The following is a 70,594-nucleotide window of genomic DNA, read 5'->3' on the forward strand; positions in this document are numbered from 1 at the left end:
GTTGGTAGTCAATACTGGTTTAGCATACCTTAGCTTAACTTGATCCACTTTCACACAGTATTTGTATGGTTCTTCTATATTTTATGGCAACATGCTGAAACTAAAATACTTACTGGGTTCCCATAAGACCAATTCCTATCCCCTTCCAACCCCCTCCCCTTGCCGCGGGCCTTCCCTGGGTTAGGTGAGATGCTAAAAACCCTCTACATCGGAATGAAGACACGTTCAAATTATTAGTAGCAGCTCACTGTAATTCATATCTTCTTACTCATTATCTAATTCTCATTTGTATCAAAAAATAATTTTAAATTTGAATAGATATCAATATTATGAAGATCATTGCCATCACCATTTCTAGTACCTGCTACAAAATTTGCAACACCAAAACCATTACTTAAACCAATTGTCAATTTGAAATCCTAGTTGTCCTCAAAGCTTAAACTAGTGGAAAAGGGTAATCTATTATGGTATTAAAGTGAGTAGTCTTGATTTTGAACCATGTCCCACTCTAAACCTCCCATTATATTAAATATTTTGGCCCTACGTATTAAGGGAAAGTTTAAACCCACACTTGAGGGGTAGTGTTAGAATAAGGGTTAAATTATTAAACTCAATCATTTGTTATCAACTTAAACTTTTTTAATTTGTAGGCATTTGTCACTTATCTTCAACGCTATAGTTATTTATGAAAAAAAACTCTAACATGGGAGGTTAGTATCAATTTCTGATAATGCAAAGATCTCTATACAATATTACTTTGGAGAATGGTGAGTGCAACCCTCTCTTTTCTTAAATTAAAAAATAAATAAATAAAAGAAGAAGAAGATAAAAGGAATAAATTATGTTATGAATATAATTTCATTTATGTTAGGTTCTCTAAGTTGATGGTCAATGTAATCATTTTCTGACTCCTATTTTGTCTATTTTGCTATTTTCTACTTACTATTTGAGTTTGTGTAGGTGGCATACCCTTGCCAATATTTTCTGAGTGGTGGCTAGCCAAAGAAAAGTTCTCTTTCATTGATTCATTTATTCTCTCTTCATTTCCTGGTGCAACATTCCAAGGATGCAATGGATTGAGTGTCAAATATCAGGTAAAATCTATAATGGCTTTGGGATACTGGTTGCAATTTGAAAAAGGCACGACATTAAAACATGCACTCTTATGTAGCCCGAGGAAACTAGCCACATTTGCACTATGTTGAGGTTGTAAGTGTTTGACATGCATTCTTAGTTTTCTTGACATTAAAACATGGCAAAAATAGAAGTTCCCCTATATCATTTTTGTTACTAAAGGTTGTAATGATTCAAGGGATTGCTAGTCACATTTATGCTATACCCCGAAAATACTAGTAAAGTTACGATTGGGGCCCATCTTAATCACTTATGTAGCCAAGTTCAACCAAGTAAAGACCTGATGTCGGGGCTTAACACATGCTTGCACGACACACACTTATCTAGTATAATCCACCAAGGTATTATACTGTCCCCCACTTAAAATCCTGATGTCCTCATTAGAAATCTTATTGTTTTTGTATTCTTTTTAAATACAACAAAACCTTAGTCCCAAAATTTGGGGTCGGCTATGGTTTATTGGCTGATTAGATTAGGGCCACATGATTTCTTTTTAAATATGCTTTTGAAATTGAACAAGAAAATTAATTTTGAAATTGGACTTCGTTTGATTCCATTCAATTTTCTTACCTGTGGCAGAGCATTGGTTACTTCCTCTAAACACTTGGCCTTGAACTGTTGCCTTCTCACAAATTGACTCCTGTCACAGTTAAAGAGTGGTGGAGAAGTATTAAAATTCTCTAGTGTGGCACTTCTAGTTTTTTAGAACCTCTCTTGAGACCCTCCTCAGAAACTGTTGCTCTTGATCCTACTGAAGACATAGGGTACTTTCAGGCTAAATTGATAATGCCATCATCTACTTGCGTAATCTTCAGAAGGTACAAAAATTACCGGTTCTTAAGGTGTAATTTTGTAATGCCAATACTACAACCTTTCATGATTCTATTATACCACTTTTCGATGTATCTTGGAGGAATGCATCACTGCACTAAGGTCGCAGTACAATTACTGACTTTCTCAGTTCAAGCAGGAGAATGTTTTGAATTTTTAGGAACAAATGGAGCTGGGAAAACCACAACACTTTCAAAGCTATCTGGTATGTAAAAATTCTGTAACGATACATGGGCTATTTGTGGAACATTTAAGTATATCATAGGCTGCCATGAATAGTTTCTAATTCAATTAATTTTTTGGAGGAGTCGACTTCATAAGAAATTTCTACATTTCTGTGATAATTGAGAACTCAAATATATGTAGTGTCTGTTCTCCCACCTAGCTGTTTTGTATGATTGTCTTTTATTTGTATTTTCATTCCTTTGGTTTTATGTGGTCCCCAACTTGATGAGCTTCATAAGAACATGATAATGTTAGAAACTTTTACCAGTGTCAAGAGTTTTGATTTTTCTATAATTAATAATTAAGTACCTGCATCTTTGTCTGTTTTTAATTACATTAGCATGTATCTGAATTTTGAAATATTTAGTGAGGTCTGTTTTTGATCATATATTTGCCATTGAGGAGAAGAAATCCCCCACTGATGGAACTACTTTTATTTTTGGCAAAGATATATGTTCTAATCCCAGGGCTGCTCGTCGGCATGTATATATTGATTTATTTCATTCCTTTTCCTTTCTTTTTTTTCCCCCCTTGAATTTAGACTCACTATTTGTAATTACCAGTGGAACTTAGCTAACTTGTTTTCTTTTATTATATAATTTCAGATTGGGTATTGCCCCTAATTTGATGCTCTATTAGAATTTTTGACTGTTTGAGAGCATCTTGAGCTTTATGCAAGAATAAAAGGACTTCCAGAGTACAGGATAGATGATGTATGTATTTTAGTTCAAACCTTATAGTTCATTTTACTCATTAAGCTGGTGGTTAAATCAGAATCTGGTCTGCTCTTTGTAGCCACAACCAACTTAGAACTTGTTCATGTTTGATTTGCAGATTTGATAGTGCGTCAAAGAAATGTTTTTCTTCTGGGTTCCTTTTCCTCAGTTTGGGATTGAGTGTATTAGTTAGACAATCTGGTTGGTTGTGTGTGTGTGTATGAGAGAGAGAGAGAGAGAGAGAGAGAGAGAAGAAGAAGAAGAAGAAGAAGAAGAAGAAGAAATGATCTTGATCTGGTTTATTGTTCTCAAATATTTATTTATTTTAGATTGGTAGTAAGAATTTGTATTAATATTTAAAATAAAGAGTACAATAATACAGAGTCTATGACATCTGCAATATTCTTTGGTTTACCAGCATCTACTGAAAGCCAATGAAGTAAGGAGCTGACAAACATTGATTTAACCCTCAAAATTGACAATTCATGCCCCTCGAAAGTTCTTCCTCAGGCTCCACGAGCACGATGGTACTAAATTCCAAGCCCTATGTCTAAAGGAGCTTGGTTTCCTTTTTGGACCTTTAAGCATCATGTATACATATTTAGCCATCACACACCAAACACTGAAGATCACCACTCTTCTTACACATACAACAACAGTCAACCATGATCATCCCTCACATTTGAGATCATCCCTCAAGCTATCTGAACAAGTTGTAATGGAAAAACTAGTGGATTTGTTGAAGCATGCAGAAAAATCATCATTTTCCCTTAGTTCCTAAAGTAAGTTAAACTATATGCCTACTTGAAATTGACCATGTCAAACTGCATCATCTCGAAATTAAAGAGCTCGAAATAAATCGTCTTGATTGAAATTAAGTTAAGAAAAATCACCTCAATTAAAGCTACATCTTAAGATATTAAAATATTCAATCCTAATAACACTAAATTGCATTGAAATGAACATTCATACAAATCAAATTGTCACAAAAATGTAAAGATCAAGTGAGATTTCAGAATAATCACATATATAAATAATTAAATACTGTGACATAAACTTACATGCATAAGATGATAATTAACTTACAAGTCTAGTGGCCTAAGAGACTAGCTCCTAATAACCTAATCTAAAATGATCATCGAAAAGTGCTTTTTTTTTTTTTTTTAATCTTAAAATAAATTCTCTAGTTTGTAAGTGTTGTTCATGATTTAATTATACCTTGAGAGTATGACAATTATTTTCTTCTTTGATGCCACATGTTCCTCTCTATTTCACTCTTTCTGCCAAGTGTTCCACGAGTTAGCACTTGGTAAACTTTCATTTTTTTTTTTTTATAATACCTGGTAAACTTTCATTAACTGTGAAGGCAACCTTGTTCTAATGTTTTGTAATAGGCTTGTTAATTCTTAGTTTAATATTATATCATGATTTACTGAAAAAGAAAGCAACCTCGTTCTAATGTTCCCTTGTCCATTAACTATCATATACTTCCCAAGTGTGTTTTTTACCTGAATTATCACATGTTTCCCTCATGTCACCTTTTAATAAGTTGGTGCGAATCTGGGCTTCCTTTTCTGTGGGCTTTGATCCTTTGCAGTAGTTATGAACATTATAGAGAGATCTCTGTGCTCTTATAGGCCTGACCCATCTTGCCATATGTCACTTAAAAACTAATATTTGTCCTAACTAAATTGTTGCATCTTGCTTTATATGTTCAAAGAAAAATTTGCATGAAGAAATGAATGGCAGGCTCTTTCTTTAACTGCTAACCCCAAGAAATTTCTTAATGTTGATACTTTCTATTTCTTCAAGTCATGGGTTTGCAGTCCTCCTTTGATTGTGGGTTTAATTGGATGAATCTGTCAAGTCAAGGTCAACGTACATAGCAGCATGGATGGTGAATCAATGTACCAACGTGTAATAATATTTTTTTTAATCCCGTTTATTCTCTCTCTCCTCTACTATTCAACTCTTTAGCCTTCTCTCTCTCTCCCCCCTATGGTACTATTTTAATGACATGAACTGCAAAATAAAGAATTGGACGTAAAATATTTTGTTCTAAAAAACAGTGTAACTTGTGTTGTTAAAGTGGTTATGTAAAATAGATAACCTTGAATTTATTAATGTATAAAAGGTCTGCAACCACTAAATCATTGGTAGTTTTCTAAACAATTGTAAATTATATCCTATAATTGAAATATTAGTATTCCTTGATCTATAATTCTCAATCATTATCCTAAGGCCTCATATTAACAATACAATTACTTTAGTCATTATCTATACTACTATTTAAGGGACTTTCCATGTTTGGGACCCTCAATTTAGATGTTCAAAATACTTTCAAATTCATTTGTTTGTAAAACTAAAACAATAGGGTTAGACATGTAAAATTAGTAATTTAAAAACTCCTAAATTTTTGCTAAAAAAAAAAAAAACAGTTTTTCCTCCCATCTTTACATTTTTTTTTTGTAAATAATAATAAAATAGTTTTTTTTTCCCTCTCTTTATCTCATGTTATCTTTTTTTTTTTTTTTTGGTAAGCATCTCATGTTATCCATATTCCTTAATATTAGGCACTTTCACCTCTCTTTTAAATTCCTCACGTTGAAATTTCTTATCTGAAGTGGTTGTTTCATTTTAAAATTTCTCTCTCCTATTTTCTAGCATCAAATGAATCGATAACTGCCTCTTCCCCTCATCAACTTCCCAACTAATACTAGCCAACCCCAAAATCGCATATCCCGCCCACTACAAAATAGATTTTTTGTTTTCTTTTGTATTACAAAAAGGCTAACATTACATTTTTGGTTACACAAATGGTTTCCAAATACACAGAGCCAATGGTGAATCCTTTTCTTCTATGTCTCCCATTGTTTAGGTTTTTTCGTTTTTATTTTTATTTTTTACTTACAACTTTGAAGACACATGCTTTTTGAAACAGGAGTCGACGGAGGCGATCAGGATTTCATACCAAAGCTCTAGCGTCTTTGTCGGCTCCATTGACGACTCAGTAGCCGATGGCTCTAGAGAAAAGAAGTCCTAGCGAGGCACTGCCACGGTCATGCAAATTTACAACACCTTTGTTTCCCCTCCAATAGTATGTTCAATTTGAAATTTTAAAAAATGTAAAAGCTTTATTATACTGCTGTGGAAGAAAAAGAAAAAGAAAATACAAAACCCTTTCTTTCACATTTTACATTATAAAGTAGAGAAGAATCCTTCCCATCAAAAATTGATAATTTTTATTCATAAATTTCAAGCATAAAACAGTTTACACTTTATGCCCCCCCCCTCCTCTTATAATATTTATCTTTTGTGTAGTTTGTCCATTAAAATGGAATTAACCTCTTCAAATCTAAACAGGTCATCTTAAAATTCAATGTTTAAAGTGTGTGTCACTTATTTATGATTTAGCCAAAAAGAATGTGGGACTTAACTTCAAAAGATTTACTCAAAAAAAAAAAAAAAAACAAACTTTAAAAGATTTGTTTAAATATAGTGCAATTAACATCGTCGTCTTTTTGTAGGTGCAGATTTAATAGTATTGTATTGTATGGTACTCCTTCTTTGTTTTTTTTTTTTTTTTTTTTGTATTATAATCGGTAAGTATTAGGGGCACAACCAATTATATGAAACCCAATAGATTTTATTAATCGTTTAGTTTGGTGTATAATTGACTTATTGAAGTGGATGCATAGATTATTTTGATGTTAAATTTGGAAATGAATCAGGAAGAAAGTGCCATTAGGTGTCTTTCAAGAGAGAAGGATACTTTTTTTAAAAACTATTTTTTGGCGAAATTTATTCCTAATCGAAGCTTACAAAGTATAAGAAAGGCAAATATTTTGATGTTTCATTTTAATGTAGGAATAGCCGTGATTGCAATATTTTCATGAGATGTCAAAGAAATGAAAAGTGCAGGGGAAGACTACTACTTTATTGTTATCTGTGAGGGTTCTATCTACTTGGCTTTTTGATATGAGAAGAAATGGTATTATATTTATGACCACTAGCAAAGAGGTAGCCAATCTAACTCCGGAGCATACAAGACCAAGATGGAAACAGAAACACATGATGGTGGTGAAACACTTAGGAAAATATAGAAGAATAATGTATCAAGCTTTTTTGTGTTCCTTCTTATCTAACGGGAACAAAGGGAATTGGCAAAACAAGCTTCTTTGTTTATATGTTACTTATTTGGACTTAAGTTCCATGTAAACTGTAAAGTAGGATTTTGTGTGCTAATGTCTTATGTATTTCCTTTGATATTAAAAAAATTGCTAGAATTTTTAAAGGAACTGAAGTCAAACTGTTTAAATTGAAACCTAAATTAGTCTTGATGATGCTTTTTAATTAAATGAGAACAATAAGGAGTTTTTTTTTTTCCTTCCTTTTTGGATTGTTTAATTTTGTATAATTTTAAAAATACATTTATTTTATTGAAAGAGTGATTTAATAATAAGACAAACCCAAAGGATAAATTTAGAGATTTAAAATTGTTTATAAGTTTCTAATCCCACTTACAATTTACAAATTTATGTACATAATCTTTCAAATTCTTTAAATTAAGTAAAAAAGAAAAAGATTTAAAAAGTGACGGTAAAAAAATAAAAATTCCAGAAATAGGATACACGTTTTATACTTTAACTATTTGCAGTTATAGTTTAAAATATTATACTTTTTATTATTAAGAAAAAAAAGCATCTACACATTCTAATACAATGAAATATGAAAACTTTTAGATAAATGCAAAAGATTATTAGAGGTTTATTCCAAGAATTTGATTTTTTTATACTATTTTGTTTTGTTGAGCCTATGAGTTAAGGAAGGAAAAAAAATGCTAGAGAAAGTTTTATTGACAAAGCGAAATGAATATATATTTTTTTTTTTGGGAATTAAAACTCAATTAACAATTAAATGAATTCTTGGAATATGCGGTATTCATGTTTGATAGAATTGGGGGAACGTGAGTAGGCATCTTTTTATAAAACAAAACGTACTTTGTTAAATTATATACATGTGTTAAGGAAGGAAAAACATGCTAAAGAAAATTTTATTGACAATGTGAAATGAACATGATTGTTTGGGAATCAAAACTCAATTAAATAATAAATGAATTCTTGAAATATATGGTATTCATTTTTGATAGAATTGGGAGAACACAAGGAGGCATCTTTTTTATAAAACAAAATGTACTTTGTTAAATTATATTAGTCTCTAAGCACGCGTTCAAGCACATGCTCAGAGGTTCTTCTATTTTTTTGGGTAAAAGTCAATAATTTGCATCTATTATAATTTGGGATTACTACATTTTCCAATTACAAAAAAACCTAAGGGTGTGATGAATATTATGCATTAGCAGGCGAAATAGTTTCTCATCACACCCTTAGCTATGCAAATTATTCATTTTACTTTGTCACAATTTGATGCATTATGTTGATAATTTTATAGATCTATGTCTCTTTAGTCTCTATTTGCAACTTGAGAGGGGTAGTTTCGACATTCTAGTCTTGCGATAGTAACTCATTGTCAATTACTCAACTTATAGGCTATAGGCTTAGTTAGCCATATGATTGTACCAAAGCTAATGTTTGTAGTTTGTGACTTTGTACTCTGTGTGCCAATGCCAAGAAAATCTAATCTAAGTTTTCTGCTTCTGTTTTTTTATTTTTTTTCACATAATATATTTCTGTTTTGACCTTCTTTTATGTTTTTGAGTCATTGTTCCCCTGTTTGATTGTTCGTTTGCCTTTAACATTCTAGATTAGGGTTTCTCTTCAATGTTTTCTTTGTTTTATCATGAATAGGCATATGATATGATCATGCATTAATGTATAGATGCTGAAATGTAGTAAGATAAGTTAGATAAGGCTTGCATTCACATGTACATGCATTTGATTGGGATATAATCTTATTTAAATTTGATGAATGTGACATGTGAGCTTGGAATATGTTTGTGTTTTTTATGCTCTCCAATGATTCTTTGATTCTACCATCATTTGTTTGCTCCCTTGAATGATATGCATGATAGGTGTATGCTAGGGTTTATGATGATATAAGAAGCATGATAAAGGTATTTTAGAGTTTGGGATGAAATGTCACGTTGTATGCTTAGATGTATGCTAGTGTGTGTGAGTATAGAATGCAATGTTGAATGTGTCTTTAATAAGATTAAGGCGTAAGAAAAAATGAGTGGAAGCCAACTCACGGGTTGGGTGGTTTTGGGTGCCTAGCATCTTTCCAAAATCTTACCTAAACTCCAAGCCCATACTTTGGTAGTAAGATCAGTCCTTCCACATAAGAGCGCTATGTAAATGTTTCCTAAACCTAATTTAGGTGAAGACTCCATCTTTTCTCTGCCTTGGTCCACTCAACCGAGGCAAACTACCCTTTCTTCCCAAGGAGGGAGAAAACAGTTGACGCCTACAACGCTTATGAGCGTGCTTAGAGGCTCTTCTATTTTTTTGGATAAAAGTTAATAATTTACATATATTATAATCTAGGATCACTACATTTTCCAATCATAAAAATACTTAGAATTGTGATTAGTGTCATGCGTTTGTGGGTGAAATATAGGGATGTGATGAGTGTTATGTGTTTGTGAGTGAAATAAGTATTTCGTATATAAGTGTTTTGTGTTTGTGAGTGTTCATATATAAAAATTATTTCACTCATAAACGCAAAACACTTATCACACCCCTAAGTATTTTTGTGATTAGAAAATATAATAATCCTGAATTATAATAAATGGAAATTATTAACTGTAAGGACACGATTTGGTGACGAACCTAATAGTATTGGGTTCCCACGTAAAAGGCCCAGACAATACAATTTTTAGAGCGTGGGTGTAAAGAACTAGGTTAACTATAACACTTCCCTCCAAGATTTCCCTTAAACCTGTTTCAAGTACAAGGTCGGTCTCACAAATATTTTTCTTCTGTGAATCCTCTCACTTTCCTTCCTTACTTTCTTCTCTCTTGTTTTTCTCTGTTTCTTCGTCCTTCTCTTTTTCTCCTTTCTTTTTTCGATCCCCCGTTTCCAGTTCTTCTTTTAGTTTATATACTTCCCTTTGCGCTTCATCCTTGCCGCACACGTGTAGGTTGGGTTCGGAGGATTTCTTTCTGTCCCATCTGGCACCTCCTGGAACTTCCTATGGGCAGCTGTAAGGCTGCCTTTCCACTGTTCAGGTATCACCTCCACATTAATGCGGCCAGAGAGTTGGTTGAGAGGTCATTAATGCAGAGGTAGCTGTAGCTTCAGATATTTGTTTGCCTTATCTCTTTCACTTTTAGTCGGCTGCTCTACCCTTTGTGATGACTGAATTCGGAGCTCTGATCGTAATGAGCCCACGTCTCGATCGTCCTCGGAAACGATCGTCCTCGGACGAGTTATGCCGAGGACCAGGGTATCCTCGGACGGATATACGATCTCTGATGGGCCGCTGGCCCAACAGTCCTGACCCCATCCTGAACCCTAGGGGCCCATTAATCGAACGATCCCCACAATAGCCCCTCAAAATCCTACTTTTCGACTCTTCAGGAGAAAAGGTGGATTTTGACGTCATAAGCCTGCATCTGTGCGCGTTTCGGGGCATGCCCCTGACGCTTCAGCACCCCGGTTTTGGTAGTATTAAATTCTGACAACTCCCTTGTCTCCCACGTTCAACGGCGAGATCTCAATCAAACGGTAGGGGGTTTCTCTTATTTTGTGAGCGGGAATTTTACCGCTCACAACCTTCACATGACTATAAAGGTGCTCCCAAATTGAACCTGTACCTTATCCCTGATGATTATGCAGTTCCAGAGCTCATAAAACTGAATCTGCCTTCTCCCAGTCTTCTCTGTTCTCCTGGCGACCATAAATAATCACACGTTGTCCGAGGTCCTTCCTTTGAACCTGTAAGTCCTCTTAAAGCTTTTGCTATTGTTATTCACTCGCCAAAAAGTTTCTTTTCTACTAAGCCTCTCTAGAAAAATGGGGAAACAGCGGAATCCCTTTCGGCGTCTCGTTGACTCCGAGGAGGGTATTAGAAACTTTCGCTCTAAGTACAATATCCCACCAACGGTAGGGATGAGGTATGCAGCCCAAGGGGAGTGGGTTGACGCCAGGCAAACTGGGGAAGTGGTTATCCCCATGATCGCCTTTATCGAAGGTGGGATGACCATCCCCATGGGCAGTATCACTAGGGGTTATCTTAGTTTCTTTAGGTTATCCCCCACCCAATGCGCTCCCAATATGTTTAGGATTTTGGGTAGTATAGACGCTTTGAATCAGAGAATGGATTTAAACCTATCCCATCACGATGTGAATTGGGTGTATAGCCTTCACCGCTTAGCTGACCAGGATTATTATCTCAAGTCGAGATATCCTGCGGTAAGGCTAATTCAATGCCTCCCTACTTCAAATAAGCATTTAAAAGAGGATTTCCTTATTTTTTCTGGGGAATGGCACGATGGTCTACCTTGCCCGACAGTAGAAGGAACACCAGGTGGGTGCAAAATTGCAAACCTACACCATTTAACTCATGAACACATTTTACTAACTTTTATTATTTTCGGGCCTCACAATTTTAACTTTGAAATTAACGGTTTTGCAGACAAACGCTACACGAAGCCCAATCTCAGATTAGTCAATAAAGCGAGCTTAGACAGATTATTGGGAGCCGAAATATATGTGAACGAGGCTGATGGTCAATTACGGGCAGCACATTTAATCCTTGGCTACACCCCCCTTTCTTTCGGCTTTCAGGCGCCGAAGTACGTGATTAGGGCACGTGACCCTCGGCTTCGCCGTATCAGTGTTGCTTACGAAGGGTTCGTCGTTCCAGAGGGTATTCCACTTCCCAAACACACACCTCTCACAAAGCCTCTTTTGGTGGCCAGCATCTCGGCTGGGCCCTCTTTACCCTTATCTTCCCTCAAAAAGAAAGGAACCAATAGAAAAGGGAAAAAGGGAAAAAATAAGGAAACCGTTGTAACAGTGTCTGAATCCACAGACGACTTAGAGGTTCTCGATCAGCCCACAAGTCCCGAGGAAAGTTCTGACGAGATGGGGGCACACAGAAAACCCCAGAAAAGTTTGATGGAGCTAATGGAAGGTCAACAGGGAAAGGCTGCACCTGCCCAGACAATACCATCCTTGGTTTCATCTCTTCCAGCCAGGTCTCATCCTACAGCTCCTCGACACCCTCCCCAATCACCTCCGCAACCAGTGCCAATTAATGCTGCCGAGCAAGAAAAGTACAAAGAACGGAAGAGTAGAGAGGCGGCAGATGTAAGTAGATCTCGCCCCATTCAAAAGGAGGATGCCCAACGAGCTGTAAAGCAGCAGAAAACTAGGCACCCCGCTACACGGGGTCAAGAGAAACCTGATTCCCCACATCCCGACTCACCGGCGTGGCTGCCAGCTCCTATGCTCGGTGGGGAGCCCCTGCGAAACGATGCCTCTATAAGGGACTTCAATGGCGGCATTGGGTGTCACGTAGCCTCGGCCATAGAGGAGGCCTTATTGCTCCCAAAGGATATGGCTGAGATAAAGAACGTGAGGAAGAACCAACTCATCCTTGACAATAAACGATACTTGGGCATGGTGAGAAACTATTTCTTTTTTACACTGTTTCATTGTGCGACTGTGGCTTACTAATGGGCGTTTCCCATTAACTAGAACGCTAATTCCCACCTCGTTTCTTATAGATCATCCAAAATACTTTCAAGCTCGATGAGATGTTCAATGCTTGCTCCACCCAACTTGACGGTGAAAGGAAAAGAAGGGCATCGGCTGTACAAACCTTGTCCAGGTCCGAACAGGATTTAACCATCGCAAGGAAAAAACTACAGGTCGAAGAAGAAGCTCGTAAGAGTGCTGAACTGGCATCAGAAGGTTACCAGAAGCAGGCCGAGGAATAGACCAAGCTTCTGCATGAAGCGAACACCGAGCTGAAAAAGACTCAGGAGCAAGTTCTTGTTCTTAAGAAGCATCTAGAAGAGACTCAGAAGCTAAGGGAGCAAGCTGAAAAACTCAAAGAACAAGCCGAGCAGAAGGGCTACGAACTTGGAATAGCTGAAACTGAGAAAGCCCTAAGAGCCGAGGTTCCAGAAGTGTGCCGCATCTTCTGCGCGAGAACCTGGAATGAGGCTCTTAACCGCGCTGGGGTTGAAGCATCATCTGAACTACGCAAGCCAGAGAACGTGTATTATCCCGAAGCGATACGCTCCTCGGCTCCTCAATCATACCAGGCTGATACCCCTTCCCCAGCTATTAACCCCCCTATCGAGGAGGTTCCGTCTCGCAATTCTCCCAATAAACCCACTACTGCTTCCAAATCAGAGGCAACCTCTCATGATTTTCAACAAGAGTTGGACTCTACCGTCCAATCAACTGGGGGCATTACCAATTAGCAGAAAAATATAGAAATTATTTTGTAATTTTAACTAGAAATGTAATGGAGTACTTTCTCATTTAGTTTCTTTTCATTCTGATGACTCTAAATTATCTTCACCCGTACTTACTTTGTTGCCGTAATTTTCAAGGGGTCCATCTCAATCACCTTCTTTCACTATACGCCATCCTTGCATTCAAAGCTTTCTCTTTCTGACTTCTTTATAAAGGTCCATAAGGCATTATTTCCACCAAGTTTATGATTTAGAAAATTCATCACCGCTCTGTTTACCGTTTAATAACTCGATAAACCACTTAGCAGGCCAATTTTTATCGAGTTTACGGTCAGAGGACCTGGCATGATCTAATTTCTGTTTAACAATTTATTATGAATGGTAGGATGTTAATTTCCACTAAGCTTGCGATCCAAGGACCTGGCGTGACTTAGCTTCTGTTTAACAATTCAGCATGAATGATAGGATGTTAATTTCCACTAAGTTTGCGATCCGTGGACCTGGCATAACTCAGTTTCTGTTTAACAATTCAGTATGAATGATAGGATGTTGATTTCCACTAAGTTTGCGATCCATGGACCTAGCATAACTTAGTTTCTGTTCAACAATTCAGCATGAATGATAGGATGTTAATTTCCACTAAGTTTGCGATCCGTGGACCTGGCATAACTCAGTTTCTGTTTAACAATTCAGTATGATAGGATGTTAATTTCCACTAAGTTTGCGATCCGTGGACCTGGCATAACTCAGTTTCTGTTCAACAATTCAGTATGATAGGATGTTAATTTCTACTAAGTTTGCGATCCGTGGACCTGGCATAACTCAGTTTCTGTTCAACAATTCAGTATGATAGGATGTTAATTTCCACTAAGTTTGCGATCCGTGGACCTGGCATAACTCAGTTTCTGTTCAACAATTCAGTATGATATGACAGGATGCGAAATTTATAGGATGCATATTCGACGTAAATTTAAAAGAAGATATCTGAATTGAAACTGCTTTATTAGTAATAATACCTTCTGAGATTATTTACATTCCAAGGATGGAGTACAGGTTTTTCATCTAGGTCTTCTAGATAGTAAGCCCCTATTCCTGCTACAGAAGTAATCCGGTATGGTCCCTCCCAGTTGGGTCCCAGTTTTCCCCAATTTGGATTCTTAGTAGCCCCCAAGACCTTTCTCAGCACTAGATCTCCTATGACTAACGGCCTCATCCTTACGTTGCTATCATAGCTCCGCTTGAGTTTGTGCTGGTAGTAAGCTAGCCGAACCATTGCGCTCTCCCTTCGTTCTTCAATCAGATCTAGATTGTGCTTCAACATTGTATCGTTATTGCTAGAAGAAAATGCATTGGTCCTTAACGTTGGGAATCCTGTTTCTAGGGGAATAACGGCCTCGGCCCCATAGGTCATAGAGAAAGGAGTTTCTCCCGTCGAACGTCGGGGGGTTGTCCGATACGTCTAAAGCACATGCGGTAGCTCTTCCACCCACTTTCCTTTCGCATCGTCTAGTCTCTTTTTGAACCCATTGACAATGACCTTGTTAACAGCTTCAGCCTGCCCATTGCCTTGCGGATAAGCTGGAGTGGAATACCTGTTTCTTATTCCCAGCTCTGAACAGTAATCCCTGAAGGCATTGCTATCGAACTGGAGCCCATTGTCCGAAACAAGAGCTCGTGGAATACCAAATCGCGTAACAATATTCTTCCAGACAAACTTCTTCACATCCACATCCCGGATGTTCGCCAAGGGTTCAGCTTCAACCCATTTAGTGAAGTAGTCCGTGCCGACGAGCAAGTACCTCTTGTTTCCTATAGCTTTTGGAAAAGGGCCGACAATGTCCAGTCCCCATTGCGCAAAAGGCCAAGGGCTTGAAAGAGGGTTAAGAACTCCTCCTGGCTGATGAATATTCGGGGCGTATCTTTGACACTGGTCACATTTCTTAACATACTCCTGCACCTCCCTATGCATATTTGGCCACCAATAACCCTGCGTTAGTGCTCGGTATGATAGAGACCTCCCTCCGGTATGGCTCCCACAAACGCCCTCATGTAACTCTTCTAGGATTGATTCCGCCGTCTCAGGAGGCACACAGAGCAAATATGGTCCAGAGAAAGACCGTCTGTACAGCTTCTTATCCTCGGATAACCAGTACTGAGGTGCTCTTCTTCGTATTTTCTCGGCTTCCACCTTATCCTCGGGCAATGTGTCATTTTCGAGAAATTTTAATATAGGGTCCATCCAGTTTGGCGATGGACCAACTTGACGGATTTGGCGAACCTCCTTTTCTGGTGAGGTGGGAGTACACAAGTCTTCGACGACAATTACCCGAGGGAGATTTTGTACTGAGGAAGTGGCGAGGGTCGCCAAAGAATCAGCATGGGTATTCTCCCCTCGTGGAATATGTAGTACGTCAAAAGATTCAAACTCAGCTCGCATTCGCCTTACTCGGTCCAGGTATCCTTGCATCCTTGGGTCTCTGGCCTCCAACTCTCCGGTTACTTGGCCGACAACCAGCCTTGAGTCCGAGAGCATCTTCACCGCCTTTCCACCCATTTTACGGACCATGCTCATTCCCATTATCAAAGCTTCGTACTCTGATTCATTGTTAGTAGCTGAGAACCCTAGCCTTAATGATTTCTCTATGATGACTTCTTTAGGGGATATCAGAACCAATCCCAGTCCAGCTCCCCGTTGGTTGGCAGCCCCATCCATGTATACCTTCCACTCCGGCCATCCTGACGCGGATATTGCGCCAACCGCTTTCTCATCCATGTGATCTCGATTCCTACTAATCTCCTCAGGGCACTCAGCGAATTCAGCTACCAGGTCGGCAAGAACTTGACCCTTCACAGAGGTGCGAGGCATGTATTTGATGTCAAAAGCACCCAGAATCGTTCCCCACTTGGCTATTCTGCCGGTATAATCAGCACTTCTAATTATGGATTTGAGGGGTAATTGGGTCGAGACAACTACAGTGTGAGCTTGAAAATAATGCGGAAGTTTACGTGTTGCATGGACGACTGCCAGTATGGCCTTTTCTAACGACAGATATCTCACCTCGGCTTCATGGAGGGATCTACTCACATAATAAACAGGCTTCTGAAAGCCCTTGTCTTCTCGCATCAAGACGAAACTGACGGCGTGAGGAGCTACCGCCAGATAGGCATACAACACCTCGTCTACTTCAGGGCTAGACATGATAGGTGGTTTAGATAAATAGTCCTTCAGCCGCTGGAACGCCTCGGCGCACTCCTCGGTCCATTCGAATCCCTTCCATTTATGTAACAGACGGAAAAAAGGACGACACCTCTCAGCCGACCTGGAGATAAATCGGTTCAAAGCGGCAGTCATCCCCGTCAACCTCTGCACCTCCTTTGGATTTCGAGGCGCTTGTAAATCGTTAATGGCCCTAATCTGATCTGGGTTCACCTCAATTCCCCTATGGGTCACCATGTACCCCAAGAACTTCCCGGAGCCTACACCAAAGGAACACTTCGAGGCGTTTAGGCGCAACCTATGCTCTCTCAATATCCCGAAGATATTAGTGAGGTCCTTCACATGCTCGGTCACTACCTTGCTTTTCACCACCATGTCATCAATGTAAACTTCAATACTTCTGCCCAGCAGTGGCTCAAACATTTTAGTCATCATACGTTGATAGGTTGACCCAGCGTTCTTGAGATCGAAGGGCATCACCTTGTAATGGTAGTTCCCAACCGGGGTCACGAAAGCGGTCTTTTCTTGATCATCGGTGGCTAACGGAATCTGATGGTACCCCTGAAAGGCATCCAAGAAACTCATCCTAGGATGGCCCACAGTTGCATCCACCAGCTGGTCAATCTTCGGCATAGGAAACGGGTCCTTGGGGCATGCCTTATTAAGATCCGTGAAATCCACACACACTCGCCATTTCCCCGTCTTCTTCTTCACCACCACCGTATTGGCCAACCATTGGGGGTAAAAGACTTCCTTGATAGCCCCAGCCTGTTTCAGCTTAATGACTTCACTTCTGACCGCTTTGGCATGCTCCTTTGACGGTCGCCGAGGGGTCTGTCTCCTAGGGGGAATGGCAGGGTTCACATTGAGCCGGTGACAAATGAAACTTGGGTCTACTCCTGGGGCTTCATACAGGTCCCATGCAAAAACGTCCACGTTGGCCTGAAGGAACTCCAGCAAACTCGCTTTCTCTTGCAGGGGCAGCTTAGCCCCTACCCGGAAAAATTTTTCTGGATCATCAGTGACGATCACTTTTTCCAGATCTTCACACTCTACCCCATTCGTTAGTACGTCTATACCCGACGCTGGGGGCTTTAATTGCTATGAATCATTATCGGCAGTAGCCGAGGTTTCTGCCTCTGGCCGATGCCGAATGGCCGCTACTTGGCATCGTCGAGCGACCGATTGGTTCCCCACTATCTCCAGGACTTGGTCTCCAGATGGGTACTTCACTTTCTGATGTAGGGTGGACGAAACCGCTTTAAGTGTGTGAAGCCAAGGTCTACCCAGGATGGCCGTATATGGAGAATAAACATCTACAACAATAAAATCCACCTCCACCACCTCCGTGCCTGACTGCACGGGCAACCTGATTAGTCCCATAGGAATGACCAACCTTCCCTCAAAACTGACTAGAGGGGAAGTATAGGTTGTTAAATCCTCCTGTGTCAAACCTAGCCCCTTGTACAGATCCGGATACATTACATCCGCTGCGCTCCCCTGATCAACCATTACTCTTCGGACATCGTAACCGCTAATCCTCAGCGTGACCACCAAGGCATCCTCGTGGGGCTGTATAGTTCCAATCAAATCCTCGTCTGAGAAACCCAAAATCAAAGGGACACGCCTCTTGGCCCTCTTCGATGCTTGAGAGCGATCCTCAGCGGGGAATCGGGACACCGACAACACTCTCGTGGGGCAGGAACCGGTCCTTCCCGGGGCCGCGAAGATGACATTAATCGTCCCCCGGGGGAGCCTTGATGAAGCATCCCCCCGCACCTCAGAACCTGCCTGGCTTCCCCTTCCCCTGGAATGGTGTAAGAGTTGCTTCAATTTCCCTTCTCAGACCAATTGCTCCAAATGGTCCCATAAATTCCTACAGTTGTCTGTCGTGTGTCCATGGTCTTGATGGTAATGGCAATACAAACTCGGGTTGCGTTTTGTAGGCTCTCCCGCCATCCTGTTCGGCTATTTGAAGAATGGCTCATCCTTTATCTTTTCCAATACCTGCTGGACAGGCTCCCGAAACACCGCATTAACAACCTGGGCGTCCGCCGAGGTTGGCTGCACAGCGAAATCCCTCCTTGGTCGGCTATTATTATAACGATCCGACCTGAAATCCCTTCTCTCCTGTGGTATCGCTTTTGCCTTTCCCTTCCCCTGAAGTTGATCCTCCTCTATTCTTTTGTACTTCTCTATTCTATCCATCAACTGGCGCACACTGGTGACAGGTTTGCCCGTCAAGGATTTCCTCAAGTCGTGGTCAGCTGGGAGACCTGCCTTGAAGGTGGTTATAGCCACAGCGTCATTTTTCCCCCCTATCTCATTAAACATTTCCCAGTACCTATCCGAATAGCCCTTGAGAGTTTCGCCCTCTCGCATGGACAAGGTCAACAAAGAGCCCCGAGGCAAGGGAGTTCTGCTGCACGTAATAAAGCGAGCGCCAAAAGCTTGGGTCAGTGCTTTGAAGGATCCAATAGAATTGGCCCTTAAACCATTGAACCATCTCATCGCCGTCGGACCCAAACTCGACGGAAAAATCTTGCACATCAGAGCATCATCCCTGGAATGAATAGCCATCTTCTGGCTGTAATAACTTACATGTTCCACCGGATCCGAGTGGCCATCATACAGAGAGAACGTAGGTTGATTAAACCGCCGAGGATGAGTAGCATCATCAATGCCTTTTGTAAAGGGTGATCTGGAAATCTGGCTCAGTGCTTTGTTCATCGCATCATTTCCCAAGCCCCTGCTTGTAGGACTTTTACGCCTCCGCCTATGATGACGCTCCTCCTCGTAGGAGAAAGTCTCACTCTGCGGGGTCCTCGACCTCCGCCTGTAGCTAGCCCCATCCGACTCCCCGGATGATGGTTCGGAGCGAAGGGGTGGACGCTCCCATCGTACATGGCGTAACTCTCTCTTCAAATCCGCAATCTCACGTTGCAGGTCCCCATCATACTTCACATGGGACACGTGACTCTTCCCGCGTGTACGGGTTCTCGTAGTATGAGTGGTATGCACGCTCCCCTCCTGGACTTCCCTCCGCTCGAGACTCTTTCGAGGACCACCGCGCTGAGAGCCCCTTGACTCCGCCTGATGCGGGCTAACATCACCCTGATGCAGCCCTGCTGCGGGGTGAGGCGGTTCCACTCCTTCCATCGAAAACGTTGTATTAGAGGTTATGCAAGCTAACACAAGCTCTCCCCACAGACGGCACCAATTGTAAGGACACGATTTGGTGACGAACCTAATAGTATTGGGTTCCCACGTAAAAGGCCCAGACAATACAATTTTTAGAGCGTGAGTGTAAAGAACTAGGTTAACTATAACACTTCCCTCCAAGATTTCCCTTAAACCTGTTTCAAGTACAAGGTCGGTCTCACAAATATTTTTCTTCTGTGAATCCTCTCACTTTCCTTCCTTACTTTCTTCTCTCTTGTTTTTCTCTGTTTCTTCGTCCTTCTCTTTTTCTCCTTTCTTTTTTCGATCCCCCGTTTCCGGTTCTTCTTTTAGTTTATATACTTCCCTTTGCGCTTCATCCTTGCCGCACACGTGTAGGTTGGGTTCGGAGGATTTCTTTCTGTCCCATCTGGCACCTCCTGGAACTTCCTATGGGCAGCTGTAAGGCTGCCTTTCCACTGTTCAGGTATCACCTCCACATTAATGCGGCCAGAGAGTTGGTTGAGAGGTCATTAATGCAGAGGTAGCTGTAGCTTCAGATATTTGTTTGCCTTATCTCTTTCACTTTTAGTCGGCTGCTCTACCCTTTGTGATGACTGAATTCGGAGCTCTGATCGTAATGAGCCCACGTCTCGATCGTCCTCGGAAACGATCGTCCTCGGACGAGTTATGCCGAGGACCAGGGTATCCTCGGACGGATATACGATCTCTGATGGGCCGCTGGCCCAACAGTCCTGACCCCATCCTGAACCCTAGGGGCCCATTAATCGAACGATCCCCACATTAACCTTTACCAAAAAAGAAAAAAAAAAAAAAAAGGCTCACGTGAATGCTTAAAGGCTAGTATATGTGATTAGTTTACAAATTGAAAATTATTAATCTTTAAAAGAAAAAAAAAATAGCCTATTTTATTTTAAAAAAAAATTTATGGGAAAGCTTCTTATGTTGTCAAGTTTTGTTAATCCTAAAATGTAGCCCATTAGTATACATCCATAACAGAAGTTTCAAATGCCTAAAAAAACAAAATAAATAAATAGTATAGGAAAAACTAACAATTGTCAAAAAAAAAAAAAAATTAATGAGATTTTTATCAAGTTTTCTTTTTTAATCCTAAAGGTAGCCACTTAATCTTAAAATGTGGCCATTAAGTACACATCCATTACAAAAGTTCCAAACACTGAAAATGATTTTCATAACATTTGTCAAGTATGCAACAAAACATTGTAAAATGAAAACATTTTACACTAAAAATATTTTCAATGTAAAATATTTTACTTCGAAACAAACGAAGCCTTAATTACAGGCACACAAATTTTTTCTCTATACACAAAAGCAAACTCATATTTACTCACCATAGAAGAAAGGTTGAATTCAAATTTAAATCCAAATTTCAAATTCCAATAGACATAAGCAATAATGGATAAACTGCAACCAATCATGTTCATTGGGTGCCATTAACTACTACAACCAACAAAATATATTTTCTACAAGATGAATAAATCACCTTTTGTCACGTACTCAAAAAACTTCAAATAGGAGTAGTTATGTAAAAATCCCAGCAAATTTCAACAACGCCATCTATGTGTTTTTTTCTTTTTTTCTTTTTTCCTTTCTCAATTCCTATACTTTTGGTAAAGTATAGGAATTCCTTATATGATAGTGAAGGCTAGGAGATAAAAGGTTGCCACCAAATATCTCAAGTCAAGCTTAGATTGTAATGAAACTTTTGCTTTCAAGAAAGAACAGATTAACAGTGATGAAGAAGTTGAGATACTTCTAAAGGATGGGGTTGTCATCACCATTGGCAAAGTTTCTTTGCTGATCTCCAATGCTCTTTGACATGATTCAGTTGGTACTTCATCTGCACCCTATTGGTATGCATTACAGGATAGAAATAATAGGAACATAAATATGGAGGTTAATCTGACCTACTGGATAGGGACTCAAGCCGATGTAGAATTTGCTAGTTCTTGGCATTCGGATTCAGCTATTGATATGTGTTGCATTCTTTTTACCTGTTCAAAGCAATACCATTCACCAATTCTTTGTTATCTTAGAGTTAGTGTGAATGAAGTCGTGCTTAGAGATAACAATGAAAATGGGGTGAATGAAGCACCTCTTCTTACATTTTCAGAAAACTTCAAATAAAAGCAGTTATCTAAAATTTCCAGCAAACTTCAACCATGCTATCTATGTGCTTTTTTCTTCTTCTTCTTTTTTTTCTTTTTCTTTTTTTTTTCTCAATTCCTACACTTTTGGTAAAGTATATGAATTCCTTATGTAGTAGTGAAGGTTAGGAGATACAAGGTTGCCACCAAATATCTCAAGTCAAGCTTAGATTGTAATGAAATTTTTGTTCTTTGGCATGATTCAGTTGGTACTTCATATGCACCTTATTGGTACGCATTAAAGGATGGAAATAATAGGAACATAAATATGGAGGTTAATCTAACCTACTAGGTGGAGACTCAAGCCAATGCAGCATTTACTAGTTCTTGGCATTCGAATTCAGCTATTGATATGTGTTGCATTCCTTTTACCCGTTCAAAACAACATGATTCACTACTTCTTTGTTATCTTAGAGTTAGTGTGAATGAAGTAGTACTTAAAGGTAACAATGAGAATGGGGCGATTGAAGCACCTCTTCTCATGTACTCAGAAAACTTCAAATAAGAGCAGTTATCTAAAATTCTCAGCAAACTTCAACAATGCCATCTCTATGTTTTTTTTTTTTTTTTTGTTTGGTAAAGTATAGGAATTCTTTATGTGGTAGTGAAGATTAGGAGATACAAGATTGCCACCAAATATCTCAAGTCAAGCTTAGATTGTAATGAAACTTTTACTTTCAAGGAAGAACAGGTTAACAGTGATGAAGAAGTTGAGATACTTCTAAAGGATAGGCTGTCATCACCATTGGCAAAGTTTCTTTGCTGATCTCCAATGCTCTTTGACATGATTCAATTGGTATTTCATATGCACCCTATTGGTATGCATTAAAGGATAGAAATAATAGGAACATAAATATGGAGGTTAATCTAACCTACTGGATGGGGACTCAAGCCGATGGGAATTTGCTAATTCTTGGCATTCGAATTTAGTTGTTGATACGTGTTGCATTCCTTTTACCCATTCAAAACAATACCATTTACCAGTTCTTTGTTAACTTAGAGTTAGTGTGAATGAAGTAGTGCTTAGAGGTAGCATTGAGAATAGGGCGAAAATTTATGAGGATGCCACACTTGGAGATGTGGCCAAGAAAACTAAGATGTTAAATAATGTGAATCCTAAGTGGGATGAGCTAATCCTATTTGTTGTGGTTGAGCCCTTTGAAGGAGAGAAGTGTAATTATCGGAAGGTGCACAGTTCCCCTGGAAAATGTACAGAAGCAGGAGGATGATGCACCTATTTTTAGTGATTGGTATAGCTTGTGGGGCCTGAAGGAATGGTTAGGAAGCTTCATATGGGAATTTTCTTGGATCGTGGATATCACATTTTTGATGAGTCTATCCATTACAGCAATGATTTCAGGTCGACAGCAAATTTAGGGATACCTAGTATTGGAGTTTTACATTTTGGAACATTGAAACATTTATCTATTACGATAAATATATCGTTGCAATAACTTGACCAAAATTATTTTTGTCAACTATTTGCAATCTATTACAGTAAAATTTGTGAAATAATCTATTGCTACGAAATATTCGAAGTAGTAGATTGTTTATTGCAATAGCAAATATAATATTGCATCAAAATTATCATTACAATATTTAAAGTTTATTGCAGCAAGATTTTTCGTAGCACAAAACTATTACCTCAATTTTTATTGCAACACTTTGCATAAACTATTGCAATGACTTTAATGTTATTGCAACGATTTTTTCGTTGCAATAAACTTTTTTTTTTTTTTTTTTTGGCAGTGACATGTGATAAATCTTTAATATTACATAATTATTAGAATCTTGATACATTTTGACTGCAATTTCGATTACTAAAAAGTTATTTATTATTGCAAATTTTATTGCTAACAAAAGAACCTTTTTTTTTTTAAGGTAGTAGCAAAGCATTTGAATATATTTATTAAACAAAATAAATTTTCCACTTTCTACATATACCCATTATTTTATAACTAAAAATTATCGTTGCAATAACTTGACCAAAATTATTTTTGTCAATTATTTGCAATCTATTGCAATAAAATTTGTGAAATAATAGTCTATTGCTACAAAATATTCGAAGTAGTAAATTGTTTATTGCAATAGCAAATATAATATTGCATCAAAATTGTCATTACAATATTTAAAGTTTATTGCAACAAGATTTTTTGTAATAAAAACCTATTACCTCAAATTTTATTGCAACACTTTGCATAAACTATTGCAATGACTTTGATGTTATTGCAACAATTTTTTTCGTTGCAATAAAAGTTTTTTTAATATTATATAATTATTAGAATCTTTGTAAATTTTGACTGCAATTTTGATTACTAAAAAGTTATTTATTATTGTAAATTTTATTGCTAACAAAAGTACCTTTTTTAAGGTAGTAGCAAAGTATTTGAATATATTTATTAAACAAATAAAGTTTCCACTTTCTACATATACCCATTATTTTATAGCTAAAAATTTACCAAAAATGTTAAAATTTCAGCTGTAAACATAGAACTGTGGTGGTTGAAAATTTCAGCTCACTAATTTCTGTACAATTTCTCTCTCTCGGTTTTGGCTCTCTCGCAAGTATAGTCTCCATTTCCTAAGCTCTCTAGGGTTACTAATTCCATAACACTCTCATGAACCCCTAACACTCTCACAGGTATCATCTCTACTTCCAACATTCCCTCTAATCTCTCTCAATGGTTTCTCTCTCTGGGTGTTTGCACACTCTCAGAGGTATTATCTCCATTTCCTAAGCTCTCTAGGGTTACTAATTTCATAACTCTCTCATGAACCCCTAACACTCTCTCAGGTATCGTCTCCATTTCCAACATCTCTCTCAGTGGTTTCTTTCTTTAGGTGTTTGCTTCTCTCAGAGGTAATTCCCTCAACTCTTTGGATTTGATTCCTTCTTTCTTTTTTCAATTTTGAATCTAAATAGATGTTGGTGTACAATCCTGAATATGTTTAACTTCTTTTAAATATTAAACTAGTGTAAGTACATATTCGATACAAACCTTAAATATTAAATTTTGTTCTTGACCCCAACCCTCCTACAGAATTGTGTATGACTTAATATCTGGTACAAACCTTCTCTTCTTCACTGTATCAAACATCTCTTGTGCTTTCTCCACATTTCTTGATTTGCTCAAAGTATCAATCAATCTATTATGATCTGATACTTCCAACTTCATTCCAAACTTCTCTATCTTCTCAAAGGCATCTGCAGCTTCTTTAACCTTCCATGCTTTAGCATGTTTCTGTGAAATCAATGCAAACGTCTCTTTACTCAACAACCCTTTATGCTTCATATAACTAACTAAATTCCAAACCACCTTGAACTGTTTGATCTTACCCAAAGCCTCAATCAAAGCATTATACTTCAAACTTAGCACCATCAAGAATAGACTCTATAGAAGAATTAGAGCCTATTGTTAGTAATTTACAAACTTTTTCAATGTCTTCATGGACTCTATTGCTTAAAATAACATCTGGGACCTTGTCATTTATTACATCAAACACTTGGCCTACACCATCATGTCTGTAAAAACCAAGATAATATTTTGGCAAAGACCCATGTTGAGTTTCAATGTGAGGTTTTGAATTTTGGAGGAAAGTTTGATCTTTGAGTGTGCTGAGAGAATCACTAGTGAGTGATCTAATGAGAACAATTTTAATAGATTGTGGAGTTGGCTTACAATTCTTTGCTTCCATTTGACGGAATAACTCAAGTGCTTCATCATATTTCCTTGCCTTACAATGTGCATTGATAATTATACCATATGTCACGACATCAAGTTCAAACCCTTCATCTCTCATCTCCCTATAAACCTCATTCACCTCAATAAATTTTGTTCTTAACCCCAACCCTCCAACAGAATTGTGTATGACTTATTAGATTCCATTGTGAGAAGGTGTAAGGCATCCACACATGTTAGGATTATCCATCGGTCTCTACTAAGTTAGTAAAGGCTATGTAACGTTTACTTAATTATTCAATAAGCACTAAATTGATCAAATTTATTTCATCAAATCAAGTGAGTAGTAAATGTTTTAGCATGGTAGCCTAAAACTAAATTGAGAAATAATAGAAATAATGCGATAATGAAATTAATTTTTTACTAGAAGTATCTCTAAATAGTTATTCGGAATTAGATTTATTAGTTATTTAGAACCAATATTTGGGCTTTAATCACTGTCACAAAAATAGCATGTGATTCAAATTAGTTCGTGGGCCTAAAAAAGAAGTCAAGGAGCAATTATTTCAAACAAAACCTAACCTACATAACTAGCCTAAACAGAACCCAACCCATTATCAAGCCAATGGCGTAGAATGGTCTGTAGACTTCTGATATTCTCTCCCCAGATGTTTTTTTGTTTGACGCAGCAGGGCAACAGTACACTGCAAATGTAACAGCAACAGTGCACGCTTCACAGTACAATGCTAATTTTTTTCATTATTTTTGTTATCTTCTGTATTTTTGGGAAATAATAACAAGCTCTTTTTTTTTTGAGAATGAGGAAATAATTATAAGCTGGTTCACTATAATTTTTTTTTTGGGGTCAAGAAGTTAGGGAAAGTAATTTTTTTCCCTCACCCTTGTGTTTGTGTTTGTTTCTCAAAAAAAAAAAAAAAAAAAGTTTCAATCTACTTATTTTATTTATCTTTTAGCTTGTACTTTTAAAGAAAAAAAAAACTTTTAGTAAAAAGGTATATAACTTGTTTCCAAGAGAACAAAAGAGTCAAACGTTCTTTTGAGAGGACAAGAAATAAAATGAAGATTTCTGCATATTTTTTGAAATTGAGAGTTTGATAAAAGTAGAGGTGAAGAAAGATTGAATGATAAAATAAAAAATAAAATTATGAATAAAAGTAAAATTAAAAGCAAAGTTAATACAATAAATAATAGATAGATTTGAGGGTTTATGAGCATAGTTCAATAAATTTATTATTGGGATGAGGCACATGTAAAATGGTACGCATCATAATTGAGGAATGAAATAACCAAATAAGGTTTGTACACTATGGTTTTTATTTATGCCACTGCTTGTGATTTCCATTTTGTTATTTGTAAAATGCAATGTTAGTTATTTTATAAAACAAGTTGTCAAATTTCATAACCAAATGAGATGTTTTGCTAAGTTTAGGCATGGGTTTAAGGAGATGGGTTTTGGACATGGATGGGTCAAGAAGTTGGGCATGGGCTTGAGTCCAGGGTGCTACGTGGGTCTATGACTTGGTTGGGCTATTTGAGTTGAAGTTATTGGGTTTGTAGTTTTGTTTGAGCTGTTTAAGTAGATTTGGGTTGGGTATGTATTTGGTATGAAGGATATGGTAATAATAGGATTCTGGGCATGGCGGGTCGAGATTCGAAAATGAATTGTTCAATTCTTGTATTTCTAATTGGTTCTTGTTCAAGAGTCATGAGTGCTTTAAAAGTTCAAAACTTAAGCAGCTCGGTCAGGGAAAAAATAAATTACGCACCTCAAGAGTCAAGTCTAATATTCTTTTCCACAAGAATGTTAGGCCACACATTAAATCTGGTTTGGCAGCAATGATGGGGTTGAAAATTGCATATTCCAATATCCAATAGCTTGGTCTACCGTCTACCTTTGCAAGTCGGCAGTCCAAAGAGGAAAAAAAACGCCTATAATGGAACTAATTGAGAAAGTAATGAAGAAGTCCTCAAATGAAAGAAAACCCCAATTATTACTCAACAAAATCTTTTTTTTTTTGGGTTAAATTCCAAATATTACTCAGTAAAATATTTAAAATGGTAGATGAAAATTTGGGGCTATTAATTACCTTGTAGAAGTAGTAACTAGGCCCTTTTTCTCACTTAAAAAAAAAAAAAAAAAAAAAAAAAAAAAAAACTAAGCCCCGAAATTTAGGCTGTAGATAAAAATCTCTATCGTGTGCACTTTGTCAGACTCTCTCTTTCATATTTGTATGAGTTTTAAACTCTAATCTATGAGTCCTACGTACTAAAAAAAATCGAAGAAGCTCTCTGTCTCTATTTCTCTCACCAAAAAAAAAAAAAAAAATCCAAATTTGAAATTAATTACTAGAAATATTTTCTCCTTGCAAGTTGCAACCCTCACGGCAACTCATTGCACAAGTAAAGCAATTTTTTTTTCTTTTACAAATTTTCTCTATGTTACTGTAAATGGTATCAGCTTGTGGAGTGATTTTCATTTTTCTCTTCTTCATACTCAATTCCTACCTATGGAGTGTTAAGTATTTATTGTTTAATATTGGTTATGTTGCCTTTTTATTTTAACAAAGTAATGAAATTTGAGGCAATTTTCTATACCACAAACTTTATCATAACTTGCACATATGTTAACTTGTGATCCGATTACATTACTCACACATGAATTCACCATTGGTATTTGGTAAAAAGTAATCCAGTCACCATTTAACATGTGTGCAAGTAATGACAAGATATATGTACCTAGATTTTTTATTTCCTAATATGAAAATCTCCCTTTATCTCCCTTTGTAGCCTTGTAGAGTTCACTTACTGTACTAGGCTAGTAGTGTAGTGTTCTAGTTCTAGATTATTATTATTATTATTATTTTTTAAGTAAAAGAAGAGTCAAAAGAAGGAGCAAATGCTATGTTTGTTTTAGGTTTTGTTCTATTATTTTTAAAAGTATTAATTCTATTTGATTTCATTAGATAAATGTTATTTTATTTTAAAATAAAGTATGGATAAAATTAGAATGTGAGATATGGTCCAAAAAAACCTGGAATTTTAGTATTTTACTAACATTCCCTTTAATATATAATAATAATAATAAAAAAAAAAAAAAAAAAAACCTAACTCTACATATTACAAATTTAAAAAGAGATGTTATACAAAAAAAATTTAATAGTAATTATGCATCATAAAGAACTAATTTTTTTTTCTCTAACTTAAAAATATTATTTTGAAAGTTAATAGCATCAATAGTTTAATCATATCAGGATTCAGGTTGTAATCTTTACTTTTTGCTGGAATAATATCTCACATTAGCCCAGTTAACTTGAGAAATTAACTCCATCAATTTAGTTGTTATTTGGTACTTAGCTCGGTAATCGACATAGTGTAGTTGACGCAGTAACCATCGATACGAAGGAATCACCTTTCATATGAGAAAAAAGGCCTCTTTGTTGACGCAAGATGGAGCCATAAGCTCTTAGGAAGAAAGTTTAATCATGAAATCAAAGGCTTAATTAACGTAGCCTATGATCAAATCAATGCTCAAAATTAAAATCAAGTACAAAGAAGGTCCATTGCTAAAGGCAAGACAAAATTATTTCTACTGGATTTGCCATAGCTCCTTCCAATTGAAAAAGAAGATATGACTTGCCAGAAAAATGACAATTCAAAAGATTTTTGCAGAGCCTTCTATAAATTCTACCCTTCGGGTAAAGTCTATTCAAGTCTCTAATAATCTTCATTGTCTCATTGTTTTGCTTCAATACCTTTATCTCTTAGGTACAAGGATGTCGAAGTCACTAACAGTCCATTCAGCAACTTGATCTGGGTCTTTAAATATTTCAGTTCCCAAATCAACAGACATCCATTGCCTCCTAGCTGGAGGAGTACCAGGATCCTGCAAATGAAGTTTTTATAACTATGGTTAGCATTTAATCCTCAAGAATCATAACCATATGAAGAATGTATGACATTCTACTATTATTCTGTTCTGTTCTTCACCTCTGTTTCCTCCAAAAGCAATTGCACCAATTAATATTTGATAACAATCTCTTCTATATATATATGATAACAATCTAGCTAGTAGCACTCAGAACATTAGGAAAACTTTTGGAGCCAATTCATTAATGTGCATTTCTATCTACCTAAATGAATTTGCATAGGAGAAAAAAAATTACAAGTTATACAAATTTTTATTTTGTAATTGCTCTAAAGTAATTTCTTCATTCCCTTGTAAAAAAAAGAGGTAAAATACTATTTTAGCTTTTAAATTTTACTAAAAGTTGTTTCACATTCCTAAAATTTAAAATTTTATTTTTTCATCCCTAAACAATTGAAAAGTTTCTCTTCGTCCTAAACTAATAAAATGTTTTATTTATGTCATAAAACTTTTTTAAAAAAAAATTTCATCCCTAAACTATTGAAAAAATTCTTTTTTTAACCACTATTTTTATCTCTAAACTATTGAAAAAACTACAAAGTTCATAAATGAAAAAAGAATTTAAAAACAAAAAACAAAAAAAAAACAAAACAAATGGATGAACAAGGAGAAAATCAAACCTGGTAAAAGAAAAGTGATTGTGACAACCTCCCAACATCAAGTTCCCATGTCCTTGGATCCCCAATCCAACCCTCCCCTTGCTTTGTAGGGTACCCATACTCACCCCAAACTGGGTGTGGCAAAATCTGCAATATCTCTTGAGGTTGAGGATTGCTATATGGATCACATAAACTGTAAGGTGCCTCAAGATGCTCTGCATTTCCTGGTGAGCAATGCAAGTGATAAGCTGCATAAGGAAAGTTGGTACTATCATTTCGATGAATGCGTGTCCCATTAGGGAATGTGTGGTAAGGTGGGCATGCATTGAGGTTGTTTGCTTGGCACCATGCGCTTGCATTTGGATTTATGATCATTTCACTGTATCGAGTGACATCTGAAGTCACATCACCATCACATGGCTTGCCATTGTTCTTCCAACAACTTCCAATGTCTAATAGGTAGAATTGGCTACTTGGACCACCACCTTTAATCACATTTAAGGTGAACCTCACCTTAAAATTAGGTGATTCCGGAATCTGCATAGTTAATAAATATATTTTATGAACTTAGATTAAATGTTATATATTTAAAAGTAAATCTAATTTTATGTTATTTAAATAACGTGACATTTTATATATTATCAAATCTTAACTATGTAATGGATTATCTCTATTTCAAATGAAATAGAAAATGTTAGTGTATGTATAGGCCCAACGGGCTTAGGCTCCTACGTACTTTACTTGTCTTGCACACATATTTTGCATCTATAAAGGCAGTCTCTTGTACTTGATCAACAAAGAAAATATAATACACATTCCGTCCCTCTCCTTTCTTTTACCTTATATTCAACAAAGAGGATCCTATTTCACATTAACCAAACACACATCCGCATTAATGTTTCGCTTTCAAAGAAAGCTGACAGAGGGGCATGATATAGAAGAGTTTTTGAAAAGACCTACACAAGACGTCTATTAGTCAAACTTATATTCCTACCAACTTTAGGTAAACCATATTAATTCTTGGGCATGCCATATTTTCAACTTTTCTGCTAATCACAAAACTTAGTAATTAACTAATCATCATTCAAAGAATGACCTAAGAGCTCGATGGAACATAGTAACAGAACTGAAATAATTAATAACCTACCTAGCAATGAGTAATTGAAAGGGGACACTCCAATTGATTAGATTGTCTAGAAGTTAAAGAAAGAGTTACTTACAATTTTAGACATTCCTCTGGTAGGATAATGGTACCCACCAGATAATCCATGAGTGGCATCCGATCTCAAGTAAAGCATCAACCAAGGATACTTTGTTGAAGTCCTCAAGACATTATGGAAAACCCAACTACTTCCCTTTCCAAGTTCCTTCTCCCAAGTTACTGAATGGTAAGATATATTCCCCACCAAACCTTTACTCAAATCTGCATCCAAGTCCCATGACCCGTAAAACCTTCCCTTAAGAGTATTCATATTAAGACCTTGCAATGTGGTATAGTCATGATAAATGGTCGGTTGGTTCATGCACCCTTTTCCAAAGCAAGGGAACCCTTTATCAGGGCCGAAAGGGCCAACTTTATGGCCATTCTTGGGGCATTTGGCAGCAAAAGTGTCCATGTTGCCACTCTTTAGCATGATCATCCAAAACTGCCATGGTTTTGGGGTGTCTTCAACCTCACATTTAGATCCCAAATAGAGTTCTTTCTCAGCAGCGTAAACGTCTACATTGGAAAGGGCATTTGGATCCACTCCAAGAAAAGGGTCTCCAACCCCTAGATTGTTGTCTTTATCCGTGACTCTGTGGACCAATATATAGGGTATCAAATTGCAGAGGGAGCAGTTTTGTTCTGCAGGGATAAACAAAAATTAACTAAAAATCTCGACTATATATAATTTATAAATAATTGCATCTTCTGGGTTTGGAAAAAAAAAAAGGTGAATTTCAACTGAATATGGTTAGTCTAAAATTATCTCGAACACAAAAATCAGAAAGCCCAGGTGCAAAACTAGTACCAGCAATAATCAACCAGTATTTTATTGATGCTATCATAATAAAATCTTAACACAACATAACTTTTTACACTAAGAAGAATAATAAAAAAGAGCCATTGGCCAAGACATAAAGAAATGAATATGAAACTATACATTACCAATGTAAGTGTACACTATTACAGAAATAAAAATAAGATAGGAAAGACACTTTTTTCTTCATAGACCAACAAAGAAAAATGAAAAGAAAAGAAAAGAGAAAAAAAAAACCATGAACTTTTACTGTGTTGGAAATAAAGAAAAATAGATTAGACAATTGTGTTTCATCCAGAAGGAGATGAAGAGGGAAAAACAAAAACAGAACAAGGCCAAGCTTACCTTTTGCCGGTGGAGAAGCCGTGTATATGTCAAAACAATCAGCAGCCCTTGGACTGCCCATGTGAGGAGCTTCTTCACCAACTTCATTGCATTGGTTCCATGACTCTATCGCCAACCTTAGGCCATCCCTTCTCATTCCAGGATCACCCACAGCCGATACATACTCACTTTCAGAACCATTCACAAACAAAACACACGTAAAGAAAACCACAACCAGAGTGAAAGCAAAAGGAAAAGCACATGGGTTTTTCGTGTGCTTATTAGCCATTGATGATAAAAGCTTGATACATAATGCTTCCTTGCCTTAGTTTGCTATATAAGCATGAGTATTGGAATTATGAAAGATAAAGTTTTTTTTTTTTTTTAATATTTAATTTTTTATGTTACTCTGTTTTTTTTTTAAAAGAAATTGCTTTGCACATAATTCATACTTTCCCAATATTGCATGTAACGTATTTTATTATTATATTAAAAACAAAAAGTATTTTGTTATTATATGCCAACTTTTGTGATGATATTAAGGGGTAAGGTGTGCATTTCAGCACAGCATTATGTCATTTAAATATCCAAAAATATTCTTATCTAACCGTATAATTGTTTGGTGTACATTCTGTTTCAGGTTGAGTCGGTGGGAACTTTTATAAATTTCACTTCCGTTAAACTCACTTTCCTACCAGAAAAGAAAAGGACAAAACTGAAGTTTCCTTGCAATGGTCTTGAAAGAAAAAAGTGCTTTAATTTTGTATAAACTTGTAGAGGGTGAAAAGAAAGTGCTATAATTATTTAGACACATCACACAATGTTATGGTTATGCTGTGGAATGGAATTTAGCTGCTTAAGGAACTTCTTACTTAGGGGACCACAAGCACCCTCTTAATCACTAGATTACAAGGTTATATATAGGCAAATACCAACATTTAGAATTCAAGAAAAACCACGATTTGGTACATTAATACATCTGTGGCCAAAATCATATATATATATATATATATATATAGAGAGAGAGAGAGAGAGAGAGAGAGAGAGAGAGAGAGAGAGAGGTTAGGATCAAGTTGTACATGGTATAACTTTAAGCAATATTACACTACTTAATAACTTATTATTGAATTCATATTTTGTAGAATCCTATTGTTAGATTATATGTTTTATATGTTCTTAATATGCATGTCAATTTTCATGTTAATTAGATGTTATTTACTATTTAATTCATAAACTCATCTTTTTATGTATTATTTTAAACAATATAAACTTGAATTTAAATAATTGATTGATAATATGACTGTTGATCTTTGATCATCTTGAAATTTTGCAAGTATGAAGAATATAAGAAGATAAGATAATCCAACAGTGAATTTATCAAAATTCGCATCCAATTAAAAAATATTAAGTGATGTAATATTATTTGAAGCTACACTTGGTGTAACTTTAAGCAATGTTACACTACTCAATATTTTTTAATTGGGTGTGAATTTGACAAATCCACCACCATTATATTACATTATCTTCATATATTCTTCATACTTGCAAAATTTCAAGTTGATTAAAGATTAATAACCATGTCATCGACCAATTGTTTAAATTCAAATTTTTGTAGTTTAAAATAATGCATAAAAGATGAGTTTATGGATCGAATAGTAAATAATATTCAATTGACATAAATATTGATATGAATGTTAAGAACACATAGAACATGTAATTAATGGTGGGATTTTTAAAATATAAATTTTATAATAAGTAATTGTAGGGCTATCCACCACCCGTCCAAGCCGACCAAACCGCACGATCTGATGACATTCGACCCGAAAACTACCCGACGCAAGCAGTGGGTCGGTCGACTGTAGGTCATTGGACACAAAAACTGACAAGATCGATTCAATTTTTGTTTTAGCAGTCTAAGAAACCGAATAACCTGACCCACCCAATGATCCTAGATTCCTCTACTTTGATCTCCTTTCCGATCTCCTCTCCACCATCAACGATGACCCTTACTTTTTCAGATCTGAGGAGATCTTAGCTAATCCAGCTGAGATCTCCTACAAATCTAGTGTAGATTGTGAGATTCCATCAAAGAAATGCCGGTTTTTTAGATCTGGTGTAGATCATGAATAAAAAGTGCTATGATTATTTAGATCTTGGTTTTGACCAAATCTAACTCAACTTGTGGCCAATCTAGCTCAATTCGACCTATTCATCCTCTCAGTCGGCGATGGGTCCTCCGGTCTACCACCCGACTTGGTTGAGTCGAGTCCAAAACTGATCCGGATCAACTTGTGAATAGCCCTAAGTTATTGGGTGGTGTAACATTGCTTAAAGTCACACTAGGTATAACTAAAATTTCTTTTTATCTAAGTTGAATACTACCTAGGCTGGTTTTTAAAATTTTTGTCAACTCTTGAAAAAAAAAACCTTTGTGATCGAGTACATTATTTGATAAAGTATACAAATTGTTTGTATTTTTTATTACTCTATTTTAGGGTAGAGGAAGGCAAGGTAGTTAGTTATTTCTTAATGTAATTTTTGTTATTGTGATGTAATGAATTTATTTAATGTTTATATTTATCAAATAAGTTATGGAAAATTATTTATTATGAAAATATTGAAAATAAACAACCAATTTTTGGAACATAGTATAAATTTTCATTCAAATTTAATGATAAGTTTTGATAAGAAAAATTGGACTAATTTAGTTTCAAATTGAATGGAAGTAGTTCTAAATGGAGTGTAAGTAATTTTAAAGTGAAGGGACACTTTTCATAAAATTAGAGTATATGAAATCTAATTAGAATGACACCCAAAAATTAGAGTGCAAATAAAATCTAATTTGAATAATTTATTCAAAGTTTTGATATCTATTTCATTTATTCTGGAATGGCCGTTACACATCAATTGGTACAACCAATCTATTTATTTCATCTCCAAAAAAAAAAAAATTCAGGTTAATTGTATTGATCATTTTGACATAATTTTAGCTAGTTTGGACTGTACTGGCAAAATTTTGGATTGTACCTTTATGTATAGACTTTTATAAACATTTGTATTTTTATTTAATATTATAAACATTTTATAAAATTAAGTTGGTTAACGTGAATTCCAGTTAACTTAATTGGTAAAGTTTTTTATGTTTGAATAAGAGATTTGGGATTTAATTCTCGTCTACTAGTCTGATAATAAAGAGACAAATGAGTAACCATTAGAAGCAAATGTCATAGGTTAAAAGTCTTAAAAAAAATGGTTAATGTGATGACTTTTTTTTTTTTTGGGTAATCAATGAGATAGCTTTAACTTCTTATAAAGTTATTATTGTTATCTTTTATATCCACACGCACATAGATACAGCCATACAGATAGATTAGTGAAGAAGTCTTACTACTTTTAAAAAAAGAAACACATGCGTCGGCATCGATCAGTCATGCATATCAAATTAGGTTGGTATCAAAATGCACATGCATGCAACAGTCTTACTGCTAATATGACTGATATGGGTTAACTATGTTGTGGTTCATTTTGGTCAATAACTAATTATATGAGTTAACTTGTTGACCAAGGTTTAGTCAAGAAGGAGGAAGAGCAACATCCAGTTAGGAGGATCTGTTTCCTTTGTTTTACACCTTCAAGAATGAAACTGAAAATGGACCCCTTAGCCCATCGAGTCATGACTCGGCATGCATACTCATAGGTTGGACTACACCTTGGGAAACTTACGGCTTGCCTACCAAGGGACCTCGAGTGCAATTTGCTGCCTGCTGCCCTACCCACTAGCAAACTATGTATGGGTAGTATAAGTAATGACCCTAGTTGATATATCTAAATCAATAACAATAATAGTTTTTTTTTTTTTTTTTGGGGTGGGGGGGGGGGGGGGGATAGGGATACATTTTTAAAATAAAGACTAAAAGTAAGAGGATAAGAAATGGATTTTAGCTAGCTTAACTGATAAAAATTTTTGTCTTTTGAATAAGAGATTTAGAGTTTAAACTCTCATACACTAAAAATCAATTAATGTTTTTAGCCTGATAATAAAGAAAAATTATCATGGAGTGAACACCATAAGTTAAATTTATATTTTAAAACAACAAAAAGGAAGGAGTATATATGGCATATGTCTTTTATTATAATTGAAATATTCTTTTTTTTTAAAACCTATTAAGAGATCTAGAGTTTAAACCCTTCTTACACCAAAATTTGATTGGGGCATTTGACTTGATGATAAAGATTAATCATCATGAAGGACATCATAAGTTGAATTTCTATGTTATCTATCCAAAGAAAAAAAAGGAACGAGTACATGGCATATGCCTTTTATAATAATTAAAATACTATTTTCTTAATAAACCTTTTATTTTTTAATTTTTTTTGTTTGTTAATTCATAATTAGGGTGGGAAGAATTTGATGATTAATCTTTATCATCAAGCCAAATGCTCCAATCAAATTTTGGTGTGGGAGAGGTTTAAACTCTAGATTTCTTAATATATTTTTTAAGAAAAGAATATTTCAAGTATTATAAAAGACACATGCCTTCCTTTTATTGTATTAAGATAGAAATTCAATATATAGTGTTCACTTCATGATAATTTATCTTTATTATCACATCAAAAATATCAATTAATTTTTAATGTTGGTAGATTTGAACTCTACATTTATTTTTTAAAATAAAAAATTTTATCAATTAAACTAATTAAAATTCACTTCTTATTTTCTTGCTTAAAGTCTTTATTTTAAAAATGTATTAGTTATTTTGTATTTCCCTTGTTTCAAGAGAAAAGCATTAACAGACAACAGACAGCACACAGATATGAAAAAGGGTATAAGAAGAGGAAGGGGGGAAGGTATGCTTTTAATTAAAGTGATGCCCATCAATCATGTCAGAAGTATGTGATTCTGTCCTCAGAGTGCAATTCTTCCAGATGGTTGTTTACCAAAAGCATGTGGGCCTGATGGTTGTCTTTTTAGTACTTGGGGGGATCTGATTACGATTTGGGCCTGTGCTTATTTTATTGGATCCTGCGATGGACTTGTGCAGAGCTTTCTCCAGAGTCCAGACACAAGTGACAAGACCATAAATCTTTGTCCTCTCAGTTCTCATCATTCATCAATGTCATGGTTCCATGTTTTTTACTTTGTTTTCTTTTCTTTCGTCATAGCGACGTTTCAAAATTTAGTTGCAGCACGCAATGGCCAATATATTTTCATTGAAGATGAAAAAATAATTGGGCAAATAGTTTTTTTTTTTGGTTCACTTTTTATAGTGAAAGATTGAGAGCCCAGTGTGGATAAGAATAGCCATAGGACCACTATTTTTCACAAAAGTATTTACAGTTGCTGATATGGCTAAGTGTGGTTTGATTCATAATAAAATTGGTGCCGTGGTAGACTTAGATACAAATGATGTTACTCAAATCACAACAAATCTTATTAAAGAAAAAAGTTATAAAAGATTGTGTCTCTTAACATTACTAAAGGATTCTTGCATTAGGTATTGATAAATTACTAATTGTTCCAAAAGATTAAACTATAACTAATTTAATTATTTAATGATAATTCTAACATGCATTATGTTTTTCTTAGAATTTGAAAATGATAGAAAATACGAACTCAAAAAACAAAAATAATAAAATAAAATAAATTAACAGTGGTGGATGTTTTATGTAGCAAGAGCTTTGGCCCAGAACTTAAGGAGTTTGAGTTCTTCTCTCTTTTCTTTTTCATATTTAAAGTGTAATATTCAAATCTCCTATTTCCTAACTATGGAATTTATAAAAAACTAGCGCCTCTATTTGCTCCATAAAGCCTTTCGGCTTGGCTGAATTAAGATCCAAACGTAGCCCAATTGCCCAAATGCCCTATTCCCATTCAACCAACTTAGTCACTGGCCCACTGCTAACCTTTGACTAAAAAAAGGAAAAAAAAAAGTTACATAATCTATAACGAAAAATAAAGTCGAGGAAAAAAAAAAAAAAAAAAAAGCAAAAGAAGGAACCTACCCAATTTTATGCATAAAAGGAAGATGGCCAAAGAGAAAAACTCTCCGAATACACTAGAACCCAGAAATTATTAGTTCTTCTCGTTCTCTTCAAAACTACCCAAAATGGAAATTTCAAATTTGTGTGCTAATAATAATAATTTTTCAAGGCTTCCTCTCATCTTAAAACCAATTAACCAAGTAGCTGTTTGAGCAATCACATCACACAATGTGGGCTACTGTTTAATTACAGTGCTTAATTATATAAACATGTGGACCACTTGCTCTAATTAAGGCCACCATGAGTGAATTTGCTTTGTTACTTATTCCTTCACATAGAACATCCAAGAGATTCCTTAACTTTTTCTCTCAAGGATTTTATTTGATTTGTACTATTAAGTTTTAAAAACTAAAAAAAAAATTGTGCACTAGGTAAGAGGTCCCCTTGCTTTGCCAATCTTTTAGAAGCATAGATTAGAAACCATAAATCATAAAGTAGGAAAAGGTGGGTAAGTGGTCACAAGATGGGCGGGCCTTTCTTTTGAAAAAAACAGCAGAAATCCAATAAGAAACCCACGTTCCCATTTATAACAGCTTAACTGTCCCTCCTCCCTCTCTAACTGAACTCCATTACCATCCATTTTCACTTCTTGTGGGAATCTCCAAAAACCTTAACAAAATCAAAGAATTCTCTTCCAAACACAAAGAAATAATTTTTTTTTTTTTTTAAGGAAACCATGAAGTGGGGAAGAAAGAAACTTCCTTCTTCACCTTCCTCCTTGTCTCAGCCTTCTTTCTTGTCTAATGTCTTTCCCATTTCATGGCTTTCCAAGTTCAAACACATGGGCATCAACTCTAAACCGAAACCCGGAAAGGTAAGGCAAAAAGGTAAGCTGAATACTGCTTCCATGAGTTCATCACAGTGTGGTGGTGGTGGTGAGAATGGTGGTCGGTTTTATGGTGGGAATGATGATGATGATGCTTTTTGGAGACTGTCATTTAGAGAAGAGGCTGTTAATGGGAATCAGAACAGAGGGGTCTTGAAATCAGTTTGGTATGAATCTGATGATGAGGTTCATGTCCCATCTTCCAGGTGCAGGGGCTCTAGATCGAATTGTGGTGAAGTGAGGGAAAGAGAAGAGGCTAAGAAGCTCAATGAGATGCTTTCGGGTTTGAGGGAAGTGAGAGGATTGCACAAGGATGCGGAGATTTCACCGGAATTGGATGCTCATTATGGAGACGGATCACCATGGAAAAGGATTGAGAAAGAATGGAAATTAAGTCAAATGAATCCGCAAGTTTTGGAAGAGAAGGTGTTGGAATTGGAAAGAGAATGGAAGTCTGCGAAATCTGTGGACAAAGAATCATTGGAATGGGAATCTCCAAGGACAATTTGGACGCCTAAGAGGGATAAGCACAAACTGATAGCTTCTGGCTCAAAGAAACATTGTTCTGCCTCTTCCTTGAATTCTAAGAATTCTAGCCTAAGAGATACTGCAGATGATGGTGTTTTTGCTACTAAGAACTTGGAGGAAACTGCAGGACTCTCGGCAGAACAGTTTTGTTCAGAGTGGCAGAAGTTGAAAGGAACGAAAATTGAAGAGCTGAAGTCAGAGAGTGAGAAAGAGAGGAAATCTCTTCATGTAAGCAAGGACCCACAGAGGAGAAGAACGAAGAAGAATTCCAAAGTTAGAGTTAATTCTCCCAGAACGGCTTCCAAGGTTGAAATCTGCAGAATAAAAGCGCTGGAAGACATGAGGAAATCAAAACTGAAGATGAAAAAGAAGGAAAAGGAGAAAATTGTGGAGGAAACAACATGCTTGGAGAGCTTCGCTGTAGCAAAATGCTCATTTGATCCACAGCAGGACTTCAGAGATTCAATGCTTGAGATGATCACCGAGAAAAGGATCAGCCGGCCAGAAGAGCTTGAAGAACTCTTGGCTTGTTATCTAACCTTGAATTCTGACGAATACCATGACCTCATCATCAAGGTATTCCGGCAGGTGTGGTTCGACTTGAACAAGGCCTGTTTTAGTAGTGAGTTACATAGTGAAGATTGTTGCTATAATTAACTATTGCTTAGCTAATGATAGAAAGACACTTATCATTTTGTAAATAGTTAACACTGTTAATGTTTTAACATTATGTTTCTAATTTGCACAAGGTTGCAGATCTTACTTCATATCAATTACATACATTTATTAAAAGAAAAGGTAGCATCAGAAATTGTGGGTGGAAGCAACTCCAAGCAATAATTTCTATATTGCACTTTTGTTTGCATGCATACACATGTGATATGTGGATGAAATTTGAAAGGTGAGGTTTTGTGTTTTAGTTGAAGTTATATGCTTGTTAATAAATGTTCACTGTTGTCATTCTGGTAGACAACTGGATGAAATGTGGTGGAAATTTCTTAGGTGAGAAGGGCCTAAACTTAGTGTAGGATGGAACTAACGATTTATTGTAACCAACAAGACACTCCTCTCCATTCCATTTGTGCTATTGACGGACTGGTGCCATTTCCCATAGTAAGTCCATGGATTTTGCTGTTACTCACTTTCATGCATCCAGCTTTAACTTCCATTAGCATTTAGCAGGACTGATTCAAGTAATTTTATCTAACCTTAACCACAAAATTTTCAGATTCCTTCTGCTTGTAATTTTAGTTCTAAGCTGTTGTGTCTGCTACAACAGTCCATTTTTCTATCAGCTAGGCAGTAATGCAACAGAAACTGGTACCCAATCTAAAATTCTTAATATCTTGGCTTTGCTATGAAGAGTTAAAAGCTGTAATTTATCGTATCTATTACTTCTTAATGTCTACTTTTTCTCAAGATGTCATTTCTTCACCAATTAAGCACTCATGAACCTTGACAACCACTTGAGTTGTGCTACATTCAGGCTTCTCTTTTACTGCCTTCATTTTTTCCTCACATTCATAACATCATTCTGTCATACCATGGTTTTCACAAGTAGCTGAAATAGACTACCAAATCACAGTAGCTTCCCTTTGCAGCATTGCTCTCACAAGCTCCTTGGCCTTCAATAGTCCAATGCAACAAGTGTCCACCATACAGCCATGGTCTCCATGGTTTGTTGATTGAACTTCATAAACATGAGCCATGAGATGTAATATTTCATGACATTGGCAAGCTTACACGTTTGAAGGAAATTAACCATCGTTTATGATCCTATCTTTTAGCAATAAAAGCATGAAGCCACTCACCCCTGCTCAAAGCTCCAATGTCAGCACATGCAGTGATGCAGATAAGAAATCCATTGGGCATGCAATGTCTGGCTCGCCTATTGAATTTTTCATAATTATGGGCAAGCACCAATACCTCCTCAAAACAAGTTATATGTGCATACCAATGATCATGGTGTTCTGAGGAGATCAATGTTTGATGACCTCTTAAAAAATACATCTCTCTCTCTCTCTGAGTAATCCAACCCCACATACCCCAATACAATAAAGTTCCTCCACTTTCGTTACATCATTTTGAATAAACAATCAACTTAGTAATTCCATTGACCCTCTTTCCACTTGCACGCTTAGAATTGACATCCTTATTCAGTATTCTATCAAGCAAAGTCTGCTCACTTTTTAGTGTACCCAAATCTTGCATACACATGAATTAAAGGTTTTTACCCATTTTGAACAATCAAAAACTTGTGGGGTGGGGGGGAGCCTTCATAGGTAATGTATAAGTTTCTTCATCAGCGCCAATAGGAGGACATGGTATTTGGTGAAAGTTTGCGTTAGCTTTCGCTACTGCATTCCAATTATATTATCGGTTTGTCAATGTAAGCGAAAACGGACAACATCTGGCAATATGAGAATCAGAAATTCGGAATTGATGGTGGTAAACATGGAAAATGTACTAATTTGGAGTAGAAATGATGGCATGGGCTTTCTTTTTCAATCATAGAATGGCATTTACCTGTATGTCATTAAGAAATAAGATTGCCTGCAGCTAACGCAAAATTGCTTGAACTAATTGAAGAACACTAAGTAGCACGCTAGCAATATTTATTCATGTTAACCTTAACAAAATCTTCAGGTGCTAAATATGCTTCCATCCTTCTGTGGCAATGAATGTGAATAATGTCTCAAATCTTATCAAGAACTTTGTAGCTGTAGCCTTTTCAGCAGGGCTTCTGCTACTCTACCGGAAATGGAGATGAACTGAAAAAAAAAATACTTTCACAAATTCAGATCTAAGCAACTCATCCTGTATCCAAATGCCACTAACACGAAATTACAAGTAACATCATAATATTGCCATAAATGCCTGTACGTCTACACTCTTTTCTTAATGCTCTTAAGATAGAGCAGGCAAGGGAAGAAAAAAAAAAGCCCTTACAAGCACTCAAAACTTAGAACTCCTACAGCACTCAAAACTTATCTACAACTGGAGCCTTGAATCTTAACTGGTTCCCAAGTCTCAGCACATGAATAGGTTCCTGATTTTTGAAGCTGCAGCCCACAAAGCCTTATCATAATCTCCAAACTCAACCAATTACGTTCCTCCAAGATATCTCACACTCACAGGAAGTGTATTTCTTAAAATTTCAGAAGATGATCAAGAATCTGTCCATTCAATCCATCCTGCACAACAGCAAAGAAGACCTCAGTTTTTTGAGGATTTGCATTTTGCACACAGGCCATGGAGACGTGCACTGTTGAAGTGTGTGCCCAGGAACTTAGAAGGAGAAAAAGTTACAGATGAGAGGAAGAGAGCTTAGCCGAACCGATATAATAGAACAGAAGAGACATCTGAAGCTCCTTGCTCTAGAGACGAATGTGCAGAAACTAGAGGAGAGCATTGAGTTTGTGGTGCCCATAAGCCATTTGAAGCAGCAAGCATTTGAGGTTTTGATTTTGCTTCAGCCATACTCTTTCTCGTTGAAATATAGGGGCAATAAGTTTGGTAAGTTCGATTTTCTTTGAATGAGATTGCTGACAGTGGGGGGCTAGAATTTGACTATGCATGTATATTATATGAGACGTAAAGAGTTCAAATCCATCCACACTATGGTAGCTATCCAATCATCGAGAGAAAAAAAAAATGTTAATGTAAGAAAACCCAAAAATGAGATAGCATATTTGTTATATTGTTTATATATTAACAATGTTTTACACATGAAATTATGTTTTCCCAAGTGTTGAAATTTCAAAATTCAAATTAGCATTGTGCCTTATGTGCTCAAAGAAAAATACAGAGCCATTGCAAAAATTTCATGATAAATGATTATTTCTAGTGAAAGACAATGGTATTGCTATGCAACACCATGGATTTAAAAAATATATATATATGAAAAAAATTTAAAAAGGGTCGACCCTTTTAATTATATTTGTGACGTCACAAATATAATTAAAAGTTGTGTTTCAAAAATCATTCACATGATAAATTTTTGGGTAAAAAACTATTTTGGTCCCTAAACTTTATTAAAAGTTTTTTTTTTTTCTCTAAATTTTAAAAAGTTCATTTTTCATCATTAAACTATTGAAAAGTTCATTTTTTGTCCTTCAACTATTGAAAATGTTTTATTTATGTTCTTAAACTTTACTAAAAATTTGCTTTTCATTCTTAAATTACTGAAAAAAAAAAAAAAATTCTTCCCTGTTTTTGTTTCTAAACTATCGGAAAAAGTCTTTATAAAGTTTAAGGTTGAAAAAAAGAACTTTTTTAAATTTAGAAATGAAAAACAAAGTTTTAGTAAAATTTAGAGGCCAAAATAATATTTTACCCTAATTTTTTTTTAGCATTTGTCAATCTACATTTAATGGTATGTTTTTACGAACCCAAAAATCGACTGGAAGTCTCCATCATCATACGATCAACTATAAGTTTATGATCAACTATAAGTCTTCTCCACTCGATAAGATCAACTAGATATGTTCATCATTCAATAGGATTGACTAGAAGTCTTTTTACATCCAATAGGGTTTACTAGAAGACCCCATCATCCAATAGGATCAGCTAGAAGTCTCCTACATCCAATAGGATCAACTAGAAATCCCCACCATTCAATATAATTGACTATAGATCATCCGCATCCAATATGATTGATCAAAAGTCTCTATCATCCAATAGGACTAACTAGAACTCTCCTACACAGTCTACATTCCATTTTTTAATATCTGTATTATATCATACTTTAGTTTCTACTTTCTAACATTTTTTATGGGCGGGTTGGGTTGGACTCAATTCTGACTCGAGACCCGAAGTTCACTTGAGATTTTGGCCCGGACCAAACTTGAAAATCCATCTAACCTGCCCAAGACTCTTCGGATCGGGTTTATTGGGTTTATGCTCAGCCTTAATCGTTGTTGTCATTGCTCACACTCACTTACATAGTAGAATCAATGCCACTTCTTCGTACTCTCCAATACTGGTACTAACTTGCTTTCTACTTCCCAAAACAAATCTCAACTCCATTCCACATCTTTAGCTCTTACTTTTGGTAATATTTTTGGAAGTTTATGGCATTTTTGTTGTTGTTGTCCTTAATTGGGTATGGTTAGGTTCACTCACATGTGTTCTCTATGCTTGAGTTATGTTAGTCCAGTCAAAGCCATGGGTCACACTGACATTGATATTGGTCTAATCCCTGTACTCATAGTGAAATTTTCATATGCGCCCATTGCATAGTAATATGTGGGCAGTTGGGAGTAGGAGATACCTTCAATAGTGGTTATTCTTTCAAACCTCTCTTTAATTTTATATATAAATAAATATATATAACATTTTTTTTTTTGTAAAATAGAGAATTTCATATATATATATATATATATATATAAGTGGTTAAAATAAAATGCTTGAGATGTCTTTTTTTTATATATTTTACTAAATTACAAATTTAAGTGATTAATGATTATTGAGCTGTCAATCCACATATTTCACATTGAACCATTACTATAAATGTGATGTGCGAAACATACAAGAGGTGGATGCTACTGAAATATACTTGTCATCTAACACAAATAAGCAATCTTCTAAATTCAAAATAATAATAATAACCATTCTTCTATTTCCCCTTTAGTTCTAACATAAAAAGCCACTCAACCAAATTTTCACTAGTTTGCAACCCTAAATTAAACTACCAAAAATCACTTTCTTTTCTGCTTAACCACTCAGTACTCCTGACAATTTCGCCTCCTTCCATTCTCCACCCTCATTTCTCTTTAAATTTTTACCCCAAAGAGCCAAAAAGAAGGTTACATATATACTTCAAATAGTTGCTTTTACAATTGTATTCTTAAAATTTAAAATGGCTTGAAATGTTTTTAAAACTTTTTTTTTTTAATTGAGGTTTTGTAATTATAATGATTTACAGTGATTTATAATTTTGTGGTGTTAAAAAACAAATTAAATAAAACACCCTACTTGCTATTGCCGCCAACTAATCATTTTCACTTTCGAACTATTATTGCATAGTTTGAAACTATACTCCAACCCTCTCACAAAGGGGTAAAACCCACTCACTTGTGGGGCTCAAATAATTGGAATGTATGAAAAATACATGTAAACCATTCCAAAATCCAAAGTACAAAACCAACCCTATTTATCCTAAACCACTCTAGCTTCGGTTCCGAACCAACCACACTCATGACCGTTGCAACCGAACCAAAATTTAAAACCCTTCACCCCCTTTACTACATTTTGCACAAAGCACCACCAAAACACCAACCCCTCTCTCTCGCTCTCTCTCTCTTTCTCTTTCTCTTTCTCTCTGTCTCTGTCTCTGAAAGCAAAGAATAATGGTGTCCAAGATCTGCAAGAGGACCCCACCAACAAAGTGCATCAAAGACTGCCGGATCCTTCCCCGGCGGCACCGCCGTAAAACCCCTGAGAATAAGAACGTAGCGGCGGCGTCTGCCACGGTTTTAGCATCCATCAACAAGTCCATATTCACGTGTCAGCGCCGCCTCATCAGGCTCTTCTCCAAGTTAGCCCGCATCGGCACCCCGAATCGCCACAAGGGCTTCAAGATCCTCAAGAAAATCCCACAAGACGAATCCGATTTCGAACCCGAAACCGAAAACACAGTCCAAAGAACCCTCATTTTCGACAGCAGCAACAACAGGAAAAACAGCATTCTCCCACCGATGATCTTGCCTAAGAGAACGGTGTTTCTTGATTTAGACGAGACATTGATCCATTCCAAGGCGGACCCACCACCGGAACGTTTCGATTTCGTGGTGAGGCCGAGTATTGAGGGAGAATTCATGAATTTCTACGTGCTGAAACGGCCTGGTGTGGACCGATTATTGGCTGCATTGTCTGAGAAGTTCGAGGTAGTGGTGTTCACCGCGGGGCTTAAGGAGTATGCCTCTCTAGTCCTCGATCACCTTGACCCGGATTGCGTGATCTCTCACAGGCTCTACAGGGATTCTTGCAAGGAAGTTGATGGGAAGTTTGTGAAGGACTTGTCTGAGTTGGGGAGGGATTTGAAGAGGGTGGTGATTGTGGATGATAACCCCAATGCCACCGCGCTTCAGCCCGAGAATGCAATTCCGATTAGACCCTTTACAGATGATCTTGGTGATCGGGAGTTGGGGAGGTTGATTGAGTTCTTTGAGAGTTCTGATTGCTATGAGGATATGAGGGATGCTGTGAAGCAGTTTATGGCTAATGGAGATGAAATACTTTGATGGTTTGCTAGTCTTTTTAAGTAATGTTTCTCTTTTTTTTCTTTATTAATTATTTCATTTTTGAGTTTCTTTTTTTCTTGTAATGATGATATACTACTATGTGTACTATTGAACAAAGAGTTGTTCAATTTGAAATGAGAAAAGAAGCTCTAGTCATTTATTTTATGATTAATGTACCCACTTGTATCTGTGTCTCTCACTCTCATTTGAATGTCAATTAAGGAGAGAATAATTAGATCCTTCAAAAATGTAATTTGGATTAGCACTATTGACCCAATGATAAGGCTTCCAAGTGAGTGTGGGGCTTGCACTTATTTGACATGTAGTTTTCTTTGCAAATGAGTAAGAAAGTATTTTGCCTGTTTGGTTAAAGCTTTGTGCTAAGTGCTAACTTACATGTCCCTCTATTTGACATAAATATGTTTCCAAAACATTTCACAGCTTTTTGTTTCTCTTATTCTATTTTCTTAGGTCTCAGGTTGCTGAAAAAATTGATACTTTGATTGAATCCAACATTCCCAAACACTAGAAGGTTGTGTCGACAATAATCCAGATCCTCACAAAGCCTCTGTTCCTTCTCTATAGTGAACTAGGGAGCCCATGAAAAAGAAAACTTGTTACAAGTGCAACCTGCGTAAGTACCAAACCAAGCAAACTGTTAGTTACACTCACTCTAATTTTCAAATCTGCAACATTGCAAGTAGTGGGAGAGCTCAATGTTGTATTTTCAGTGTCACCCTGCAAGGAGTGCCGTATGATTAGGTTTATGTCTAATTGTCCATGGATTCACCAGCCAGTAGCCACATTCATTTTTCCCTGTAAGCGTATCCAATACTAGTGATCATCAGTTTATTTAGCCTCTCTCTCTCTCTCTCTCTCTCAAGGATTTGGCTAGTTAACTGTCAGCTGGCTTATAAGGATAGATACGAGTGAGGGCTGCATTGTGCTTTCTCTTAGTGTGGCAGATTTCAATAAAATAAACTGATGATTACTCGTATTGGATATACTTAACAAGAAAAAATGAATGTGGCTACTGGCTGGGGAATCTGTGGACAATTAGACATAGACCTAGTCATATTAGTCAAATGGCGCTCCTTGGAGGGTGAAACTGAAAATACAACATTTTGAGCTCTCTCACTATTTGCAATGTTGCAGAATTGAAAATTAGAGTGATAGTGTAGCCGACTATTTGCTTACTTTGGTAAAGTTGCACTTGTAACAAGTTTTCTTTTTCATGGGCTCCCTAGGTCACTAGAGAAGAAGGAACAGAGGTTTTGCGAGGCGCTGGATTGCCATGTCTCTAAGTTCCTCATGGAGACTTTTGCAACTAAAAGTTCACGAAATCAGATGCCTTTATATAACGCTCAACGTGAGTCTGCAAGAAATTTGTCCAGTAAAGGCAATGCTCTCTCAGGTGAATGCCTCCCCACCAAATTCCTGTTTCCATACTGTACTAATAAAACTAAAGTGCTTAGTTTTCTTTCACTTTGCAGAACTGCTGCATTTCCTTTTATCACCACCCCATTAGCTTCTTGTCCAGATAAAAAAAGTAAAGCTCTATACCTTCTTCCCACCACCCCCGCGGCGGCTGATGCTGGTTGTGAAGAGTCCAAGGTGGAATACGATTTCAAATTTCTAAAAGGAATGTGCTCTTAAGCCTCATAATGGCGAAGCTTTTCTGCTTCTCTCCACCACTTCAGAGAACCTTTCCTGAGGAACTGTTCTTACCCTATATACAGATTCAAATGAAATAAATCCTCTATGATGCAAGCCTTATCTAAAGCATAGCACAAGTGTGCTTCTGCTTTATTGTTGCTGTATACAGATAATGACCAATCAGAACATTGCAGAATTGAGTACGGCAAGACTTTGGTAATGTCTCATTAAAGCCTAAAATCTTGACAATCCCTGACCCTATATATGTAATTTTTGGATGATTTAACATCAAATTTATATACTTCCTAACAATATGGAACTGTTTGCATAGCATCATTTTAATATCATTTTGTGAGCTGTGAAGCCACAACCTCACCCTCTACTTTGCTCTTACAAGGTGAGTAAGTGTGCTATATGAGCTACACCTTAGCCTGAAGAGGCTAAATATCAAGATCCAAACCCAATATAAGACTGATTTGTAGCATTAAACAACATAAGAAAAGCCAGAATGTGGAATTAGAAAGCATATGCCAAGAAATTGTCTACAATTAGCCCTGTGGCATAGAACTAGGGGCATATAACAGAAGTCAGATTAAGTTCGTCATTACTTAAGGAATTGGACGAATTCCGCACGGAGAATTATTTTTCCTAAGTTGTGGCCCCAAAGGAATGGGGAAGGGGAGATCTTAACTAGTGACCTACACTTCATGATGTGTGATTCCAAGCCAATTGTGCTGCCCCTTTTAGTTTAAATGCCAAATAAAGACTTTAAGTCTCTAACTTGTAGGAAGATATTCAATTAAGTATAAAAAATTAACTTAGTTGGACTTAAGTAGCATCACCAATGACTTGACAAAGAACAAGGTAGCAGACTGCTAGAATGGCTCAGCCATGAGAAACACCTGAGGAAATTCTGGGGTAAATTTATGCCAGAAAAGTGAGGCTGATGCTCTGGATAGGATCTTAATTTCTAAAGGACCTGTTTGGTTGCTTGTAATACCATACTCTAGTCACAAAATAGGAGTATCATGGACTAGTACAAATGTGGAGAGGAGTAAGGCTTTAATGCACAAAAGCGATTCTTCTTCCTAGTATGATTAATAGGGTGGCTGTAAATTCAAAGTTAGATGGTCAACGATAGAGAGAGACAGATGAGAAGTACCCATTACAATAATGGGGAAACCACATCATAGAGAAATACATTATGACTTTCATGTGTTCCATCCTAGTTCACTCACCATCACTTATGGTACCACCGGTACAACCCTTGTCTTGGGCATCGGCTAGCACGCACCTGCAGATAACCGCTGCCTATGGAAAAAGGACCAGATTGCTGAATTGTTGTGACTGTTAAATCGGTATCATCCTACACCTCAAATAACTTTATTAATAGAAGTCATGAACCAAAGCCAGTGGGTTAGAAATCAAAGTGATACCATGATCAACGGGAAAGCGATAACTGTCTGCTGTCAGGCCAATCAGAACGAATGGTGATCACGAACACAAGATAATATAGTGTTCTTACTTTAGAATTGACACAAAGTTATGAGAGTACAGGGCATATCAATGTTAAATCTTGCTTCTTTCTGATAAAAGATGAATATGACATGACCTTAGCAAATGCAATGGCAAGTTTCAACAGGTGAGGAAAAAGCTCGGAGCCAACAGACACTACTACGTCTAACAGTATTGGTCTACATTTTTTTCACCTTATTGAACAAATTCTTCACAAGCGATAAAAATGTGGAGTATCATGCGGCTTTTCTCACTCAACAGACAGAAGTGTTGGTTCCATAACACACAATTTACATAAAACACAAAAACAACAACAACTCTGGACTATATGCACTATGAAGTTCTCAAAATGCAAAATTTAAGTAATTTGATTAATAGACTCAATTAATAATAATAAAGGATTACACAAAAATCAGAGATTCCATTCCAAACCCAAACCCAAACCCAAATGAATTTCTTTTGTCAGAGTTTAGTGACATTCTCTCACAAACCAAACACAATTAGTATAAGAAATGATCAAATTTTTTTCATTTCCAACCCAATCTTAACATGAAAAGAAAAAGAAAAAGAAAAGCTTTTCCTTATAAAAAAAAAAAAATCCGTTGAATTGGGATTTTGAAAAATCATTGGTCACAAGAGAAGACCTGAAGGGGCAAGCGCCAAGCCTCGGATCTAGCGAAACAGGAGTCGTCGAGAGACTGGCTTTTGCACCATCGGCACTGCGGGTTCTGGGAGCACTGAGACTCCGACACTAAGTGGGTGCAGTTGGGTGGGATCTGACGGTTCTTGTTCCGAGCTAGTGGCCTTCGACCGATTGATGAAGATGTGGCGTCGAGAGTTTGGAGGAGAAGAAAGACAACTAGGATTGAAACCAAGATCCGAAGACCAAAACCCATCTTCAGTCGCTGACAATTCTCACAACTCACAAGTTATTGTGGCTGGCTCCACCCAGAAACTGAAAGGCCGAAAGTGAAACCTTCTCTTCCTTTATTTTTTATTTTTTTGTTACTGTGAAAAGGCTAAAAGAAGAGGCAATTACCGCACCTGGTTTTTCATGTGTAGTAAAAGTAGTAAGTAGTAAGTTAGAGGAATCATTCTCATTTTCATTCTCCCATCCAATACCTTTTTATCAGCTGCTAGATTTCTATGGAAATGGAATTGATACGGAGCTTTTTGTCCAACACGTTGAACGGCGACGTACGGTTTGTGCTTTCAGCCTTTTACCTAACACCTAAAATATATACGTGATTTAAAAATTTTTTTTTTTTTGGGATATATATATTTTATTTTTTTGATGAGATATTTTATTTTAATTATAGTTGACTGAATGGATATTTAAATCTTAGATACGCCTTATATATATATATATATATATATATATGTGCGCGCACGCTATTTTATATTAAATATATTGTAAAGCTATTTATTTATTTTTTGATAAATTACAAATTTAGTCTCTATTCTTTTTATTAAATGTCAATTTGGTCCTCAACATCTCAAATGTGTCAATTTAGTTTTTAACATTTTGTTATTGGATCAAATTAGCCCTTATCGTTAAAAGATGGATGCTAAATATTGACGTGGCTAATAGCTAAAATAAAAAATAATTTTTATGTTAACTCAGATGCCAAGTGTGTTGCTGTCTAGGATTAAACTTAAAAAATAAAAACAAAAACTAAGGGGTCTTAAATTTGGATAAAAATCCCTAAATCAATCGTGCCCCTAACCCCAATATGTTTCACGTTCTGGTCCAGAGAGAAGAGAACAGTGAGGCCTCAAAAATCTCACATGCCTAAGAAAGGAGAAATCATTGCAAAAGGAGTTCAAAAGCAGGCAAAAGGGAAGCCCCATCAAAAGGAGTTTAAAGGATGCTTTATGTCATTAACAAAGGAATTCAATAGACCAAGGTAGAGAATAGTGTCATTTTTTCCATTGGGGTTGGGGGTGTGATAGATTCAGCATACCAATACCATCCTCATCATAAGCCAAGACATACAAAACTATCCACTCCAACTTAGTTGCAAACTTGCAAGCCCTACCCACACCCATAAGTCACTATGCCTTGTAGAGTAAAAATCTCATAAAAGCAAACATTTTAAGTTGGAGATAAAAGAGTTTTATAGAAGGGCTCTAATAATAACCATCCAAAGAAGTTAACTGCAACTTAATTCCCTTCTTTCATGTCCCAAATCTGTCCAAGTGTGAGCTTGTCTGGCATTGTTTGAGCATATCGACTAAATATTTTTTCAAGATTGACGTTCTCCTCTTTGGACTAAAACGTGTAGCAGATTGGGGATAGGGCCATGGGGCGTGATTGATTTAGGGATTTTGATCCAACATGAGACTTTTATTAAGTTGGATTTTTATTTTTTTATTTTTTAATAAAAATTATCTTAGTAAGGCCTAGGTGTGACATTCTGATATGGCGTAAAATTATTTTTTATTTTGGCTATTAGCCATGTTAGTATTTTCCATCCATCACTTAATGATAAGGACTAATTTGACCCAATAACAAAAGGTTAGAGACTAGATTGACACATTTGAAATGTTAGGGACCAAATTGACATTTAGTGAAAATGATAAGGATTAAATTTGTAATTTACCCTTTTTTTTTTACAAGATAGAAATTATATCCTAACTTAATCTAAGTGTATATGTGTATGAAACTCCTTCCGATAGACTTGAACTTTGATCTTTACCCCTTACACTCTACAAGCACTTATATTTATAGAGTGACTATCGTATTAAGAGTGTGTAGTGGAGTAAAGTTACTCTTAATTAGCCCAAAATAAAGGAAAACCAACATAAGGCCAAGCTAAATTATTCCAAAATTTTGAAAAATGCTCCAGCCTAAAACTGACCATAAATCCAAGTCTTTCTTTCTTTTGTTTTTTTGTTGTTTGTTTTAAATGAAAAGAGAATTCCAAGTCTTTCATTAGATGACAAAATCATTGACGGACTAGATTAAGGGTGTGTTTGGATACCGTTTATTTTGCTAAAATTGAAAAATTATTGCTGAAAATACTGTAAATAAATGTAAAAGTTAGTTAAAATAGTACAGCAAGACTCATAAATAGTACCAAAAAATATATTAAAACTCATAAATAGTAGCAAAAATAAAATAAATAGTGAAATAATTTTAATTTTTTACCCTAATCCAAATGCAAATGGTCGGCCCACTTTGTTGTGTTAAAAGTAACAGAGAATCATCCATTTGGGCATTCGGCCCATAATAAAAACAGTTGCCTTGCCATTCCTTCATTGGGCCTTCTCTTTCGGCCCCTATAAACCATCCAAATTCCAACCGATTCAATTTCATTGATTAAAAAAAACAAAAACAAAAAGAAGAACACGTGAGCTAAACGTAAAATCGTTCCAGAGAGAGCTTGGCCAAAGTGCCAACTCTTTTATTGTTGTTCCTTAATCAAACGGTTTCTTGTGTTTTTGGGTTTTGGAGTGCAAAACAAAACATGTATGTAGTTTGTGTGTTGTAGATGAGAATTTTCGCTAACTCCTAAGTTAAATCCACCATGGAACACAACAACCAAAACCCTGATTCTTCTACGATTCAATTCCAAACCCACCAGAAACAAACCCACAATTTGTACCCTAGGGTTTCCAGTTCATCCTCTGCACAAGATTTAGATTGCAGTGATTCCGATTCTCCACCGGTACTATTACTTTTCTTTGTTTAATTTTGTCAATTTTTGGTTTTTGTTTTTGGGGAAGATTATAGATACTGATTATTTGCTTGAACTTTTGAGTTTTTATTGTAATTTGTTGCTAAATTTATTGCTGTTAATTTAGATTATAATCCATATGATTCATGTTTGCTAATATTTTCTGATTGTTGGATTTTTTTTTTTTTTTTAGTTCTTTCTATTTTGATATGGCCAAACCTAGCTAGCTTTCTCTCCTAAAATGGAGGTCAAGAATCTAAATTTTAGGACTCAAACTGAGTTTGGTTTCTGGGTTTTTAATGTTTTATGATTTCCCATTGGAATTCTGATTCTCAGCTCGTAGTGATCATTATTAAGACTATATTTCTGTTTCATTAAATAGTTTTGATTTGTTTGTATTTTCTGATTATGGTTTTCGGTAATTTAGAATCGGGGTCTTGTAGGTGATATTGGGTTGGTGGGTCAATGAGTATCAGGTTTTCATTGAATGAAATTAGTTTTTTTTGTTCATTTAATTATTGTTAGGTTGACTGCTGCTTTGTGAGTCCCATACGATACGGTAGATTGTGAAAGCTGAATTTTTTTTTTTTTTTAATTTCATCTCTGCATTGTTGAGTGATAGTTGATTTGCTTTTTGTTCATACTGATAATAGAATGATGGGGAGTTCAACAATCACAAAGGGCACAATGATTTGCTGTCCACTGCTGTTACTGAGAGCCAAAGATTGAATGAATCTGGAGAATGTGAAACTGACTCACCTCTAGGCTCTAGAGAAGAGAATGATCAGAAAAGAGACTCTAAAGCTGACCATCAGAAACAAGGAAAATACTTCTTTTACGACTCACCGCTATCTGAAGATACTGGGGTTTGGATACCTGTTTCTGTTCCACCAATGTTGGAAAATGATCATGAAGAGTGGGCCAAAGGTTTTCACTCGAATGGGGGTTACTTACCTGAAGGTGATATGGGGTGGGGCCAGTGCCTTGGGGAAGAAAAGCAGTTGACCATGTGGGATGTGATCGAGGAGATGTTACTCATGGCACGTGGGAAAGTAAGTGCTTTAGCTTCGGGTGATATACACAGGTGTACATTTTCTTTGGTATCAAACCATATACTTGAGCAAGCTTGGAATGAGATCGCCCAGACTCTTACAGAGGCTAATTTTGGCAATGTAAGGGAAATACTTGAAGCAGAGCCGCCAAAATGGTTGCCTGACAGTGCTGCTTCTGCTTGTATGCTATGTGGTGTGAGGTTTCATCCAATCATCTGCTCCAGGCATCACTGCCGGTTTTGCGGAGGAATATTTTGTGGCGAATGCACTAAAGGAAGGAGCTTACTGCCTACAAAATTCCGGGTTGGAGACCCCCAACGGGTCTGTGATGTATGCTGTGTTCGGATTGAGTCTGTCCAGCCATACTTGATGGACCAAGTAAGTCGTGCTGCTCAGTTGCCAACCCATGACCTGACAGACCTCAGTACTTTGAGATCCTGGGTTAATTTTCCTTGGGGACAGTCCATGGAATATGAGATCTATAAGGCAGCAAACACAATTCGCAAGTATAATAAGGTAAGAGTTTGAGTTTAATTTTTTTTATGAGTAGAAATAATTTTATTTAAAACCTAAAACAGAGACAATACAAAGGAAATAACTTATGTAGATGGGCTGTATGCTAAAGTATCCCCCAAATAATAATCAAGTATGCAATTTGTCCAAAAAATCAAGTTCATAGACTATTTCTATCTACAACAGCCAAAGGTAGAGATTGGACGAGATTACTTTATTCTATCAATAACAAGCTCTTGTCCCATCCACCTATTTCTTTCCCTTCAAATAGTCCACATGAAACATGATGGCACCACATTTGGAGCTTTGTTCCTGAAACAGGTAGGTCTCCTTTGCCATGATTGAAACGAAGCAAGCACTGACTTATTAGGCATGACCCCATCTCACACCAAATAGCACTTGGAAAAAAACTGATAATTCCATTGCCACTAAGCAGCGAATTAGCATGTGGTCAACATGCAACAACTCTGTTTTATTTACACATACAACACTAATCCATAATAATCCTCTTCCACTTTACAAGATTATCAACTGTTAAAGTTTTCTCCAGTGTTGCTGTCCAAACAAACAATGCTACATATGGAGGCAATTTGCCAATGAACTCTAACTCAACTGACACCTCCTTCCGTTGTAAGTGCTAGGTGGAGGGTTAGGTTGTGGGTTCAAGACCCATTGGATGCTTGTATGAGTTACCAGTTAAAAATTAATTGCCGATGCCTAAACCTTCAATAAAAGTCTTGAAACAAATTTTCTGATGGGTTTGGGTTTAGCTTTTAGAATTAGATATATTCCTTAGTGTTTTATTCAAAGAAGGCATTTTAGTAAAGCAACTGTCTTACCTGCTTTAAGGTTTCTCTCTCTTTCAATTACTGCAGATGAAACATGTGTCTAGTTTCACACATTACTGAGAATGGAGAGAAGAATTTGTATATGTGTTTCTTCATTAATTTCTTGTGTTATCCAAAAACCTTGTAGCTTAGCTAACACCTCTTCGTGTTTCTAATGGAAACATCCTGAGTTCAAATCCCCCTCCCCCAAAGTAACTATTGAATATATAAAAAAACTTAATTTCTTGTGTTAATTTTATATACTGAATGTGCTTCTAGTGCAATTATCTGGCTAAATTTCTTGGGTTCTTATTTAGTGCTTTAATTGGTGCAACATAAAATTATATAAATGCTCAGGTACCTGAGAAGAAAATTCCAGATGCCATTCTACGACAAGCAAAAGGCCTTGCTATAATTACTGTTGTGAAAGTTGGAATGATGGTTACCTACAACATAGGAACTGGACTTGTGGTTGCTCGTAGAGAAGATGGTTCATGGTCTCCTCCGTCTGCCATTTCTACATTTGGTATGGGTTGGGGGGCTCAGGTGAGCTAATTCATCTATAATAACTTTGACATAAATTCTTTTTATCTATTCCAAGTTATATGAAATGGAAGCAAACTGTATCAACATGTTACAAGCAATAGTCATTGTATGTTCTTCACTTATAAAAAAAATTGTCATTGTATGTTCTTTTACCAGATTCTTCAAGGCAAACAATATTAAAAAATTTGAACAGCCTCAATTTTTGTTCTGTGCATATGTCAATTGACTATTTATCCAAAATAGATATTTATCTCATGTTTAAAATTCAAGCCTGCGTTCGCGTATGCATTCACCTATATGTATCTGCGGGAAAACTTTCTTATGCCTTGATCTCATTATGTATGAGTTCTCTTTTCTTCTGTAAAATTTGAAAACCTCATTTTCTTTTTCTAGGCTGGAGGGGAGTTGACAGACTTCATAATTGTGTTGAGAACAACTGATGCCGTCAAGACATTTAGCGGTAATGTCCATCTTTCAATTGGAGCTGGTTTGAGTGCAGCAGTGGGAAATGTAGGAAGGGCAGCTGAAGCTGATCTACGAGCTGGTGATGGCGGATATGCTGCTTGTTATACATACAGCTGCAGTAAAGGTGCATTTCATTCTAAATTGTGCATGCATCTGTTGAAAGCTAATTACAGTTCCTCTTTGTTTCCACTTATCATATTTTTAGGTAGTTCCTTCTTTGTACTTGCAGAATTTGATTGTCTTTGAACATGCAGGTGCATTCGTTGGTTGTTCCTTTGAAGGGAGTCTTGTCACCACACGAACAAAGGAGAATTCTCGTTTCTATGGCAGCCAGTCATTGAACTCATTAGATATACTTCTTGGCTCCCTGCCAAGGCCTCCTGCAGCTGCCATCCTCTATAATGCTCTTGCAGATATATATCAGAAATTTGAGTGGTGATTGGATGGAGTTGGCGATAAACTTCTTTACCAACTTTCAGCAGTGATCAATATCAATCTGAAGCATTTTAGTTTGTACAGGTTCTTTGCTGCCATTCTTTGCGCATGTAAAGCAATAATCAGGTGATGTATAGAACGTTTATGGAGAATTTGTGAAAATTACAAAAAAGAGGGGAAAAAACTAGTTCCATGCATCAATGCAATGTATGATTAATGACAAGTACTTGGTGGAACAACTTATGTCTGCCTAAAATTGTATATAATTACTTGAATTGTTGAACAGATTGTGATTTATTACAAGAACATAAAAATTAGTTAAGTTCTAGTGTGTCTGATGGCTCCAACTCTCGCCCTATAATTAGGGTAATTTGAGGCCTTCTGCGGGAATGCACTCCCCTTGTTCTTCCTCCTTTTTAATTTTTAATTTTTAAAGTGAATTGAAAATAGGAGAGGAGAGTGGAAGAAAACCAAAATATAATTAGTGTGTGTTTGCGTAGCGACCATTGTGCATTTCTAGTGTTTGTGTTTTTGGTTGGGTTTCACGGCATTAGTCATATTCCAGCTAAAAACATAAAAACGCGCATATCAATGCATTTTTGGGTCCCATAGCATTATTCACATATTTAAAAATTATTTTGTTATAGTATTTTTAGCAATAAGTTTTTAGTTTTTAGCAAATAAGTGGTATCTAAACACACTTTTAGTACATTTTGGTCACGTTTCTCTCTTCCTCTCTTCTCTTTCCATCTTGCTTTATCCAAACATAGGTACATTTTTCAAAAAACATATCTAGCGTATATTTTTGATATGACTGTAATAATGTTCAATAAAATACAGCTTTCCACGTATTACCAAACAGTACTTGGGTAAGCATTTCCATGAAGCAAACAAAACATGCATCTATGCACTATACTAGTTCATTTTACGAAGGCAGCACGCGAAATCGGGGTAATAATATCCATTGAACCGAGCTGTATTGCCATATTGTGGGTTTTCGGCATTTGAACCTGTGGACGGTATTGTGCATATATAGGAAGATGTTGTACAACTGAATGGAACAAGGGAACAGACAATTTTGAATTTTCACTGCAATAAATAGAATAATAAGGAAATAAAAAGGCTAAGAAGATGCCAAAGCCTGCCCCCACTTTCTTCTTCTTTCTATCTTTCTTTCTTTCTTTTTCTTTTTTTTTTTAATTATATTTTTTTCAGCAAAGCCTACCCCACTTGACATCATTTTTAAATAAAATAGATTACGCAAAGAAAAGCCTACCAGCCTTCCTGATGACATCATTTTTAATATATTCTTGATGATCCAATTCAAGATTATTTTGTTCCATAAATAAAATTTAAAAAATTATATTCAAGATTGTCTTGAAACTGTGTAAGGGCAGCTAAACCATATTGACTTTAAGGGCAGTAAACCAACCGATATTTGTCAACAAATATAAAATGTTTAAGTTTGGCTTGAGGTTGAACTAAGTCTAGAAACTATGTTTGAGCTTAAACTTGTCAAATAGTTCAATAGTTTGAACTCAGCTTGGCTTAACTTGATTCATTAGTTACAGAGCTCAAGCTCAATATCAAGCTTTTGAGCTCGAGATACAATACAAGTATATTATCAAACTTATATTAAGCATATTATTAAGCATATTTAATTTAGACATAAGGTCCTAACTCCCAATTAATTAAAAGTTTAGTAAGATATCAGTTTATTTTTCAAGCTCATAAACCAACCTAAGTTCGGCTTATTTTTTATCAAGCCCTATTGTTCACGAGCATGTTCATGAACATTTTTTTTTTTTTTTTTGCTTAGGCTCGATTTGTTTATTAAATAAACCTAAAATTAAGACTCAAGTTTAACTTGTTTATAAACAAAAAAACAAACATAAATGAGTTTTTTATCAAGCCAAGCCCGAGCTATTTATGAACAACTTGGTTCATTTACAACCCTAACTTTCATATTCTTAATCTCTTTTACTAGGACAGTAAATGAACCATAATCAACAATTTGGGTTTGGTTCAAAACTAAACTTATTTATGTTAGTTTATTTAACAAATGAGAAAACTCAATTCTAAATTTAGGATTAACAGTTAAATAAACCAAACTCAAAAATAATAATGTACTCGTGAACAAACTTGAGTACGAGGATTGATTAAATTATATATAGTGCTATATTTTTATATGTATAAATATTTAAAATATACCTATATATAGTATATATATATATATATATATTTTTTTTTGGAGAAACATATATATATATATATATATAGATAGAGAGAGAGAGAGAGAGAGAGAGAGAGAGAGAGAGAGAGAGAGAGAGAGAGAAGATACTTATAAATAGTTGAGATTGGATTGTGCAAGTTTGTTAATAAGTTCAAAATATAACAAATTATTGATAATATAAATAGGTCATTTTATAGTAAAAATTATATATAATTTATAATAATTAAAAGTTGGTGAATCTAATCTATACAAGTTTATAAACAAAAATCTTTCTATCTAATTAATTTGAATAATATAATTTTAATTAGAATTTAATTAATAATTATTAGCATATGTTTGTGAATGGGTAAAAAAATTAAATCATAATATTTACTATATACGAGAAAAGAATAAATTAATCAAGTAATTCATAAACAAGTTCGAGTTTATTGACAAAAAAAAAAAAATCAAACTTGTAATTTTGAGCTAAAGCTCAGCTCATGTACGTAATAAAACTAAAGGATCAATCTTAAACTTTTAATGATTTGATTCGGCTTGGCTTCTTTACTCTCTGCCTTTTACTAGTGTTTTTAAACCCCCAGCCTTTTTTACTCGTGTGTGTTACTGGACCAAGATGTGTCACCTCCACAGACAAGGAGAACCAAGGGAGGGCTTTTTGTATAGCCCATTAACAAAAGAATATGGAAGTGAACCAACCTTTTCTTGTACGCCTAAAAATTATTACCATTAGTATGATGAACCTGCTCTTTATGGTGGTGCAGTAATTACACTAGGTTCTTTTACTTTTTGATCGTGGAGGAGAACTGGAGACCTCGTCTTTGGGCTGGGAAGCTTTAGAGCTTGGTATGGAATGCGTCTAGCATAGATTTCAAGGGTAATGTTCTTGACATGGATTTAGAGCTTTAAATGCTGCAATTGCATGGCCGTGTTATAGAAAAACCGTTTGTGTTGGTTACACTAAAAGGACACAAAATACTAGAAGCATGCTACAATGTAGTATTTCTAACGGAGACGTCCAAGAAGTTTATTGTGTTAAATTGTTCCTAAATTTTGTTATTTTACTTCTATTGTGTTATCGTTGGCTTAATGGAATTTTATTTATATTCCTAATCAAGGAGAGATTGCCTTATCCATGTCATTTTATTTGGGATATACACACACGTTTCGGAGTAGGTAGTCACCTTAATGTATTCATGGAGATTAACTAACTTATTTCATTAGGAAATCTCTCCATCACCCAAGTGTCCTTCAAATCAATACCCAAGTCTAAGTACTAGAAAGAGATTCCCCTCATGAAAGTTTTTCCTCCAGTCAATGAAAAGACCTGAAATGCAGACCCACCGGTTCCCTTCACAAGTTACTACCGTTGTGCGAAGACAATTTTAGTCATCATCTCCCATATGTCAAAAAGGGAATCCATGCACTAAATTCCATTATTAATCTAGTGAAAACTACAGTCAAACTAATCTTTCTTTTATTTCTTTTTTTTTTTTTTTGGCTGAGTGCAGTCAAAATAATCTGGGAACACCTATCTTCCCTCAAGATTCCTTTTCCACTAAAATAGAGTTGACAATTTTCCATTCATTGCAAGATGTATCATGTCATGTTTGATTATAATTCACAAGTCCTATTCAGTTTTCAAAGCCTGTCATACAGACAGGAAATATCAAAGCAACTTACAAAAATTACAAAGCATTCTCACATTGCTGAGAGAGAGAGAGAGAGAGAGAGAGAGAGAGAGGACACGCCATTAATTGCACTAGTGTAGTTAGTAACTCCATAATCATTCAGTTAATCTTGACATCCAAAATCCCTTTCAATCACAAACATGAAATCACTCCAGCAACCAACAAGAAATCCATAAACGAAACTTCCTCTCTAAGAAAAAATGAAAAAAGAAAATTAGAAGAAAGAATTGAACTGAAGGGGCAAAGCACCACCATGAACTATTTATAATTTAATTTTTTGTTCTCTATTTTTATGGATGAAGGGGGAACAGAAAATGGATGGAAAAACTAGAAAAGAAGCTGCTCCTACTCACTGTACTTCTAACTGGCATGCCTTGCCAATGGAAACAACCAGGGACATGGGACTTGAATTTTGCACAAGAAGGAAGACCCAAACCAAGAGACCAATGGATAATTTGCACTACCAACTTCTGTTGAGCCTCTCTACCTGCACCACCAAAACAATCATTAATATACAAAAAAGGAGGTAAACAAGGGATCATTCCACAGCTGTATCCATTTAGCCACAAATCTATTCCAAGTTACCTAGCTCTAGAGCTCCCAAGTGTAAGTTCAAGATCATCAGATACACATTCCTCATGGATCCTTTCTCCTTCCCAGGGCTTCACCAATCCAGTTGTATTACTTCCAAATGCAAATTCAGCTGCAATCCCATCTGACATTGGAACATCTGAGGTGTGATCAATGCCTGCAGGTATTGCAGGAGAGCATGTGCCACTCTGCCCAGGAGTCCACATCCGGGACCCTCCACCTGAGAAAGCCTCCTCCATAAATCCAAATGGGTTTGGTGATACAAGACTAAATGTGGGAGATGATGGCCCGCTTTGGGGAATTTGGATACCAGCAAGCCACCGTGAATCAGGCAGGCCCTGACGGCCAGGACTTGGAGGGGTAGACGAGGGCAGGAAAGAATAGTGTTGCCCAGCCCATGATGGGGCAACAGTTGGATCATCCCAGTCATTTTTGGTTCTGGGAGTTCGGGCTGTTGGGGAGCTCAATGGAGGGGTGACTGGAGCACTTATGGAACCTCCATGGACATTAAGATGGTAGGGGAGCTTGGATGATGCTGATGATGAGCTTGATGAAAGATTTTTCAGCCATGGAATGAGCGAATCGGCATCAGCATTACCCTTGGCATTGGCAGCATAACGTGAAGAGACTGGGCTTGGGAAGGAAGATGAGCCAGGACTTGGATTGTAAGATGCACATGGGCTCGGTTGGTAGGATGAGCATGGACTTGCAGAAGTAGATCCACCCATAATGTCCATTCGATCAACAGGTTTGCATCCCTGCACAAAAGCAAAAAGTCTTATTGTTGCTGATGACTGTCAAAGCAAATAATTCAAAATTGTTTAAAAGTCTGCTAAAGAGAATTAAGATACACGACAAATAGTAATACCTAAAACTACAAAACATGAAAAATGACTTGGTCCAGAGGACAAAAGTATGAATGAGAGAATCTGTACACTCAAGATGGCTCTAGAGAAAGCCTTTACTGTCTTTCCACAATAGCAAAGAAGAGTAGCTCCAAAAATCCAAATCCACAGAGGAAGAGGGGTGTGGTAGAAGATCCTACCAAGGGTTCTTTTGATACTACCACATGATCCTTCTGTATAAGATTGCCTATGCTCTCAGGCTGAGAGCCAAAATCTTGGAGATAGATTACCTAGATTCTCGTGTCTTGTGGTGTACGTGTCCTAAATGCATGTCATGTTCTTTTCTTACCCTCTCAGATTGTGAGGTTAGCTGTATTGTTGCCTCTTAAATGTACCCCTTAACAAAAGGATTAGGTGTATTGGGGATTATCAAAAATAAAAAGGTGTATTGGGTGCATTAGGAATAGGGCTCCCTAATGCTTGTTTTCAACTTAGTTGTAAATCTTCTCCCTTATTTTGGTAATATGACTTACCCCCACCCCCCCAACACACACACACACACACACACACACACAAAACACACACACACACACACACACACACACACACAAAGACATGAAAATGAAGTTGCAGAGATCCAAGCATGACTTCTAAATTGCAAATTAAAAACAAAATATTTTCTATGCACCACGATTTTTTATTTTTCTTTTAGCTGAGAGTTACTTGAACATGGTTCATGATAGCTTTGATTGTGCCACTCATGAGTGTAAGAATTTTCTAATAATGGCCCTCTCCCTTCCTTTTCTAATGCTTGTGTAACAGATGTTGATGGATTGAAAGTTCTGATCCTCAACAAAACAAATTACAAATGAAATGATCATGTCAATGGCAAAAACGCTATCAAATTATCACTCAGCCTTTGTCTGGGTCAAAATTAAACCATCATGAAGGCTAAAAGCATTTGAACATCCCATAGAATTTCGATTAACCCTTTGCTTTATATATTTCTCTGATTAAACTTATCTTTCTAATTGAAGCTATTTACTCCAAGCAGAAGGGCCAGGGACTATTATAATGAATGGTAACAACACAATTGGAACTAAAAGTATAATGCAGATTTTTCTATGTATAAGAAATTATATTAATTAAGTATAGAACTGAAAGTATAATGCACCTTACAATGAACTCCTACTTTCAGTAATATGGTGAGACCAACTACCCAAAATTTCCTTTTTCAAACTGGACTTGCACCTTAAAATGCAAAACAAACCAAAATGGGATTATTCAATAAAATGCGCCTAAAGGATTCAAAAGGGCAGGATCCCCAAGTGCTTGAACAAAGTATAATAATAAGAGAAACATTGAAAGATCACATTGTGATCACCTACTCTCTCATTTTGGTACCAAGACCCTCATATTCATCATTTCATCATTCTCAAAACAGTAAAAGCATAATTCTGCTCATCCTATGCTTCCAATCAAAAATTAATTTCTGGGGTTTTCTCCAAACACTTAAACCACCCTTTAACACACCCTGACTGTTCTACCATTTAACATGATTCCTCTCAGTACATTGCACCAAGCTATGTTTAGTCCAAGTTCAAAAGGGTCAAAACAACCCAAGATTAGAATAGAGAGCATTAGCTGCAGCAATAGTATTTAAAGGCATAATGGCAATAATGTAGATTGCAACCAAGACCAAATATCTTTCCTCAATGTCAACAATTGTGTGCTTACAACAGACAAGCTATCCATCACCATGTTCCTTAATCAAAAACACCCCCCGCCAGCCACTGCACGACACGCTTTTACTACCTAAAAAAAGTAAAGGCACGATGGCAATTATGTAATTGCAACCAGACCAAATCCTTTTCTTAATGTCAAACAATTCACAATTGTGTGTTTATATCAGACACGCTAGCTAGCTAGCTTGTAGACTTGTAGTAACTTGTTGCTCAACCTTATAAAAAAAAAATAAAAAAAAAAATAAAAAAAACACACCCACCAATTCATTAATTAAAAAAAAAAGGGAATCCAAGGAAAATTTCACTTTAATTAACAATAATTAATGAGAGTAAACAAACTTTTTTTCATTAATAATCTATCATTAACAACACTATCTGGGCCCCCCCACACCATCAAATGCCATGCTCACAATCAAGTGTTACTCGTACATATTACCCCGGGAATCTAGGATAATTAATTACCCACTAAACAAAAGCTAGATTAGATCCCTAATTTCCTCGTTCCTGATTGGTCACAGAGAAAACCCATTACCGCATTAAAATAACAGAAATACCCCTGCGCACGTGCCCAGTTGCAGTGGCAGATTCGGAAGGTTAACGGTAAATTAATGTAGCCGAGGGAAAAGTAATTTCACGAGAACTGCACAAAGTGCTCGGATATCTGGGGGGATTTTGGTACATGTGAGTGAAAATATATATTTTGTTGTTTGATAAAAATGTGTGAAATTACGTGTGATTGAAAAATATGTGAAATTGTGTGTAATGTTATTTAAAAATTGAAAACATATATTTGTATACCAAACAGCTCCTAATATCCGAAAAAGGAAAACCGGACCAGACTGAAAAAAAAAAAGAAAAAACACAAACATGACGAGACTACCCTTCCAACATAGTCACAGCCACAGGCACTGGAAAAAAAAGAAAGTTACAAAAAAAAAAAAAGAGGAAACATTCAGTTGCATTAAAGCAGAGATAGTTATGGTCACAAACTGACGAAACTACCCTTGAAAAGTAGTAGTCGTTGAATATTCGGTTGTTTGACCGGGGGCATTTTCGTCCTTCCGAGAAAGTTCCTGCCCGGTCTGTCTCAGATTCTCAGGGTATTGTTTGTTCATCGAATCTTAAAATTCTTGCGCTTAGCGATAAAGAAAGAGAAGAAAAACTAACAGACTCTCTCTCTCTCTCTCTCTCTTTCTCTCTCAGATCTGTATCGTACCGCCAGTACATACATACAATCAATCACAGCCGTCGATCACGTTAGATCAGGTGGATTATCAGTAATCTGACACCACCGCCGCTGGCGCTCGTTTATCTGAGCTCTACAGTACTTTGCTAACGTGCGCGCATAAATATACCGAGAAAAAAAAAAGTAGAAGAAGAAGAAGAAGAAACTTGTGTACCTTTCGGTATGTGGTGCCGTCTTCTTCGACGGTCCAACCGGCCTCGTTGCAGAGAGCTTTGAGGACCTCGTTGTTGTCGCAGTGCTTCGGGAGCTTGTAGTTACCGTACATTCTCAGACCTGCGTAGATCTTCGCCGCGATCGCTCGCCTCCTCCTCTCTCTCCTCTTGTTGTTTTCTCTCTCCTTCCACGTCGGCATTCTCGTCCCCGACGTCATTTTCCACTCCTCCTCCACGATTTTAAACTAGCTCGAACTTGAAGAAGATGAAGAAGAAAACCAACAAACCTGCTTCACATAACACTGATGAAAAATTTTCCCAGAGAAAATTCCAATGATTCTCGGGAACCAAACGGAAAATCAGAGTAAAACAAGGTTGGCGCTTTTTTTTTTTTTTTTTTTTTTTTTTTTTTCTTCCTTAGTCCGGTCAGAGAGAGTGGTTAAATAAAGACTAAAGAGAAATAGGGAGTTTTGAGGCAGGTGAGCTAAATAAGAGGGAATGATTGTAATTGGCCCATGGATATTCGCTAAATTTACGAGAGTGCCACTACAACACAACAGGCTTTTTGTTCCGGAATCACGGGACTAACACGTGTTTAGGCTTTTTATAAAGAGAGAGAGAGAGTGAGGGTGGCATGATGTGGGACGAGACGGCGTCGTTTTTGATGGGAGTAAAGGTGTGGTTAAAGCCTTAAAGGGGAGGGGAGGGTAATTTGGGGAATTGCATGAAAAAAAATTAAAGGGATAAGGCTATGATTAGTCTTCTCATAATGGAAAATCAAGAGGAAGATTTCTTTGTACACCACTAAAATTCCAAACGGTCAATTTCACACCCCCACAAGAAAAGTTTGAAAATACTACTAATTAAAATCAAATCAAACGGTCAAAATTTGTTTTTAGGGATGGTGGATTGGACACAAGTAATTAAAGCTACTTATATATAATAAGTTAAGTTTGGCTTGGGTTGGTTTGGACCATATAATCGGATACAAAGAAGTCCAACAAAATATTTTTCTTCTGCTGAATCTCATTTGCACCAAATTGTAGCCTAACATATTAAATAACAAGCCTTTCTACCTTTTCTGTCAAAAAATATTAAATAACAAGCCTAATAAAGTTTAATTTCAAATCTACACACACAAAAAAAAAAATGGTAATTTCAAATCTACACACACAAAAAAAAATGGTAAAAATAATTGTACTAATTTTCGCATTGGTAGCTGGATCAGACTGATCAGAGTCACCAGACTGTCCCTTACATCCTCCCAAAAACAAAAGAATCATGTGTGCATGTAGTGTCCATTCCAAGTGATTGGAAAGGGTTATTTGGCAGTAGCAAATTAAATACTAAAATCATGTACTATACATTTTACAATACTTTAACTACCTTCATGCAAAAGATTGAGTTTTTTTTTTAACTACCCAAAAAAAATAATAAAAAAAAAAAAAAGATTGAGTTTTTTTTTTTTTTTTTTTAAATTGTAATCGATTAGCTTATATTTGGAGAATTGCAAAACATTCAATTAAAGAAATTTACTATATCTTATATCCTATAAAAATAAATAAATAAAACTTGGAAATGAAAGAGCCAAAGTTAATCAAGTGAATCTCCCAATAAAGTAATATGTGACCTTATCCTTAAATACGGATGGTAGTTCTTCAAGTAATTTAGGTAAAGCAAGGGAGGGTGTGCTTAGAAATTCTAATGGACAGTAGATTAGAAGTTTCTCTTTACATTTTGGTATTACAACCAACAATATAACTAAAATATGGTTTGCAAGACACAGATTAGCATGGAATATATATGAGATTTAAATATGATAATCTTCAAATTTATTCAAGTCTTGTTTTACATTAGCTAACAAAAGATGGTGTTTATGCACTAGATAATAGATATTGCTCCCTTGATATGTGATTGCAAGAATCTCTAGGCTCGCGAATGGATTGTCCATCCTCATCATCTGTTTTGTGAGGCAAACAACAAAATAGATGGACTAGCTAAAAGGAAAAGCATCTAGCAAAGCAAAATTTTGGAATATAATACATGCCCAGCTTTTGCGTACGATAGCTACTTAAGGGAGATGTATTAAACTAGGCACTCTTAGAGTGTCGGACTGTAAACTTATGAACTTTATCTAAATATTCCTCTTTTGCATTGAATATTTGTTTATTTATTTACTTTTTGCTACTTTTCTCAATATAGTATGATTCATTAGATTCTTTCTTAATGAATGCATTTGTGCACTTGTTAACAAAAACCTCTACAATAATCTAAACATTAGCCTGGCTATTAATAATAACAATAACATGGTTAGTTGTCATAACCTAATGGTAGAAGTAATTTTCTTTTATATACATATATATAAAATAAGACTAGAGTCATAACATATATCACAATTATTGACATGCAATTCGTTAGTCTAAAATATATAATAATAGGTAAAGTAAAGAGAAAATCCAATTAAATTTCAAATTGGAATTTAATTATAATTTAATTTTGCGTCATGTGTCTCATCTAAAACACACAATGACTGTTAGGGATACTCAAGCCAATATGAAATATTTGATTATTTTCTTAATTATGGATTACAATGTGCTCACTAAAACGTATTACAAGGTTCAAATAAGCTCAAAAATTACAAACTTAGATGGCTATTTAAGCCTCCAAGACTTGCAAAGTTTGAATCTCTTTGAATCCGAGTATGTTCTATAGTGGCTGTATTGGGATATCAGGGAGTATTTCTCTTTCTTTTACTACTTTCTCTAAATTTTGATAGAGTTTTCTCAATGATTCTGTTATCGTTCCCTACTACCCCTTCAATGCTGGCTGTCTTCCCCTTTTATAGTGTCATGGTAAGGTCCCAGGGTACCACAAATTTCTCTCTTTTGCTCCCCTAGACATCAGAGCTCGTGCTGTGCCAGTCACTCAAAAGGCTGGTCCTTTCCTTATTCCTCATAATTCTCTCCTTTTGGTGTTGTCTCCGTGAAAGTCCCTTGCTGACTTTCCATTCTGAGGTGCCCTTCGGTAGCTAACCTCAGCTTTTGGCTCCTTACTTTTTCAACTTTTGGCTGTTCCTTTTCTTGTCATTTTTCCCAAGTAGTCGGAATCCTTTCCTGCTAGGTTGAAGGTTTTTCCAGCCACTTCCCCTTATAGCTCTTCATTTTGGCTTCCCTGAAGTACCACCCCCTTTGTTCATGAACGGTGACTTCATGCCTTCTGACTCCTTACTATATCACTGGGTGCTTGAGAAGGATATATCTGTCCTTCGTTCCTTGTACTTTTTTGGTACTTCCTTTGAGCTGTCTCAATCTTACCTCAGCTGTGCTGCGCGTCCCAAGGATCCTGAGTCTTTGGCAGCCCCTAGGGATCCCGACCCAGCTCTTTCTACTGGACTCTCCTCGATCCCCTAATCCTGGTAGGCTAAGCTTTTCCTTCCGTGGATTTTTGGGCTTTAAATCTTCTGGGCTTACCATCCTTTTCTTTGTGGTGAATTCATCCCTTTTATGATTACTTGTCATGGGGTTGGTCCATTTGTGTTATTTCTTTAGGCCTTGGTGTCATGGTTTTTTTTTTACCTCAACAAAGTTTTTTAATCTTTGTGTCAAGTGAGTTAATGAGTGCAAAATACTAAGAATCTAATATTAATGAACTATAAATTAAAAAAAAAAAATCACATATACTTAATAAAAATCACTACATGTTTCTAAAAAAAAAAAAAAAAAATCACCACATAACAAAAATCACCACATGTTTTATTTTATTAAAAATTAAAAAAAAATGATCATAAGTAGTATTAAATTTAGGTAGGAATTTTAATATGTGACTAATTACGTTTACTTTAAAAATTTTTTTTGACTAATTATCTATATTTTATGATAAAAATTGTGTTTAATTTTAAATATATTTATATGTATGCATAAATGCATGTGTTACATGCTTAAAAAAAATTAATTTGACTAATTATTTATATTTTTATAATAAAAAGTTTGTTTAATTTTAAATACATCCATGTGTTTGGATGAAGTTACATGCTAGTTAAAAATAATAAAATAATATCAATAAGGGATCTATATAAAAATTAATTATGATTTTAGAGCATTCACGTTAACTTGTTTAAATCAAGAGTTTTGTAATTTAATTAGTACACTTTCATATGCAAAGCACTTGAAGTTTAAGAGAAAAAAGTTGATAGAATTAATAATATATTATAGCTAAAAAAAAAAAAAAAGTTGCGTAAAAATTCATGGAAAAAACAGATTTCTAGTGTAACATTTCCTTTAAGATACAGCCATCAAATAAATGGTAAAAAATATTGCAAGACTAACCTAGTAGG

At 36.1% G+C, this 70,594-nt stretch overlaps 7 protein-coding genes and 2 long non-coding RNA genes across 14 annotated transcripts in view; 6 read left to right on the plus strand and 3 right to left on the minus strand.

Annotated features, from left to right (window-relative positions):
- Window positions 1-1,945, plus strand: part of LOC115988518 (probable LRR receptor-like serine/threonine-protein kinase At3g47570) — an 8,386-nt gene extending 6,441 nt beyond the window's left edge. Inside the window, exons 3-4 of one of the 4 annotated variants that reach the window (XM_031112088.1) lie at window positions 961-1,094; window positions 1,714-1,945. In XM_031112088.1, the coding sequence (XP_030967948.1) occupies window positions 961-1,094; window positions 1,714-1,734 (155 nt within the window). In that variant the 3' untranslated portion in view covers window positions 1,735-1,945. Of the gene's footprint in view, window positions 1,095-1,713 lie in introns of those variants that run through there. The other 3 variants (XR_004091542.1, XM_031112086.1, XM_031112089.1) reach the window with 3 other exon arrangements.
- Window positions 1,946-2,190: 245 nt separating this feature from the next.
- Window positions 2,191-3,620, plus strand: LOC115988521. Its single transcript, XR_004091560.1, has 3 exons — window positions 2,191-2,673; window positions 2,796-2,903; window positions 3,025-3,620. It is a non-coding gene; the product is annotated as an uncharacterized LOC115988521 (long non-coding RNA).
- Window positions 3,621-5,690: 2,070 nt separating this feature from the next.
- On the plus strand, window positions 5,691-7,161 carry LOC115988617. The gene is made up of 3 exons (XR_004091593.1): window positions 5,691-5,749; window positions 5,848-6,003; window positions 6,774-7,161. It is a non-coding gene; the product is annotated as an uncharacterized LOC115988617 (long non-coding RNA).
- Window positions 7,162-24,897: 17,736 nt separating this feature from the next.
- Window positions 24,898-25,663, minus strand: LOC115990633 (pentatricopeptide repeat-containing protein At1g71060, mitochondrial-like). The gene is made up of 2 exons (XM_031114445.1): window positions 25,343-25,663; window positions 24,898-25,254 (listed from the first exon to the last, which is right to left on the minus strand). Exons 1-2 carry the CDS (start codon window positions 25,661-25,663, stop codon window positions 24,898-24,900), a joined length of 678 nt encoding a protein of 225 aa, XP_030970305.1.
- Window positions 25,664-28,956: 3,293 nt separating this feature from the next.
- LOC115988871 lies at window positions 28,957-32,788 on the minus strand. The gene is made up of 4 exons (XM_031112498.1): window positions 32,454-32,788; window positions 31,308-31,933; window positions 30,109-30,624; window positions 28,957-29,446 (listed from the first exon to the last, which is right to left on the minus strand). Exons 1-4 carry the CDS (start codon window positions 32,719-32,721, stop codon window positions 29,318-29,320), a joined length of 1,539 nt encoding a protein of 512 aa, XP_030968358.1. The 5' UTR covers window positions 32,722-32,788; the 3' UTR covers window positions 28,957-29,317.
- Window positions 32,789-38,979: 6,191 nt separating this feature from the next.
- On the plus strand, window positions 38,980-40,564 carry LOC115992350 (transcription repressor OFP5). Its single transcript, XM_031116531.1, has one exon. It carries the CDS (start codon window positions 39,151-39,153, stop codon window positions 40,483-40,485), a length of 1,335 nt encoding a protein of 444 aa, XP_030972391.1. The 5' UTR covers window positions 38,980-39,150; the 3' UTR covers window positions 40,486-40,564.
- A 5,502-nt stretch (window positions 40,565-46,066) lies between these two features.
- Window positions 46,067-47,244, plus strand: LOC115992031 (probable C-terminal domain small phosphatase). Its single transcript, XM_031116069.1, has one exon. It carries the CDS (start codon window positions 46,179-46,181, stop codon window positions 47,070-47,072), a length of 894 nt encoding a protein of 297 aa, XP_030971929.1. The 5' UTR covers window positions 46,067-46,178; the 3' UTR covers window positions 47,073-47,244.
- Window positions 47,245-53,533: 6,289 nt separating this feature from the next.
- On the plus strand, window positions 53,534-58,083 carry LOC115991738. Its single transcript, XM_031115628.1, has 5 exons — window positions 53,534-53,914; window positions 54,577-55,491; window positions 56,673-56,861; window positions 57,255-57,450; window positions 57,581-58,083. Exons 1-5 carry the CDS (start codon window positions 53,774-53,776, stop codon window positions 57,763-57,765), a joined length of 1,626 nt encoding a protein of 541 aa, XP_030971488.1. The 5' UTR covers window positions 53,534-53,773; the 3' UTR covers window positions 57,766-58,083.
- Window positions 58,084-61,574: 3,491 nt separating this feature from the next.
- Window positions 61,575-67,534, minus strand: LOC115991940 (BES1/BZR1 homolog protein 4-like). Of its 3 annotated transcripts, XR_004092382.1 has the most exons (4): window positions 66,264-67,532; window positions 62,268-63,031; window positions 62,036-62,169; window positions 61,575-61,872 (listed from the first exon to the last, which is right to left on the minus strand). XR_004092382.1 is itself a non-coding variant. In XM_031115932.1 (3 exons), exons 1-3 carry the CDS (start codon window positions 66,477-66,479, stop codon window positions 62,166-62,168), a joined length of 984 nt encoding a protein of 327 aa, XP_030971792.1. In that variant the 5' UTR covers window positions 66,480-67,533; the 3' UTR covers window positions 61,601-62,165. The 3 variants fall into 3 exon arrangements, 2 of the variants coding, with proteins under 2 accessions (XP_030971792.1, XP_030971791.1); XM_031115932.1 differs by having other exon boundaries at window positions 61,601-62,169; window positions 66,264-67,533; XM_031115931.1 differs by lacking the exons at window positions 61,575-61,872; window positions 62,036-62,169 and having other exon boundaries at window positions 62,264-63,031; window positions 66,264-67,534.
- Window positions 67,535-70,594: the final 3,060 nt, after the last annotated feature.

This window comes from Quercus lobata, chromosome 5 (genome assembly GCF_001633185.2).
Source record: "Quercus lobata isolate SW786 chromosome 5, ValleyOak3.0 Primary Assembly, whole genome shotgun sequence".
NCBI lineage: Eukaryota > Viridiplantae > Streptophyta > Magnoliopsida > Fagales > Fagaceae > Quercus > Quercus lobata.

What these genes read in the sequence shown, in the direction of transcription:
- LOC115990633 (XM_031114445.1), bottom strand. Translation starts at nt 25,663, where the DNA reads ATGAGAGATGAAGGGTTTGAACTTGATGTCGTGACATATGGTATAATT. An exon ending in TTGATGTAATAAATGACAAG is followed by an intron (nt 25,255 to 25,342) that starts GTCCCAGATGTT and finishes ATTCTTCTATAG; the next exon opens with AGTCTATTCTTGATGGTGCT.
- LOC115988871 (XM_031112498.1), bottom strand. Translation starts at nt 32,721, where the DNA reads ATGGCTAATAAGCACACGAAAAACCCATGTGCTTTTCCTTTTGCTTTC. An exon ending in CCAGAGGAATGTCTAAAATT is followed by an intron (nt 30,625 to 31,307) that starts GTAAGTAACTCT and finishes TTAACTATGCAG; the next exon opens with ATTCCGGAATCACCTAATTT. An exon ending in AATCACTTTTCTTTTACCAG is followed by an intron (nt 29,447 to 30,108) that starts GTTTGATTTTCT and finishes CTTCATTTGCAG; the next exon opens with GATCCTGGTACTCCTCCAGC.
- LOC115992350 (XM_031116531.1), top strand. Translation starts at nt 39,151, where the DNA reads ATGAAGTGGGGAAGAAAGAAACTTCCTTCTTCACCTTCCTCCTTGTCT.
- LOC115992031 (XM_031116069.1), top strand. Translation starts at nt 46,179, where the DNA reads ATGGTGTCCAAGATCTGCAAGAGGACCCCACCAACAAAGTGCATCAAA.
- LOC115991738 (XM_031115628.1), top strand. Translation starts at nt 53,774, where the DNA reads ATGGAACACAACAACCAAAACCCTGATTCTTCTACGATTCAATTCCAA. An exon ending in GTATGGGTTGGGGGGCTCAG is followed by an intron (nt 56,862 to 57,254) that starts GTGAGCTAATTC and finishes TTCTTTTTCTAG; the next exon opens with GCTGGAGGGGAGTTGACAGA. An exon ending in TACATACAGCTGCAGTAAAG is followed by an intron (nt 57,451 to 57,580) that starts GTGCATTTCATT and finishes TTGAACATGCAG; the next exon opens with GTGCATTCGTTGGTTGTTCC.
- LOC115991940 (XM_031115932.1), bottom strand. Translation starts at nt 66,479, where the DNA reads ATGACGTCGGGGACGAGAATGCCGACGTGGAAGGAGAGAGAAAACAAC. An exon ending in ACGGCACCACATACCGAAAG is followed by an intron (nt 63,032 to 66,263) that starts GTACACAAGTTT and finishes GCTTTTGTGCAG; the next exon opens with GGATGCAAACCTGTTGATCG.